Raw genomic sequence first — 72089 nt, 5'->3', positions numbered from 1 at the left:
TCAATTATGTAACCTCTCAGATGAGCCAATTCAACAGAATTACTAGGAACCTATCAATTTTTCTCCATGCCAAGCGGTAACATCTTTTAAATGTTGTACTACACATGAATAAATTACATTAATGTTCTCTAAGAGGACTGTATCTTCAATGACAAAACCAAAGAAAATTGGTGGAGAAAAACAACTGGCAGTTCTAGATGAACTGTGAAAAGCTTAAATTAAAAAATAGTTTACCTGTACTTCACAAATTCATCTGCTACAAAGGCTCAGCAACAAAACAGTTAATTCATATAAATTTGAACTCTAAATTGTATTTCATTTCTGAACCTGAAATATTTGCCTGTCAACAGCATTAATTTCCAAGGGGCATTGAATAGTATTTTCCTGGATAATTTCAGGATGAAAATTTTAAAAACTACCCAGACCATCATATACTGAAACAAGAAAACATAGAATGGACTTGTCAAGGTCTTTACTCAAGAATGAATATGCAGAAATTGAGGACTAACATACAGCTTTTAAAATGAAGTGTAAAATTAATCACTGAAAACAGTGCAAACAGAATGCAGAGCATTGAATCATACAAGGAAGATAATAATGCAATACAACCATTCTGGTTTCCATGCATTTTTCTCATTGTTATTAATCTTTTGGTAAGTCTGCAGCACTATGATATTAATGAGAAGTGACCTTAATACAATTATTTCAATTTCCAAACATAGTAGAGAGTTTTCAAAAGATGCTACATGTAGAATCCAAAACGCACATGAAAACTAATACATATAGGAGGCAGAACAATGCTTAAGCTCTTGATAAATGGGTTCCGGGGACAATAAGTAGAAAAGACTGTGCATGCAGGTGCAATAATTTGGATCTGAAGTGACCTTGTGTTCAGAGCCTGCCCCATAGCTCTATTTCAAGGGGAGCCTCAGACCTTAGACACAGTGGTCTGGAGGAAGAGCCAGTTTAGGTTGTCATCTGAACTTGGCCATCTGTGGCTTTATACCCTGTCCTAAGGCACAGCTGCCAAAAGTACAAAATCAAACTCAATGTTAGGCAGATTTACCCCATTCTCCTTAATTGTCATTAAACTGTCAAACAACTAAGAATCTTTTCATATGGAAGAACTGCTCCCCCACACTGTTGCGCTCATCTCAGATGGTAAAATAATTGAAAGATGCTGAGAATCACCTGTCTTAGTCTTAATGTTATGATAACAAAATCAGTAGAATAGAAGTTTCTCTAATTTTATTGTAGGTTCAGATAAAAAAAAAGAATCTTCTGTGTTTTGTTTTGATTTGGTTTGGATTGGTTTGGTTTGATTTGTGTTTTTTTGTTTCAAAAGCCAATAGATGATTTTGCAAGCCTTAACCTAATGTTCACAGAGTCAAAAGCAGATCAATTTATCATTTCTTCCTAAGTTACTATCTCTGAGTCAAAATCATCTTCACTATACATGTCACTGTTAGTTTAAGGGGAATGATTCTTAAGAGTAAAACACATAAGAGTTTCATACACTTCCAGAGTCTGGAAAAAATAAAATGGACCTTACTGTATGACGGTCATATAACTCAGTTATGAGATGAGTTCACTTATGAAGTGTCTTCTTAAGACTGCTGTGTTCATTAAATACTTGTGTTATCTGAAAAATATGTGTAAATGGCATTGTTTTAATATGGTTTGTCGATAGTAATAAAAAATCTGCAGCTTTCACAATTGGTTCTAGTACCTCATTATTCTCATATTATTGTATAATATAGGTGCAAATTTCTGTACTGGATTACATTATTGGAACTAGTGGGTCATGAAGCACAATTATTTTTCATATAATTCATGTTATAAGAGTAATATGAAATCTGGATCAGTTCTTTTGTTTGAATGTCTTGAACTGTTCTTTGAAATTGATTTTTTTGTTGCAAAAGAATTGTAGTCATATGTGAGCTTGAGATATTTCTGTCTTTTCTTCACTAGGTGTTTTGTATTGCTAAATACAATTCTTTTAGGTTTTAGAAGCAATGTTTCTCTGTTCATTGCCTTTGTTTGAAGGCCAGCATGATGAGGAACTTGTTGTATTATAAGAATACAGCATGTGTCCAAGGCTGAATTATGATCATTTTCAGCCAAGGCTTTTTGCATGCTTTTGTAAAAGTGTTTTTTCTCAGTCATTACTCTGATATCTTGTCATTGACTGTTTGCACTTGAACTTTTTTAAAGTTGTATGGTGAATTTTATCTCATCCTGTTCTCTCTACATTTCTCTTCTAAATATTTATAGTAAAAATTAGCTAAATAAATAGAATTGCTTCCTGATCTCCAGGATATTTTAACCCTTTGGTGACTTTTCATGTCTCCTTTCTTCCTGTTAGACTGAAATGCAGAAAGATGATAATGGGATTTTCAACAAACACTAAAGCTGTTGCAGCAGTTGTGTACACTTTTGAGATTGTCCTCTACAAAACAAACAAAAAAACAAACAAAAAGCCATTGATAAATTGTGCTCATGTCATTTGATTAGCCATTATCATTATGCGTAAAGTCCTCCTTTGAAAAAGTAATTTAATAATCCGTCAAAGAACTGGATGTGAAAATTGTTCTTCAGCAAGATGACACATAGGCTGAAGCTGCTAATTGACCTGTGCTGTAGGTAGTCCTGTATTTTCTTAAAGAAGCTGCTAATTGTCCATAAGGTATTTGCATCTAAAAGTCAGACAGTATTTTAGAAAATATTTTTTGTTTTAAAGGAGTTTTTTTGACTTAATGCCTACCCCCCCCAAAAAAAAAAAAAAAAAAAAGTTTATTCTATTTTCCTTTCCCTGGACATTTCAAACACTGAAAATGTGAAAAGCAAAGCAGAGATAAGATGTTGGATGTCTAAATTTTAGAAAAAGTTGCAATACCGCACTATGCACAAGTGGAGTCTGTGCCTCCAGCCTGCTCTGTGCAGAATTTATGAGCAGCCATTAGGAGATCCAGTGAGATGATGTGGATTCAGCTCTTCACCAAAATTTGTCAGTAGGCAGACAGTGGTTCGCCATCTATATCACACATGGGCTACCACTACTGCCAAGCTGACTCATTGCCCGGATAACTGTCTGGCATTTTCTGTTGTCCAAAAAGCTGTCCTGTTATGTCCATCATAAGTACTTCCCAGTCAGACTGTGATGTTGCAGCATTACTCTGCTGGATGTCCCCAAAAGTCCCCAGTCCACATGGGGACAGAACATCCCACATACTTCTCATCATGTGAAAGGAACTTTTCCTTCACAGCAACATTTTTAAATCTAAAAGGAAACTAGTTTCTGTGCTGCACACATAATTTATTCTGGAGAGTGAATGAAAAACAATTCACACATGTCAGCATTAAAACGCTTCTAGAAAGTATCTGAGCACAGGGTAAAGAAGGCAGTAAAACAACTTTTACAGAGTAAAGGACAATTTGTATTTCTGTAAGCAACATAACCCAAAATGCTTTTTTGTCCTTGGAATATGGGTCGCAGACTGCAGCAATGATGCTGACACATGAGTTTTGAGCAGCTCCCACAGCACCTTGACAGTCCCAGAGCACAGGTCCTCATATGAAACACAGTTGCTCCATCCGCTACTCCCCTGGTAAGAGACACTCTTCTTGCTTTCTCATCAGTGTGGTGAGAGAAACACTCCTACTCATGCTGGCTTTAAAATACACATACCAGAATTATTTTCCTGTCACTGCTGCTCCTTTGGTTTGATGCTTTACTCAGCATCATTGTGATTCCCCCTCCACTGCCTACTGTCTCATCTCCTAACTTGTGCTACCATCACTTTGGAAGAACTCTGAATAGAAACACTCTTTGCTGAAGTCCACCTGTGCCTTTCTTGCCTCTGTCAGTCCTTGCTGTCAGTCAGGAGTAGGTAATTCCTGCAACTTTATGTACCACTGGGCAGCTACCTGGAGCCTATAGACTCCTCCAGTTGTATTTGTCCCAAGTACCACTGATCTAGCAATCAGGCATTGAGAGTGATGATACTTTACCAAAGCTGTCTGACTCTCTCAGAACATGATATTCAGGCCTGTCTCTTCTGAAATTGGGCAATCCAGTTGATGCAATCAGAGACTGTGGAAATTCAAGCTTTTCAAATATAGGTCTATTCATAATTGCAATAGAAATCTTCCTGTTGTGAAGGATCAGGTATTACAAGCTGATGCACACTTTAGTTGTACAGTCATCTTTGCTGAGTCCTCATCCTGTTATTTGACCAAAGCCATTCTGATTTCATCGGCTTATTTTTGCTATTCAATTATGAATCTACCTCAGATTAGACCTCGATGAACCAAGTTTTTCAGAACATCATACAGTGCTTTTTTTTTTCCCTTTCTAAAAAATAAAGCAATATAATGTGTCTGACTGATAGGCAGGCTGGTTGGTACGTAGGTAGGTATGTAGGTAGGTACATAGGTAGGTAGGTAAATACACTGGTAGGCAGACAGATTGATAGACAGATGATACACACAGGCAGACAGATAGATGGACACAGATTTTTTTCAAAAATTTTTAAAATTAAGAAGTATCTTGTTTTAATGGCAAAAGATGTCTCTAAGAGGAAGATACATGTTCTAATTGTGAGCAACCTCTGAACTACTTTGCAGCCTGCCATATGCCAAGTCTGTTGAGATTTTGATTTTATAACTTTTTCATCTGTGCTACTTGAGAGAACTGGAGTTACCTCGTTGCCTCTTGACAGACTTGTAGTTGTTAAAGAAAACTGGATTTTGATTACAAGATCTTTTGTGACCAAGACCTTAAGATGTTTGGGAAAAGTGGCCCTAAGTATATGTAAGAGAGACATCACCCTACACCTGAGCTTCTCTGCAAGCGGAAGCAGTAGATTTGCACTGTACACAAGCCAATAAGTGATGATAATGTGGTTTTACAATGTATACTATCTATTCAGAACGAGACCAGAGGATGTAGCTTCATCTTATGCTGCATTTGTGGGAATGTAATGCTCCACTGAGAATGAGGAGAGTCATGTTTGCATGAAAGAAGTAAGTCTGGATAGAAAAACCTGTCTTTTCTTCATCTGTAAGTGATGAATATGGTGGTGACTGGTCAGATCTTCCATGGGGAAATGGAAGAAGTCTTTGTTCTCCACCTCTGTTATTTTCTGGTGATACAAATTCAGATAGAAATGATAACCAGGCTATGACTTTGTTCTCTTCTTCCTAAAGCAAATGTAATGGGCACCTTGCAATGAAAGAACAAGAACAGTCTCTTATTCTTACATTTGCCTCTTTGACCAGCTTCACTCTTGCCCAGATTAGTTCAGGACATTTTTTTTGCTTGATTCCAGGTTGCCTGTAGATTTTTTCACATCTTTTTGATTTCCTGTGGAAGGAAGGGTGCCTACTGTGGACACTACAGCTGCATGTGCTTTTCTTTCTGTGCACCTTCTCCTTTGCCACACCAGTGCTAACATTTATGCCTAGACATCAAAGCATGCATTTGAAATCCCTACTTAGAAATGAGCACGTCAGATTCTTCTGCAGCCCAGCATCCTTACAAGGGGGCTGGTTAGTAGATCGAGAGAGGTCCTCCTTCCCCTCTACTCCGTCCTGGTGAGACCCCATCTGGAATATTGTGTCCAGTTCTGGGCCCCTCAGTTCAAGGACAGGGAACTGCTGGAGAGGGTCCAGCGTAGGGCAACAAAGATGATTAAGGGAGTGGAGCACCTCCCTTATGAAGAAAGGCTGAGGGAGCTGGGTCTCTTTAGTTTGGAGAAGAGGAGACTGAGGGGTGACCTTATTAATGTTTATAAATATATAAAGAGTTAGTGCCACGAGGATGGAGCCAGGCTCTTCTCGGTGGCAAACAATGATAGGACAAGGGGTAATGGGATCAAGCTGGAACACAAGAGGTTCCACTTAAATTTGAGAAGAAACTTCTTCTCAGTGAGGGTGACAGAGCACTGGAACAGGCTGCCCATGGAGGTTGTGGAGTCTCCTTCCCTGGAGACATTCAAAACCCACCTGGACATGTTCCTGTGCGACCTCACCTAGGTGTTCCTGCAGGGGACTGGACTAGATGATCTTTTGAGGTCCCCTCCAATCCCAACCATACTGTGATACTGTGATCCTGTGAAAGGAAAACCAGGTAAAAGGGCAAAAAGGAGCCATAGGAAATTGTGACAAGAACTGATTTTGTATGACTGGGGACCCAAGAGATGTCTGCTTAGAACAAACAGCTTCACCTGCACTTTGTGAACAAAGGCAGCATAAAGTGAAAAAGAGATTCAATTTCTAACTGTAATTCCTGAAGTGAGAACCCCTCAAGAGTGATTCTGTTAAAAAAGGATGTAAAATGAGCTTTCTAAGACACCTAACAATCCAGCTAAGAGGAATCTTTAATCAGTATTTAAATACAGAGAAACTTAAATTATAATCTCTCAACTTTTTAGAGACTGAAAACAATCAATGAGGTTGCACAAATACATAATAAACTGAAATTAATTCATTCCTGTGCAAGTATACCAGATCATCCTACCATTACTTATGTATTTATTTATTTTTGCAGAGGTAGCTCATTTATGAGTTCTTCCATGCAAAAAGTTCCATTATTTTCAAGGAGTGTTACACATTTCACTTAACTAGAGATGACAAAGCTAACAGTTAAATGTGTGATTATTGAGAAGAAAAAAGAAAAAATTTCTCCTCCCCAAAGAAAAAAGTAATATTAAACAACAATATTTAGATCCAAAGCTTGTCCACAGAGTAGTATTTCAGCTCCATGATTAGCCAGGCAGATCAACCACCAAAATGTAATGTGTTTTAAACAAGAATTTTGTGTCTCTGAGGATGTTCTTTCCTGAGTGGAAGAATATTTGTTTTAAGGCACACATTGCATATTATTTAGGAAGAATAAAAAAAAAAAAAAAAAGGAAAACCTAAATCAACAAACTAAAACTGAAAATACCAACTCAAAATAGCTTATTGATTAGGAATCACTCCAATCAAGACAGCAAAAAAAAAAAAAAGGGAGAGGGAGTGGGAGAGGGAGAGGGAGTGGGAGAGGGAGAGGGAGAGGGAGAGGGAGAGGGAGAGGGAGAGGGAGAGGGAGAGGGAGAGGGAGGGGGAGAGGGAGGGGGAGAGGGAGGGGGAGAGGAGAGAGGAGAGGAGGGGAGGGGAGGGGAGGGGAGGGGAGGGGAGGGGAGGGGAGGGGAGGGGAGGGGAGGGGAGGGGAGGGGAGGGGAGGGGAGGGGAGGAGAAGAGAGGGAGAGGAGAGGAGAGGAGAGGAGAGGAGAGGAGAGGAGAGGAGAGGAGAGGAGAGGAGAGGAGAGGAGAGGAGAGGAGAGGAGAGGAGAGGAGAGGAGAGGAGAGGAGAGGAGAGGAGAGGAGAGGAGAGGAGAGGAGAGGAGAGGAGAGGAGAGGAGGAGGTTCTCTGTAAAAACGGCTGGAGAGAAACTCTTCAGCTGCATCAGGACAGCTGTGCTGGCCACCTCCATCCCTCTCCTCAGAGAGGAAAGGAAAGGAAAGGAAAGGAAAGGAAAGGAAAGGAAAGGAAAGGAAAGGAAAGGAAAGGAAAGGAAAGAAAGGAAAGGAAAGGAAAGGAAAGGAAAGGAAAGGAAAGGAAAGGAAAGGAAAGGAAAGGAAAGGAAAGGAAAGGAAAGGAAAGGAAAGGAAAGGAAAGGAAAGGAAAGGAAAGGAAAGGAAAGGAAAGGAAAGGAAAGGAAAGGAAAGGAAAGGAAAGGAAAGGAAAGGAAAGGAAAGGAAAGAAGAAAACCACTTAATCTGTATTTCCCTCGCAGCAGAAAGGTGCTTGTTTTATAGTTTCTTATCCTGCTTGGATTTAGAAAGCCTGCTTTGACAATTGTTTCTATGTATGTGGTAAACACATAACCAGGAAATAAATGGGTGATATGATACTACTAACACTACCTTTTAGGACAACTCTCTTGAGTTCTTAGTGTTCACAGGATGTAAGACCAGAATTTACAAACATGGATTTACGTTCTGATATGTTTTCTGAAGTGAAGCATAACTACAGAATGACATCTGGTAGCTGCATCATAGGCAGGAAAGTTGACCTATTAGTTTAGCGATGTCGCTCAGAAAGAAGCTTTAGAGACACAGCACAACAGCCATCTACAGCTTCTTCTCACTGATTTAGGAGATGGCTGATGGCCTGGACAACTTACTGAGCCCTGCACCTTTTTTTCGCTCTAAAGTTTTGTTTATAAACCCTGAAAAGAGCTATTTGATTTCACCCCATGAATACTTGTACATACACAGCCTTTTCCATGGCATTCTCATGGCATTCAAGTCACATTTACTGGCTGGAATTCTCAGAAAAGTGTTTTCCTAAAGCTGCAGGCAAATCCTCCTCTGAATTCTGCACTACTGACCTCCCATTAAGTTAGTTTTTGGAGGCTGTTGTCTTTCTCTGTTGAGGTGAGAATCTAGACCAGTTCTGTCAAGGTGTGGGAGTAAAGCCTGTTCTGTTTTATTTTTTTTTTTTCCCTTATTACAACTGAAGTCAGGTGCTAATTATCTAAGTGACAATTTATTAATAGTTTCTCATGCTTTGATATATTTATGTTAATATGAAAGGGAATTTCTTTAGCTCAAGTGTTGTATCTGCCCAGTCTACATAAATATTTTTTAGGACTCAGATGTCCATATATTTCACTACCAGCATTGCATTGTCCTGCACAGCTACTTTCTGAAAGAAATATCCTCCGGCTTTTCAAGTATTTACAGCTTAGGCTCTGATCTTATGATGGCCCTGAGTGAACCGAAGTGGAGCCTGTCTCACCTAACTTTGGCCATGCATCCCAAATTCTTTTTTTGCAACCTCTACTACACATCCTGATGCTCAATGAACCAGTTCAGTAAACTGATCTGCCTGAAAACCAGCCCAAAAATAAGAAGAAATGATGGGTTTCTGGCTGGGCTAGTTTATTGATTAATTTGTGTCATACAGGTGCTGGCACAGGACTGGTGATGGGAACATGCAGCTGGAGATAATCAGGAGAAGAGAGACATTAATATCTCTGACAGTGCCAGACTGCCCTTTGGGTGACTTAAATAGGAGCATTTGCCTCATCTTTATTTGGTGCACTGGTCTTGCTTGTGCTCTCTGACCATCTTTCACAAATAAGTGCATTTGCCATTTCTCTGGGTTTCCACTACTTCAGCCCTTATTGTTTTATTGTCCTCATGAAGAGGCCAAGGAGGCAGATCTGAGTTGTGGGCCTGGTCTGGGCACTGCAGCTTTTTGCCGACCTTTTCATAATGGATTACAAGCAAGCTGGTAAAAACTCTAGTACAAAGAATAGTCTGCTACCTTTATTGGGACCTGTACATATATTCCTCTTGACAGCTGCAGTTTAGGAGTTAGAGTTCTCTTGAATCATCTTGTTATTTCACTAAGGAGAAAGCCAGAGGCTGAGGAGCAGTTTCACCAAAGGCTAGGGCCAAATCCAGTATTGCAAGTAGCCCCTTTGTTGCTGCCTTCTTACACATACAAAATGTACTTCCTCTCAGTCTGTGAGTATGTGCTTGGCCTTCCAGGGACTTGACAACTTTTGAATCCATTATACAACACCAGCCAAGTTTGGAAAGACATGAAGCTCTCAAAGAGAGCATCAAAATCCCCATGTGATTAATGGAAGAAAAGAATACCTCTGTAATGAAGGAAAGTGAGCACTGGTTAGGGGAAAGCTTTCTTCCATGGAGCACACATGCTGCTCAACACCAGAGGAAATTTAGAGAACAAAACCCTAATAAACAGCACAAAACCCCAAGAATCTTTAATCAGAGTCCATACTCTTTTAGAAATCAAAATCAGCCTGTTAACAAAGATCTATTGAAAATCAGGAGTCGTTATCTTTAGAGCCTACTGCACTATTTATCATATACCAAGATAGTTTATACTGCATTTTTATTTCTTGCCTTTTCTTTAGGTATGTAGGTTATCCACATATTCTTCCTTTCAAAAAGTTCTCAGTGACAGTGTAGACCTAATGTTATCACAGAACTTTATTCATTCCTCTCGCATCAGTATTCATCAACGTTATAGAATCAGTCTGAGGTTGGCAGTGACTCAAGGGCAAGCAGTCATTTTTCTAATCAATGCACCTTCAAAAAAGTCGTTTACCATCCAAGTCTAGACATATAGCAGAAACCTACTTTGCTTTGCTCTACTTAACATCCAATCTATTCTCTAGAAATCTGAGAGCAACTTAAATTTCTGTTGCCCCACACAGATTTGGCAGGAGTACTGAGAATGGTTTCTTTCAACTTCCACGAGCACCTTTCGCCTATTGTTCTAAGTATTATCCACCGTTCTTTTAAGTCAGATTGTTCTTTTATCACAACACCCTCTGAGCATGTTCCAGGTTTTGTATCAGCTTGCATTTATATGATTGACTATTGTCAGTGAGCTTTGTGAAGACTGACATGAACTTTTGTAAGGATGACGTCTCAGTTCAGAGTCACTTCAGTAACGCTTGCAAAGCTCTACATAACTTAATGGTTAAACTCACAACCCAAATAAGGTTTTTCTGCAGGTATCAGAAATGCTGGATGTGTAAAGACTTATTTTTTCTGTGTAAAGACTCATTTTTCCTTCTTGCTGCTAACACTCCTTCAACTATTCCTGGCAATGGGGTCACTTATCACCCTCAAAACATGTTTCCACTGTATAGGATATTGCCACTTTGAAAGCACTAGCTGGGTGAGTCATCACTTCCTATTGATAGCACTACAGACTTGTGTAATTCTGCTGTGTCTCCTACTCCCGATAAAATTACTCTGTGACGCGGCCATAATGCATGCTATAGCACAGTTCTCTTTGGACCTCAGGGACTTCAGTCTTATCAGTCAGGGAGTGCAAGAGTTCTAAAGGGCCACTGGGGCACTGTATAATTTAAAACCTAAAAGACTTATATGGAAAAAAAAAAAAAAAGTCCTATCCTTAAAACCATTATTGCATTAGTTCTAAGGATAGATATGCAAACTGACATACTCAGCCTGAATAATCTGAGCCAATATGAAAAAAAAATGTATGATGGAAAAGGGGTCTAATAACCCTCAGGTGTTCCAGAAGAATCTATTGATTCAAGTTGTTCAACAGCTTTATAGAAAATACACTGACTACTTTTAGGAGGGGCTGTTGCTCCTTTCTCCATTGGCACTGAGTGCAAGATGCACTCAGAGAGCATGGTTTTCTTTCTTTCTTTCATTCTTCTTTCTTTCTTTCTTTCTTTCTTTCTTTCTTTCTTTCTTTCTTTCTTTCTTTCTTTCTTTCTTTCTTTCTTTCTTTCTTTCTTTCTTTCTTTCTTTCTTTCTTTCTTTTTTCTTTTCTTCTCTTTTCTTTTCTTTTCTTTTCTTTTCTTTTCTTTTCTTTTCTTTTCTTTTCTTTTCTTTTCTTTTCTTTTCTTTTCTTTTCTTTTCTTTTCTTTTCTTTTCTTTTCTTTTCTTCTTTTCTTTTTTCCTCTAGTAGAAATATTGATCTAATGACAAATGCCTTCAATATTTTCAATGAGCATTCCTTTAATCCTATACCCAAGTGATTTTCTTAAAGGCTATGCTTTGTTTCAGTTTTCTGACACAGGAGAACAAAGAAACAGCTCATGATCAGCATGCAGAGATCACCTCAGACTATGCATTTTAGGGCATAGTGGAGAAACTATTCTCAGCCTGTCCTTTGGGTCATCACTTCTGCAGCTGCAAAAGAAGCGTGGCCTGCCTTGTTATCTTGCACAGGACAGCGATCCTATAGTGAAATGGCCTGCAGTTCCTTGTGAGGGTGTCTCTGTCTGACTGTATTGAGTTAATACTTGAGCTAGTTGCAGGCAGCAGTTTCATACTGTAACCATCTAACTAGCTGACTCGCTTGTGTCCAAGCACTTTGTGACATGACATGCTATTTTTGAAAACAGAGCTCTTTAAGATTGAAATTGAAGCCTGGACTGTAAATACACTTGTCACAAAGTATTGTAGTTATGTGTCAGAAGCAGAAATTATCTGCTGTGACAGAAAGTGGTTGGTAATGATTAAAACTACATGGTGGCTCATTCTAAGACACCACATAATCAGCCTTTTTATCTGACCATTTGAACTGTTCTGTAATAGCATATCTGATTTCTTTCACTGTTAATAGTACCTATTCCTCATTTTCCTTTTTTTCCTGAGACCCAGTAGCTCCCACATCACTCTTCAAATAATTTTTACTTTCTTTAAATTTCTCCTTCAGGCTGAAGTTCCTAAAATAGTCACATCAATGCATTCATCAGACTTCCAGGCAGCTGATCAAATTAGTAGCTCATTACTTGCCTTGATGAGACAACATGGCACCAGGGGTGCCCTTCAGAGCATTTGAGTTGGTTTCTTGATGAAGAGCAATAAAGGATGTGTGCTGGGTGTTAGCACCTCTTGATTGCTGACCCTTAAGTAATTTTGAGCTAACACTGGGCAATCTGATTCTGCTTTTTCTTGCTCAGGTCTTCTGAGTTTCCTGCTTGAATCAGGCATATTCCATATTAAGGAACCCTATACCCAGTTCTCCCTTTCCACATCATGCTTCTCCTTGACTCAGTCTGGTCTTTCCTAGTGCTGAACAGCTCAGAGAAGTCCATGTTTTTCTTGGCAGGAAAGCTCTGCTTTGAAAACGTGTGTGGAGCCCAAATGCAGAGCAGAGCCACAGGAGAGAAAACCCACCACAACTAGACAATCAAAATAAGACTTGGCACGGCGGGTTCCCTGTCAGGGAAGCCGCCAGAAATGGAAAAATAGTAAAGGAAGAGAGAAACAGGAATAGGAAACTGAGAAGAAAATGATAGAGGAAGTAGACATGTGAATAACGAAAATGAGGAGTGAAGAGGACAGACAGAAGGATGGTAGTTCTGTGACCATCTGAGAAAGAGGCAAATGACTCACCTGTATCACTGATGATTGCCTTGCCACCAAACTGCATTCTCTTCTCACTCCGCCTCAGTCAATCTGAAAGCTCTGCATGCTGCAGCCCTCTTCCTCCCACTGTAACCCAACTGACACACAGCCTGAGGGGACAGACAAATATTTGAAACCGTTCCGTCAATGTTATACATAGTAATTGATCTGAGCCACAGAAAGCATTCACAGGGAAGGAAACTCAGTAACAAGGGCAAGGTCCTCAGCGTTATTCGCTCTTCAGGAAGCTGTTGTCCTACTGCTTTGCTGACCTTACTCTAATATCATCTTCAGTTGACTTTGCTGCAAAATTATGTCATAGAATCATAGAATCATTTCAGTTGGAAAAGACCCTCAGGATCATCAAGTCCAAGCATAACCTAACCTAACTCTAGCACTAAACCATGTCCCTAAGAACCTCGTCTAAACACCTTTTAAACACCTCCAGGGATGGTGACTCCACCACTGCCCTGGGCAGCCTGTTCCAATGCCTGACAACCCTTTTCATGAAGAATTTTTTTCTGATATCAAATCTAAACCTCGCCTGGTGCAATTTGAGGACATTACCTCTACTTCCAGAGGAGCTGATCTACATTGTCTTTTTTTAAAGCATTTTACACATAGAAATAAAATCTTGTCACTGCTTTCCCAAACATATCTATCATATGCTCCCTTTTCCCGAAGACCTCATCCCTCCAATCTTCTTTTCAAGCTTGTTCATCTCCTGTTTTCTCAGATTTGTTATGTCTTTTTCCTGAGGCATGATGCACAAACCTGGAGGGGACTCTACAGATCACATCAGATTTCCAAGGCAGGCAGCAGAGCAGAGCAGTTGCTTCTGGGGTCCTGCCACTGACACGGCTGCTAATATCTCTCACACTAAGGTTTTTAGGTTTTTCTTTTCCTGCACATGCTGTTGTATTGAATCTCAGGGAATGAATACTCAGGCAGCTAAGCTTTTTTTCCTGAGGTAAGCATCATCCTGGGTGCTAACATAACACATTTCCAGCATTTCATTTTCAGATCTCATATTGCACACCAAGTCTGTCTATATGAATATACAATATAATGTTACTCCAGAGTGTGAGACATACCCATGGTGCAGAATCTAACCTGCTTATTACCTGAAACCAATGGTTTAGGCTTTTTAGTACTTTCATAAAATGTTTCCAATACAATGGTTTAAATTAGTCTTCTTGATCTGCCATGGAAGAGACTACCTGCACTTACTGAGCTGATTGAAGAGTGGCTGAGAAAGCTGCTACACCTTGGTGAAATGGGACCCTTGAGAGACCCTCGAGACACCTCTTCAACAAAGCTCTGCATAATTTCTCTATGTTCATGGAGACTTCTATTTTTCACAGTACTGCCGTCTTGGTCCACTCTTTCAACCTCCTTCTTACATGTATGCTAGATGCTTAAAATTTTAGCAAGAGATCTTGGGTTGGTAGTAAGTTCTCTCCATTCTGTATATAGTCTGAAGTCCTGTAGGACCCACAGATTTTTTTTTTTTTTTTTTTTGCTAGCTTGTTCCCAGTCTGTTATTCCCCATTTTATGCTTGTGCATTTGATTTCTTCTCAAGAAACACAGCATGTTGCGTCTATCTTCATCCAATTTAATCTGAAAGAATCCAGACCACCCCTCCCTAGATTCATCAAGAATGAGCTGAATTTGTATCCTGGCAATGCTCCTGAGCTTGCTTTTGCTCAGGAAGTTCAGACACATATTCTCTGTTGGAGCAGCAAGTTCTTAAAAAGAAAATGGAAAGTAACTGTTAGCAACGGAGACCTCCTGCAGCTCTCAGTGTGAGAAACCTGTCAGTTTGAAGTGAACTCCTGATAACTTCATCTGGAGGTTTATGCGTTGTCACTCTGCTGGTATCTATGAAGGCATTGCTTTTCGGTAACATTTATCTTGGGGATCAAAATTAAGACGACTGTCCTGTAATTCCTGTCCTCTTCCTTTCCTTTTTTTGAGACTATGTCCTCCAATACCTCCCCTGCTCTCCCTGGTCTGTGTGAGATCTCAGATCATTGCCAGCTTCTTTGCTCCTTAAGTACCCTGGCATGGATTTTGTCAGGCACTGCTGACTCAAATACACCAGCACTGTCTAAATATTCTTTAATTTATTTTTTGCCCTGCTCTGTTCAGTGTTACCCCGTTTCCCTATTTACTTTGTTTCAGTGTCTGCTGAGGACTAATCTCCTTCCTGCATCCTGAAAGAACGCAGGCACCCAATACTTCAGCTTTGACTGTATCACCTGACTTCTGTGCTTTTTTGTTAAGTAATAAATTTTCTTTGAAGTCTCTCTCTGTCTTTGTTTTCTCCTTGCTGCAGTTCCTGAACTCCTTCTTACTGCCTTGTTGCTTCTAGTGGCTTGCATTTTCGAAAACAAAACAAAACTAAGCACAACAACAACCTCAAGCTTTTCTGTTTGGGATTTTTTTTTCTGTTTATCATTATTTTCTTTACAGTCATCCTTTATAGTGTACCTTTCTTTCCCCCCCTGCTGTTGACATTTACCATGGGTTTTTTTCCCTCAGGGGAAGACTTATCCTCATAATTTACTGTAGCAGTGTATATTACTGAGTCTATTTATCATTTGTTTGGTTTGCTCCTTTTAATCACATAGAACAAGGATGACCAACTAGTGGTATTTCAGATGCTGTGACTACTTTGTTGGACTCCCAGCTCCTCATTTGGCTCTTTACATGCATTTATTTCTCATACTAACTAACTCCTGTTGTGGCCACTTCTACCTACATTTCACCATCAGATTTCCAGCCAGCTCCTCTTTACTAGACTCAAATTTAAAATTTGCCTGCACCGCTAACATCTTCCAAACCCTCTCTAAAACAAACTGGGGTGAACACATTGCCAGATGGGTCAGTGTTACTTTTTGGACAGATGGATATTTAGGAAATGACGTCTCCTGTTGCCCAGTTCTGCAACACTGCCTCTCCCAGGTGCTGAAATTGCCTGGTGTCCTACCTGCCTCCTCTCATCAGCCTATATGGTGGAACTGACTCTTTCCCTCTTATCCAACGAATCTGCATCTTACTTATCTAACTTCTAGAAGCAGCATATACATTCTTGGTAAGTTGTTTAAGATGTCGCATGCCTTCTCTGAGAAAGAAGTTGATGCCACTTCTGTTGTCACCCATCCCACCAAATTTCAGGTGCCAGCTGATACTTAGGTTTAACTCTAACTTTCACCCTCCTATTTGCATCCCATGGCCCTCCATATAACGTCTCAGACACTCAGCATATTGCTGAATTATCATTTGATTCTCTCTTATTTTTGCCATGACCTATAACCTTCTGTTACTAAGTCTTTTTAATCTGGCATTAAATTATTTAACCACTAGAGGATAATGTGCACAAGCACACTTGCAGTCATACCCATTAAATTAAAAATACCTATATTGTTTCTGGTTAGGCGTATGTAGCCACATCTAAATGAGATGATTCACCTGTGATCAAATCATAGCTGTTTGCTTTAGTACAGGCTCTGCGGATATGAGATGTTGTCCTCGAAATACCATTTCACAAAGAGGGATTCTTTGTGATGAGTTTCAATCATATTCAGGTGGGAAACATGGAACATGTTAATTTAAAAGCAGTTATTCTATTATAAAACACCTACCTAAAATTGTAGATTCTGGTGATCTGAATCATAGATAGCAAGGTATTGTAGTTTGTTACCTAAAAAATATTTTTTGAACTGAGTCCTAGCACAGGCCATCGGGTACTTCAGCCAAAAAAACCTCCTCCCTACCTCATTAAAAAATCTGACTTTTTTTCCTTTTTTTAAATATAAAGCAACATTGGTAGAAGCCTTGTTTTTGTAACTCATGAGATTTTTACTAGCGGATATACCCAATTTTTTATGATAATGTGGTGTAACAAACATCCTGCAAATCAAAGCAAACAACTGCCGGGAGTTCTCAGGCCTGTTATTATCTTAGCTCTAACAAATACAAACCTCAGGCTGCACATTTGGTCAGCTATAAAATGACTACAGATGTGGACCACATTTCATCAGAGCTCTGTTTGTTATGTTGTCATATTTCTACAGGGAAACTCCCAGAGAGGAGGTTTCAGAGTTTTTCTCTTTTGAAATGGAGGTTTCTGGATTCCTTCACCAGGGAAGTGAAGTTTGTCACAGCAGGAACACAGCACCCAGCATCTTCAGTGCAGACCCCGCTCAGGTCAGGGCCAGTTACCTGGTTCTTGCACTTCCCAGCCTCATCTCCACTGAATTGTCAGCCCATCATCTGCTCAGGGGACCACAGCTGGGGCTACATGTACTTCACAGTAGACAGCCCCAGGATATTTGGGACCCTCTAACACTGGTTGCAGTCAGCATAAGACAATTTTGCCCTGAAGCCACCACCCTGTGTCCTCTTGCCACTGTGGGTGGTGCCATGTCAGGAACCTGAAACAAACTTAAACAGGCTTACTTAAACTTTTTTGGGTTTAAATCCCTATTTCTTTCTACTTCAAACCCAGAATTTCCCTAGCTACTTCCTTTAAAGATCTCAAAATACATTTTGTTTCTTGCATCGTGCTATGGAGCTTAACTAATGATATCAATCCATTTCAATTCTCAGTCCTCTGCTTAAATTACTTTGTATCTCTGGTAATATGAATACTCATCTGCTAATCAATACACTGGAGATATTCCTATTGATTTTTTCCGTCTTTTTCAAAGAATCTGTTCTAGTAAATTATCCATTGCTGCTATTTAAATAGCTTCAGTGGATGCATTTATCTGCAGTAAAATAATTTCTTACTGGTTAACAAAGGGGAAAAAAATATTGTATTTTATCAGATCTGGAAAGTACACAGACTTGTGACCTGTGCCCAAGGGGCATCGCCCCCCTCCCACTGGAACTAGTGTGGGATGGTGTACACCATCACTGGAGACTTCCCTGCAATGCCCAAGCACTCTGCTTCTACCGCTGCGTGGATAATGATTTTTCTAGTTTTGCCGTCATACTTAGCAGGACATAATATACCATGATGTGATAGTCTAAAATAGGTATAACAGAGGGGAAATTAGCTCTTAATTGTAGAAATTGCTTTTGGACTGTGAAAGCAATTTCTCCAGAAGGACTAGCACCTTGCAAGGGAGGGAGATTAGACTTGAACAACTTACTCTTGGGTCATCTTCCAACTCAGGCACTAATTGAGATGCCTTCGTGCACTACAGTGCTGCACAGCATAGTATCTGACTGCAGAGCAAAGCTTGAGTGTTAGTGACAGCCTGGTGTGGAGGGAGCAGATCAGGAAAACAAAGACGAGGAAGAGAAAATATCTAGGAATAACTAAACTGTTCTGTCTCCCTTGTGTCTCTTCCTGTCTATTTGTAAGGTAAAAACACTTAATATAAAATCTTATATAAAGAGGGAAAGATTTGCACTGACAGAACTAATCTGAGAGTGAATTTCCTCTATTTTTTCATAGTGGCTCTGTTTCGATTGGACTTTTATTTGCCATGCCAGATTCCTGTTTCAGCCAAAGTGACAGATGGAAGAAATGTTAGCTTGCCTGCTCACCTGCTTACTGTACACAGACACAATGGCAAAGAAGCATTTCCTAGTCCCACATTGTATTGCTGCCATCCAGAATTCAGAAAACCCAAAGAAACTATTACAGCTCTCTCAATAAGGTTATTTGGGATGGAAGGGAAATAAACTTGTTCTTATTTCTCTTCCTATTGATGAAATCTTTTCATTCAGGTGTTTCATCTTTTCAAGTTCTTCTTGGCAGCTGTGAAGTCTTGGAATTTTTGAGATTTGGAGATTCCCGCATCCAGTTCGTGAGAGTATGAGAAAAGCATTTAATAATTCAAGGGCTGGTAAAAGTTAGAGTGTATTCAGGTGTTTCATCCCATTGAAGAAAGCAAACAGCTGATGTTACATATAACCCACTAAACAAAGCCAAAATGGAGATCTGAGTTTTGGGAATTCTGTTTCACTGGTATCTTTTTGTATTATTCATCAGATTAAGCTCATTAACTGTGTAGATGCATCACACAGCATTAGCAAGAGGCTTGCAATTATCCTTTTCCTACTTTTGGAATTCATCTGTTTGTTTTCATAGATATATCTATTCCACTTCTTGCCACAGTATTTTCCATTGGACAGCAATTTTATTTCCATATAGAAACCAGATGATATACAAAAGACCATAATTAAGGAATGCCAAGTCACATTGTTATTAAGCTTTTTCTCACAACTGAAATTCTTCTCAGATCTGGTGAAAAGCTAGACTTGCTTAATGCCACCATCAGGTGGGGAAGCTAGTCTTCCCTTGGAAACACAAGCAGGTAGGTCGGGTGGGTCCATCTCTAATGAAGCACGTGGGAACTTGGCCACTTGTAGGTCAGAGGATGGCAAAGCTGAGATGGGTGCAGTGAAGGTTTTTGCCTCGCCTAGGAAGGTTACTTGGGAAGTTATCTCCATAATTTGCTTTCCCCAATGGGAAATAGCTCCCTCTAAAAGTTATCACAAAGCTCCATAAAGCCTGCAGGTCCCTTTAAACTTTCCAAAACTGCCTTTTTCCTTGAAAAATGAGAAGTCTGGGAAGTTTCATAAGCCCCCAAAGACTTGCCAACCAGGAAACCCTTGGCAGCTTTTCTGCTTTTTCACTGATCCTAAAACAAATACTTGTAGAGTGTGTGATGATCCCTACTGAATAATGATCATGCTACTTTTGCTCATTGCCAGTTAAGTTCAGTAGTAAAATTATTTGGATTGTTGAAGGAATAAGACCATATTGATTGCAGTGTGCTGATGTTGGCTAAAATAAAAGCTGCACTAGGCATATATCACCATCACCGTCATAAATAAAGGAGTGCTAATGTTGGATATAACACTTTGACATGGCATAGTAGCAGATTAGTGGAGCTGACAATATCATAATTTGTGTAATAAGTGCAGAAAAGATGGCAATTGCTCTTTATATTTCTATTAAAATGACACAGATGCCTTTGACAGCATTTTAGTGGCTATTTTGCCCATTAATATTCCCATGATGCAAGTTAGATTTATCCTCCTAAATGTAAGCAAGAAAGGGAAGCCTAAGAAGAACATTCATAGAGGTTTGTGCAACGTGTATGAAAATCACATCAGAAGCCTGGGAAACTGAGATCTTCTGGAACATAAACTTTTACATAGTGGTCTTCTTGCCTGCAAATCACAGGCAGCTATTTTTTAGAGTTAATAGCCAAATTTTGTCTCATCTTTTTCTGCCCGGTTATTGTTGTATAGATACTATACAATGTGAGAGGACTATACAGAGAAGACAAACACTCTTACACATATATTTTTTACTCGTAAGTTCCACTAAGTCAACTTTTTTTGTTTGAAGGCATTAGGTAACTTTTAAAAATCCTCATTCAAGAAATACAGGATAACATCCTCATGAAACCCTTCCTGCTCCATTGAAAAGACTTCTCGTTCTGGTGCAACAGTAAAGACAGCTAATATTTCTCTTAGTAATGATCATTTTATGCATTACATCAAATATATTAGGTTAAGAATAATGGCAGAGGCTTTGTAACAGACAAACTTTGGGGAAGTTACCATAATACTAAAAATTGAAGTGCTTATCATATGCAAGTGCTGACTAAGATAAGTTTATTTAATCTGGAATATTTCTAGCAAAAAATGTAAACTGGATAATGAAAACAAACAACATGAATCTCACTGAACTTCCTTTTGGGTTTTGGGGGTGATTTTTTTTGAAGCACACATTTTGCAAAAATTGAAAGTTGCTGAAAGTTGTTTCAAATTGGAACAACAAAAATGAAAAGCAAAATATTTTCATTTAAGCTGAAGTTTTTTTGCTGTTGTTGTTGGGTTTTTTTAAACAATGCAAATACTATTTAATTGGATTAATTCTCGCATTCCCTCTCCTGCCTTTATTCAGAACTGCCAATGAACCAAAAACACACAGTATTCAGTTGGTTCAGAGTTCTTGGATGGTAAAGAAATAACAGTCCTTGAAGGGCTTTTTAAGGGATCAGAGAAAAGCACAATGGGAACCTAAGCATGGAAATCAAAGCCAAGAAAAATCAAATAGAAGTACAACACAAATGTTTAATAGTGAGGTTGATTTCTGCTGGAACCAACTACAGAGGAAAGTGGTAGATTCAAGACTGTAAACCTTCCAGGCACACACTTTAGCCAAATGTCAGCCTTTGGGGTCCATACAGAAGTGGCTGGCAGAAATTTTATGGCCTATGATTCTAAAGAGATCTGACTGTGTGACCTAATATTCCCTTTCTGTCCTTAAGATCTATACAAAATAAGCTTTAGTGCCCCCCACCAGATAAAATGAATCTCTAACATTAGGAAAAAAAACCATATTTTTGTTATAATTTTTGATGGATGACTTTTGTGAAGTTATAGAGAAGCTCTAGAGAAAGCAGAGCTCATTCAAAGTGTATAAATAACTCTCTTGCTGAGACTGAAACAATGACTCTGTGTGTACTGTTGGCAGTGCAAACCCAATGCAATCTTTTTGAAAGAATGAACTATTCCTGCAATGTTTGCCAGCTGGAAAAGATTTATTCTCGTACGTTAAGTGTTTGCCTTGTGGTTAATTCAAAATATATCTTTGGTTCATCTTCTTTACCAAGAACCCTTTTGTTTACAGTAACTGTTAACTTCCTATAATAGCAGGGACTGTAGAAAATACTACATTGTTTTACATAGTGTGATGTTATCAGGCAGAACCAGACATTATTGGCAAAGCAATAACCACTAGCATGGCAATTCACTTTATCAAAAAAAAAAAAAAAAAAAAAAAGGAGGGAGATAAATGTGTGGTTAAGAAACATGAGAATAATTGGTATTTTTCACTGAGACAAAAGTATCTGCTTTGTCTTTTGTTAATTTGGCAGATTTTATAACCAGGATATTATCATCCCTCTCACAGTAAGGACTGAGTGTCTCATGTGATCTGGGGGTCTTGTTTCACTTAACACTAGACAGAAGAGCTCTGGGGTACCAAGGAATGGGGAGGGAAATAGAAGTGCATATTTTTGGCCAATTGTGACGGGATCCACTGTGTGACTTCACAGGCAGCAAGGATGAGGTCCCATGTTTCATGGTCTTGCACCTTGTCCCATAAGCAGTCTCTTCACAAAGAAGTCTACAGTGCATGCTGTTTTGGTTTGGGTTTTTTTTGCCATTTTTGTAAATCCCCATTGGTAGAATTACACAGCAACTGGGCTGCTGGTTTGGGCAGCTGTTGCTTCTGCAAAAGTGTTGAGCAGCCTCAGGCAGGGATGCAGCACGTTTGCTCACTCTGTTCATCAGTTATAATGGAGGCATGTAGCAGATGCAATTAGCATCAATCTAGCTCACAAAAATCACCGACCTAGGATGCAGCAGATTTTTGTGTATTTTCTTGCTTCTTTTTGTGTTTTTCTTTCTGCTTTCCACTTTATACAAATTAAAACTGTATTCCACAAGATTTGCTCAGGTTTGCAATTTTGAATCAGCCAGTCTCCAGTCCAAAATTGCTTTCTGACCAGGGAGGTCTTTTTTTATTACTATGAAATGTTCTTTCCCATGCATGGTCTGGCTTTCTCATGAGTTCAGTTATGCCAAAGTGGATAACTTAATGTCGATTGTAAAATGGAGCCAACTAAGAGCTTTCGTATAGTTCTACTTCCCATGGAATCTGTTACTGAATCTGGCCCTGTCTTTTCATTAGGATTTTTGCTTGTGTGGCAATCCATTTTCCAGGTATGTCAGTACTGGAAGCCAGTGAGAAAATATCTCACTTTGTGTGAGGGTGCAGTTTTCTACTGGGAGGATAAGTAAATGCAATGAGGAAAAGCAAGTTATCTCAGCAAACTCCAGAGAAAGACACACTTTTAATCCATGCCAACAATAGTTTCTAAAAGATTGCAAATGTCTCCTATGAAATGGCAGGAAACTGGTAAACAAGAAAAGACAACACCGTTGTATTGGACAAGCCCTGCTGTGTGTATCTTTCAGACCTAAATTCTTCCTAATTTCCTCCCAGTCAAATGGCTTTGAAACCAGCCTCAATGAATTGTCTTTTCTCTTGTTTACTGGCATTTCACAGAGAAAGAGGTTCTGGCAGTGGAACAGGTGCACATAGAGGCTGTGAGATCTCTGTTCACAAAAACATTCAAAGCTCAACTGGATAAAACCCTAAGAAACCTTTTCTATCTCAAAAGTTTGCTGTGCTTTGATGACGGGTGGGATGACTGTCAGAAGTCCCTTCCAGCCTCATTTCAGCATCTGCCTCCAAGAAAGAGAGTTAATTCTTCTGTGCCTTGGCTTGAACTTGATCTATACGTTGCATTGCATGTTTAGCTGAAACTTAGACATATTTTGTTAAGACAGCTGGTCACATTTTTCTGAAATGGATATCCTTCTTGAGGCCATGTCAAATATTGCTTACTAATATTAGATGTTCTGTATAAGGCCTTTAACATATCCTTTATCGCTATTTGCCACAGTGAGCTGGGCTCACACTCCAGTGGTTACTTGCTGGAACTCACAGCAAAATGAGCTATTTGTCCTCTAACACCACTATCTTTTTCCTTACCGAATATCAAAAACATTTGCCAAAAATTTGCTATTAGTTTCACTGCCTCCTCTTGAACTACAGAATATAAATCATCTTGTTCTTTTGTAGCTTTAACTGTTTCTGCTCAGCCTACCATTTGATGCAATTGTAAAAGTCCTTTTAAACATTTCTTTTCCTATTCCTACAGGTCTTGATCAAGGTCTCAGAGATGTTACCATTCTAATATTCTCTTCACCCTTCACTCTTCATTCATAAATAATAAATAATTAAAGAAAAAAAAATATGTTCCAGAGGTTTGTGTCCATTTCTTTCTGAGATAAGGAAATTAAATTCCTCACAAGGTGTTATGATTGCACAGTGCTAGCAATACAAGAATGACCTGAGCTATTAGCGGCTGTTACCACTCCTGCACCCATGCAGCACCAGCTCAGTGTCAATCTGGTGTTTATTTTTGCACGTTTGTTCAGATTTTTTCAAACAGCAGATCAAAAAATTCCTTCGTTCCTTCCTCTCTTCCTCCCTCTTTCCCTCCCTCCCTCCCTTTCCTCCTTCCTTCTTCCCACCCTCCGTCCCTCTCTCTCCCTCCCTCTCCCTCCTATCATGATTTGTGTGTTACTTGTTATGTGTTCTCCAGCATTTCTTTAATTCTTCTTTTTTTTTCTTTTTTTTTTTTTCCAATTATTTGCTTATTTAATCATAGCCTTATAACTTGGCATTTTTAATTCTTGATGTACACCAAGAATTGCCTATTTATAGTAAATAAGCACAGCCATTCAAACTCGATTTACCAATACATATGCAGTTTTTACTCCCTCCCATGGAAATGAAAAGAGGGGAGATGGAGTGTTCCCCTACCCCCAAAGCCTTCTAAATGTTGGGATTGCTGGCCTGGGGGTAGGGTGTTCATTTTGTTTGCCAGCTGGGGAGAACGTGAATGACAGAAGGGGATGAAATGGAGAGTCAGCAGCACTGTGTTCCCTCCGCATCCCCCTCCCCTGGCATGTCTAGCCAAGCTGGTGTTTTTTATGGCTGGTAATGGACTAACAGACTGTAAACTTCCTTTGTGTAGAATGATGAGCTGATGACTATCACCATGTCTTCCCACTGTTTTTCAGTTTAAACCTGAAAAATGTCCTCCCACGCATTGGTATGAATGATCTTGCAGTTTTTTCATTAATGTAGAAGTTGTTTGCTGAATTCCACTGAATGGCCTTTTGCACAGGGTCTGCACAGTGCTTGCAACATAAAGACCTTCAGCAAGGTACTCAGGTTTATTCTTCAGCCCTAAATGAGAGAATGAATGATAATTTGTGGTAGTTAACCAAGGTTATTTGTCTGAACCATTAAATTCTTTATAGATCACTTAATGGCGATGAGGGTGCTATATTTTAGATACAGTATCAAATTAATGTCTCTGAGTTCTCACCTTGAACACCATTCATTTCTCAGTGCACACTGCAAGATGATTTACAATGAGTTCTGGACAGTAGAAAAATGCATATACCAGTATCAAATTATTCTATATCTTAGGCAGTCTTTCAGTTTGGGGGTTTATGAGGCAAGATTATTTCTCTAGATGTATGCATAACCATATATTAAAGCCACCTGGAACACATGTGTTTGTGATGAATGGCAGATGCACAGGTTTTCACTTGGCCCCTGTCTCTGTTCTCTGTAATCTTTCTGAGACTTTTTCGTATAAAGATCAGAGGATCCCTCAGGTGTTCCTTTAGCTTTTTAGATGGTGCAAAAGTGAAAAGGAAGTTTTTGGACAGAAATTATGACATGGATCTCACTTGATTGTTTTGTTGGTTGTTATATTTGGCTTGGTTTTTATTTTAACTCATCTAACTCAGCCAAACAATGCATCAGACACCCCCCAAAAAAAAAAAAAAGTGAGGAGAACTGCTATGAATCTAGTCAGGCTACTTTAATAATATGCACAGCAGAATATCGCCTGGTTTTTGCTTGCTGGCCTGGGGTTTATTTTCAAAGCTATGTTTTGAAATACCTCTCTTAAAATAATGATGTTTTGCTCAGCTTCTGTTAACAACTGAATATACTAAATCACTTCTTGTTATTTGGTCATTCACTGGTGTATTTTATGTTTTTGTGTATGAGACTCATTTTACCTCAGCTTCCAGTCCCACAATCACAGAATACCATCCCCAATAAAAGCACATCTTGATTAATTTTTGCAGCTCCAATCCCTTCATTTCTGGGTGGCACAGATAATGTGAGTGGAGATTGTAATGGCTCAGTACAAATATTAAAGGGCACTGTAAAATATTATCAGCCTTGGATTGAAATAAAAAGAAGTACTGTGACATAAAATCTAAATAATGGGAAACTTTGCTGTAGCAAAATGCTGGTAGGTAAGTCTATTGATTGTTATTAAAAATAATATGGATTCAGTACAGTAATTCACTGAATAGTTGAATGTCATCTGAATGCCTCTTCTATTTGTACTCCTTTTTAACAGATATTCCAACATCCATGCTTATATGTAGTGCTGTAATATTGATACACAACTTTCAACCAAGAATGACTATTTCTTTGATTTGGGGCTTCTTGCACAGTTAAGATTTGCTGTACTGAACTGCTGATAATGTTCTTTGGTATAGGAGGACCTTTGGAGAGATTCCTAATGGTATGTTAAAAAACTTGTCTTATAGTTACATTGACATTAGTGAACAGAATAACATCTCAACTTATTCTATTATTATCCTATTTTATAATGTGGGGTAGCTATAGGCAATGCCCTTTTAGGGTCTGAGTGGAAACCAGCTTCTGGCTGGGGTGACAGTTTTATAGGCATTACGCATCAGAATTCGATCCCGAAGGTTAGTTTCCCTAGAGAGGCACAAAAAGAAGTGACTGAGTGCAGTGCTAAATGCTCCCCTTTGCACTCATTTGCACAGTGTACTTCTTTTTACTCCAGATAATTTACTTTGCCTGAAAAAAGAAATTACTGTCTCTCTGAGAAATGGGGGCCTGTGCTGTCTGAATAAACAAACATTTAAGTGGTACATGTGGGAAATGAAGAATCCCAGCACTGCCTACCCAGCAATAGGCTCTGACCTGACCGTTTTCATGTATAAAGAAGATTTTGGGTTACAAACAGATAATTGTGTTAAAAACAGCAACAACTGCAAACAAACCAAACCAAAGAGAATTATGGGAATGGGCAGAATAGGGCACAATTGGAGAACATGAGCATGTTACTGAATAACTCCATGGTGCACTCATGTTTTGGACATCATGTGGTCCCCTCCACTCACCCCTTCCTTCAAGAAAGAAAATAACAGGATTAGAGGAGGGGCAGAGAGATGAGCAAGGATGTTCAAAAGTTTCTGAATATGGTATGATCCCTCTCTTCAGCCTGGGGAAAAGATGACCAAAATCTATGAAAACTGCTGAAAAAGACAACAGTAATGGCTCACTGTCTCTTTCTCTATTAGGACTGGTAGTCATTTTACAAAGCTGGTAGGAGTTAATATCAAAACAGTCACGATGAATATTTTTCATGCAATGAGTAGTTGAACTATGAAAGTCCTTAGTATGATGAGGACTTCAAAAGTTTGCAGAATTTCAAAAAGGGATTAGGAAAATTCTTGTAAGAAAACTCTTCTGGGCATTGTTAAATACTAAGACTCCCAACTCCAGAAGTGCCTTAGCTATAGATCACCAAATGCTGAGGGATTTTTCTGGGCATGTAGCATCACAGGAACTCTTTGCACTCACACAGCTCCTTGTGTGCCTGGTTCGGTCTCACCCAGAACAACCATATTTATGTACAGAAAATTCCCCTGAAAAGCATGTCAGTCTTGTTACAAGAGGCCAAATGGCCCAAATCCTGCCAATGGTTTTGCAACAGCAGTTAAAACTTTAGCAGGGGATAAAAAGTGCTATGACGAATTTCCTCTGGCTATGGATAAGGAAAACTCATCTCCTTCACAGAATAGTGTCCACGATGTTTGATAAACACACAGAAAAGTAACATTTGTTCACTGTTATCCTTACACACAAAAGGGTTATTTGCAGACTGAGGTTCAGATGTGTCCTACAGCTCAGACGTTTCCAAGGAGCAGCATGCCAGCAGATGTGAGAGGAACCTGGGACTGCTATCACATGTACTTCTCCTGTTTCCACTTCCTTTCTCTCGTAATCTGCTCCTTGGCTGCTGCTGAGCACCATCAACTATTATAGCTTTGACAGACTTTTGCCTTGTCCCAGCAGTACTGGCATGGGGGAAGTTACTTCAAAAAGCATGGCCATCTTAATGAAAGGATTGGTGTTACACCTGATGTCATAGGATGTCTGAAACAGCAGCTGGACTTCAACCTGTGATGCTCTCTTTCTGCTGAGCATGAAGTGTCTTAGAGCTTACACAAATCCTCCTTGCTTCCTGCTTTGTCAGCCACAAGCCAAAATGGCAGGAGACACTCAGCTGCACAGTGCTGACCATCCTCTTGTCTTCTACTCTGCAGGCTTTTGAGGATCATTGCATTAAATCAAGGTTGCTATTATGGTAAAATAAGACATCTCCTTCATGTATCAAATGAAACATAAATTGCTTACAATAGAACATATGAAAAATCTCCCACCAAAACTGTTTATATACTTCCATTCATGCCTTAGCCACAGAGTGATTTTTGTTGTCTTTAAATCCAAGTCTAATCTGGACTGCTTTTTGAGTATTTCTGTTTAAGGTTTTTCAACTTTTTGTTGGTTTTGTTCCTTAAAGATTTGTTCTTCTTTATTGTATCATTATCTTGATTGATAATCACCTTCTAAGAGTATTCCAAGCCAGTTGTTTTCTCACTGGTGAAACAAACCCCTTGGGAGAGCCTACAAGGTATTCTCAGCTGAAGGACAAGACAACCCATGTGTTTTTTGTCTCCCTCCTTCCTTGATTCTGTCTGCTCACATTTTCTCCTTTCCTCCCATGCAGTAGTTCCCTCCTATCTGAGATCCTTACAGGGGCTATAGTACTTATTCTAGCAAGCATGATGGTGGTGGGAACTGAGGAGGATTAAAGATGCTGCCTTGGGTTGGACCACTCTGGGTGTACAAGGCAGTGGCTGCCTGCCTGCAGGCTCAAACCTTTTTTACTCACAGCAAAATGGTAAGCCACATCAAGCTGGGGCATGAGGGAAATGTTACTGTGTTTTCCTTCCAGATGGAGCCACAGCAAGTCAGGAATCAAGAAATAAGGAGCTGGGGTGGGGTGAAAGAGAAAGAGGGTTTTCCCTTGAATATTTTGAGGAAGGCTGACAGTGGCTGCAGAGGGAATTCAGGGCTGGTGTAGCAGCCAGGGAGAGGCTAAGCTGCGATGTAGGAATTGGCAGACTTAAGCTGGACGGGCCCAAAGCTGGCTTTGCTGGAGTTTCAGTTGCAAAGGATTTCTGTAAGGGGGCTGCAACAGATTGTGGTAGTCAAGGTCTGGAGTAGAGCAGGGTGTGGGGTGTATGTGTATTTAATGAGATGGGGGGCACTCAAGAAGAGCAAACTCTCCAGAAAGAAGGAGGTTCAGAAGACAAAGCTTTGAGAATTACTGCATTAAGCATGTTTCATCTGCTTGTCCTCTCCCAGAAGGGAGCAGGGTATGTAGTGAATTTCTGCATTTTATTGTACCTTTTGGATTAGTGCACGAATACAAATGATATATTGCTGCTGTATGTGTGTTAAAAGGCAAAATGAAGAAAAAACAGATGGAAAGGCAAGATGGTTTTTGTTGGTCCGTCAGTTCTCAGGAGAATTTATTTAACAAGCTTGAGATATGGGCCCAGAAAACTGCTGTGGTGTTTATATTGGAGGGAGAAAGACTCAGATTTGTGGGGCTGAGCATTATGTTGAGCAGTACACAAATGCATTTAAAAGGACTGACCCCAGCCTTGGGACCCTTTATTTCCAGTGCATATTTTACTCTCTTCCCTTTTAAGTTGCCAGAAACAATTTGCAGCCCTTTATTTTTAGGTGCCTGCTTGGCAATTTTTATGTGGATCTTGTGTTTGTTTTTCTTAGAAGAGAGGCATGTCACTCTGAAATAAAACCTAGTTTTCTAATTCTTGTGAGAGTATACAACAGAGGTGCAATCATCAACAAGTTCAGCAAGGGGCAGGCTGACATAAACAGATAGTGAGGGACTAGACAAGGATACATCCTCTAACATGCCTACTGCCATGGGTACTGGGTGAGTACTAGGGGAATGAGCCATGAAAAGCAGCTGGGCTTGGTACCCTCACTGAATTTCCCTTCCACTGCTGCTGGCAGGGACTTGCTACAGCCAACACTGGGCTGACTTTATAGGGATTTCTTAGGATTTTAAGTTATTAAACTGTACTGAGTCAAAGACTTGAAAACTGAAGAGCGTTGACCTTGATCAACACAAATCTGAGGCTAAAGGCTGAGGGTGCATCACCCATCTACTTCTGTAAGTTAATTAGAACAAAGCTGCTCTGTGTCCTCTTTTGTCCCCTTGCTTACCCTCCTTGTGGTTTAGGAGGAGGAGAGTGACTCTGGGATCAGAGTCTGGAGTTGTGGGTGATCAAAATGCCTTTGATTTTTGTTTCTCTCCTTTGATAAAGCTCCTTGAGAGGAGACCACCGTCTGAATGCAGCCCATCTTTTTACATCTCATGAATATTATTAGGTAGTTTTACAGGATATTTTAAATTTTAGTCTAAATGGTGTCTCTACTGAAAATAGAGGGTACAGAAGAAGCAACATTTTCCATCGTGTTTTTGTTTTTTTTTTTTTAACTTTTGTTGTTTACAAAACTCATCAAAGCTGTTACAAATGGGAAAACTGAGAAAGTTAAGATCCATGTGCAAATAGGAGTTGGCAAGTAACATGTTAGTGTGCTTTGCAATGGGAAAAAAATTAGCTGATTGTTCCAATTCCTTACATTTTACACATCCTTTTATAAATAACTTAATTTGCCTCTCTTACAGACACAGGGCCTTGCAGAGCTCCTACACTCAGATACCTACACCTTTTGCCTCTTATTCAGCTGGATGAAATGTTTGTTAATGTTTTTACCAGTTTATCTGTTTTCTTGCCCCTTTGTTTATCTTCTCTTCTGTTTGACCACTTTTCATAAACAGCCACCCAACAGTGTGCAATCTCAGCCGAACTATTAATGCCAGTCAGTGTTCAAGCACGTGAGTGTCAAGAAGGGGAAATGGGATCTGGTCCTAATCCAGGCAGCCAGAAATGCATTTCTAATACACTGATGTTGCATTATTGCTCATGAAGTTGTAAGTGGAACAGAAAGGGGCTTTGCAATAACATCAAATGGTAGAAGATGACCATGCCAGCACTTCACAGAAGGAAAAAACCTTGGAAACCTTTTAAAATACATCTCCTTTGGGTACATCAGCTCACATTTTGCCAATATTACTTATTTATTTTTCTAATTCAAGGTGAAGACAGCACAGCATACACAAAAGTCCCCCACTAATGACAATCATACATTACCATACAACATCAGTGTATTAGAAATGTGTTTCTGGTTTCCTACAATTTAGTTGTTCACTGGTTCGATTTGGTACTAGCCAAAGCCAGTATTGACAAATGGACTTCTTAAATTGAGTCTCTCTTTCTGCTGCAGTCTTTAGAATATACTGAGTTACAGTAATGGCAATGATGTGAAACAAGTTATTACAAGAGGTAATTAATGTTTGTAACTGTGCTGGAAAGAGATTGCAGTGCAATGTAAAGCTGTATAGGGATACCCAGCTGGACTGGGACAGAGTGAGAGCATGGGATGGTCCTGAAGAATAATTTCTGTAGAAAATCCAGGGTGTGCCAACCATATCACTGCACCACACTAATGTATTGTAAGTGCAAGTATTTTAGGTTCTAGTGTGGTATTATATTGAGTCACGTGAACATAGCAAGATGTCTCATAGGTGTCACAGGAGAGAATATGCTATAATATGAAGCCATAGTCACAGAGACGTGAACAGTACATTTTACTGCTAGAAAAATTTACCAATTTTTTTAGATATATGAAAAGAGAAGAGCAAAGCAAAAATATTTAACTTTTGACATTATGCAAGAACAACATCAGAACATACAGGCAATTATATTGCATATAAAAAATCATCAATTCAAACAGATGTTGCTACTGTGATATGAAACTACTAAGTAAACTTGTAATAAATTCTAACATTATGAAGGCTATTAAGCAAGATAAACATGACACAGTCTTTTCATTGGAATAAGAATGCCTATCAAATGAGCCTTGAGGTGCTAAATAGATATTGAGATACAGACTTACTTTATGTAACTCAGGTATATTATCCCAAATGGGATTTTTTTCTAGTTGAATCTATGCACAAGAGATGGTTTCTTGGTGACTGTTGTATTTCTAAATTGCCTTAGACAATTGATACACTCAAGTAATGCCTTGGTTTTCCATTTGCACAGGGTAATTCTTTTGGCCATCACCAATCTCACTGACAGCAATGTTTGCTATTTGTTAGTTTGTCAGTCAGTCTGTTTCTAAAAGATGGACTTGATTACAGCTCCTGCTCGGAGCTTTATTGAAGCAAATTCTTCCAGAGACAGTTGTGGTGAAACAAGATACTAGGAACTGCTCTGTGAATTATGGGATCTCCTTTTCTTTTCTCTTTTCTCTTCTTTTCTTTTCTTTTCTTTTCTTTTCTTTTCTTTTCTTTTCTTTTCTTTTCTTTTCTTTTCTTTTCTTTTCTTTTCTTTTCTTTTCTTTTCCTCTCCTCTCCTCTCCTCTCCTCTCCTCTCCTCTCCTCTCCTCTCCTCTCCTCTCCTCTCCTCTCCTCTCCTCTCCTCTCCTCTCCTCTCCTCTCCTCTCCTCTCCTCTCCTCTCCTCTCCTCTCCTCTCCTCTCCTCTCCTCTCTTTTCCTTCCTTCTCCTTCTCCTTCTCCTTCTCCTTCTCCTTCTCCTTCTCCTTCTCCTTCTCCTTCTCCTTCTCCTTCTCCTTCTCCTTCTCCTTCTCCTTCTCCTTCTCCTTCTCCTTCTCCCTCTCCTTCTCCCTCTCCTTCTCCCTCTCCTCTCCTCTCATTTTTACAGAGCTTGGACACAGTATCAACAATTGTCATAGAACAAAGAAAGAAGCTTTGACCCTGAAACTCAAATGACCTAATATTCTTTTCAAAACGTGTGTACATCAAGCACAAAGATACAAACACCTGTGTCATTCCGGTGTGTCACAGGATCAGACATTAGAGGACAATCCCAAAATGTGATGTGATCCTTTGTAAAATTCAAGACACAAGGAAAAAAAAAACAAAAAACTTTGTAACATCACAACAGTTCATATTGTTGCCATTAAATGTTTTCACCAGGTGTTCACAGAAAGTCATGAGACAGCTTGGCAAGCTGCTAATAGAAGTGTATTAAGCTCAGTTGTGTGGAGTTTCAATGCCCTATATTTTTAAAAAATACTACTGGAGGCAATTTTTGTTTTCAATTTTGGGTTAACACACCACTGAAACTCAGTGATCCTCAGCCAAAACCCACAAGTCTTGCTTAGTTTTGAATCAAAATTCTACGAAACCACAGTGTTTACCATGGTTTCTACATGAAGTCATAATTAACCCCAGGTTTGCTCAAAACTTTGTCCAAGTTAACTATAAATTCTGTAAACTGTGGGGAACCTGGCTTAAGTATTGGGTAAGTATGAAAACATGAGCTGATACTTGAGTTTTGTCTGATTCTAGGTTTTGCTGAAAAAGTTTCAAATGGGTGTAGCTGCAATCTGACTACTTTATTCCAGAGGGTAGATGTTAATAGAGATGAATTTAACTTCTAAAAACTAAAAAAAATAATCATTTCAGGGTTCAGTGTTATCCAGGACTCCAGATTTACAACAAATGTACTAAAATACCCTCTATCTAAAGAATTTCTATTTAGAAAATACTCATTTTACTCAACTTACTGACTCCTAATTATAAAATCAGAAGTTTGGGGTTGTGGTCGAGTGTTGTGTTTTGTGGGGGTGGTATTGCAAACAATGCATGTTCTTAAGTTGTTTCAAGTAGATACAGTTATTTCTGTTCTCTGATTTGCTATCCAAACCTTTCTGCCAGGGTACTAGTAAGAAAAGTTCACTCATACGTATTTAGAGCCATTCAAAAGAAAAAAAAAGAGACAGGTAAACAGTGCAGCAGAAAGACAGAGAGACAGAGTGACAGAGAGAGAGGAAAAAACGTCTGATAGCCTCAGGAAGACACTTTGTTTGAAAATTCTTAATAAATTTCTATGTCTGAAAATACTATTGTAAAATATGTTGCTTTGACAAAGGATTGTTTGAGAATGAAATCCTGATTTCACTAAGATATACGAAAGTTTAGTTTATCTATATGGTACATAAACTCCATTGGAAGCAAGGTCTCATCATAGCTCTCAATGCAGGGGATGTTTATTATCAGATTATTTTTATTTTCTTCAACAGATTTTGATCTAACTACAGTTCCTAAGCTTTGCTGGAAAGTCTCATGTTGGTAAATGCTCAGCGCTGAAGAAGACCACATGAAAGCTCAAGACAGTTCAAACATATTATCACTTCCTAGTTTCTCACATCTGAATGTGTAGCTTAATAAATGTAGAGACCAGAAGTAAAACTAAACAGTAATTTCAAGTAATTAAACTCTATTTTTCCAGAAAATTCTGCTTGGAAATAAAAAATAAACAAAACAAAACAAAACACACATACACCAAAAAAACTACCACACTTTCTCAATTGTATTGGATTTTTCCTGTTACAAAAAAACTACGAAAATGATCATAGAATCATAAAATAGTTTTGGTTGGAAGGGGCCTTCAAAGGTCATCTAGTCTAACCCCTCTGCAATGAGCGGGGACGTCTTCAACTAGATCAGGTTGCTCAGAGCCCTGTCCAGCCTGACCTTGAATGTCTCCAGGGATGGGGCATCTACCACCTCTCTGGGCAACCTGGGCCAGTGTTTCACCACCCTTATTGTAAAAAAATTCTTCCTCATGTCTAGCCTGAATCTCCTCTCTGTTAGTTTAAAACCATTACCCCTCATCCTGTTGCAACACACCCTTCTAAAAAGTCTGTTGCCATCTTCTTTATAGGCTCCTTTAAGTACTGAAAGGCCACAGTAAGGTGTCCCCAGACCCTTCTCTTCTCCCGGCTGAACAACCCCAACTCTCTCAACCTGTCCTTGTAGGAGAGGTGTTCCAGCCCTCTTATCATCTTGGAGGCCTCCTTTGGACCCTCTCCAACAGGTCCATGTCTTTCCTGTGCTGATGGCTCCAGAACTGGATGCAAGACTCCAGGTGGGATCTCATCAGAGCAAAGTAGAGGGGCAGAATCACCTCCCTCACCCTGCTGGCCACATTTCTTTTGATGCAGCCCAAGATACAATTGGCCTTCTGGGCTGCAATGATGCAAGGCCTAAGAACACTGTCAAGCCTAAATCAATAGCATTGTTTAGCATTATATTTTGATAAATATTTACTGTTCCTTAAGTACAGCAAATACTAGATATAAAGAATTTTATTTTAGTTTGAATGTGAAACTGATAATTTTAGCATCTAGTATATTATGTTGTCACAATCCTACCACTTTAGAACAATTTTAGTACTACATACAGATGGAATACATATATACATGGCTTTATTAATAAACACATATATCAATGCATTAATTAATTAAAAGTCAACTTCTATATAAAGATTTTGCATTAACTTAGCCCTGGTCTAATAAAACATGTTCTCTAAATATGAACTAAGCAACTGCCAGGAGTTTCATTATTTGCATCATTAATTCTGATCCTTTATTTGTAAGACTCTCAAATGTAATTCGTCTGAGTTATATCACACCAGAACTTCACAGTAAGTGCCAACTTTCTAATGATTTCTCCTCACATAGCAACTTCCTCAGCTACATTATGTACAGTTACTGTGCAACAGTCTCAGGGAAGTGCATCTTTCGCATGACCAGCTTCACTGATAAGTTGATCACCAACATATTTCTGGAAGCAAAACAATGATTCTTTGTTAGTGATGTGAATATGTTTAAGCTTAAAGTAGAAAAACAATTTTTGCAACTGCAAATTCCTGGATTCTCAGGATTTGATTCTAAGACCCAGCTCTTTTTAGGTTTCCACTTCAATTTAGGAAAGGAAGGAAATTGCACCTGTAATTTCAGAGACTTCAGACAACTTGTGCATGCACAGATTTCTTTCTGTAGATACTAATTTCTTGATATGTGCCCATTCTTTCTAATGTGTGTTAGATACTGAACTATAGGTCAATAAGTAGTCCTGCTAACTGTAACTCCCATCTTTATTTAGGGCTACAAAGTTAGTAAAGGGTTTGGAGGGAAGCTGTATGAGGAGAGTCTAAAATCACTGGGTTTGTTCAGCCTGGAGAAGAGAAGACTCAGCATGGCTACAGCTTCCTCACAAGGGGAGGAGGAGGGGCAGGCGTTGAACTCCACTCTGGTGACCAACAGCAGAACCCAGGGAATGGCAGGAAGATGTGCCAGGGGAGGTTTAGGTTGGACATTAGGAAAAGTTTCTTCACGCAGAGGGTGGTGGACACTGGAACAGGCTCCCCAGGGAGGCAGTCACAGTCCCAAGCCTGACGGTTCAAGAAGAGAGGGGCTGTCATGCAGGGACAGGAGTTGGACTTGATGATCCTTGTGGGTCCCTTCCAACTCAAGACATTCTATAATTTTGTGATTCTATTGGTATGCAGATTTGGAGGGTTTCATAGTTTGAAACCAGGAGGAACACTGAGAAAGCTTCCTTTTTCCTACTGTCAGTCTCTGTGTGCTCACAGCCTACGGATTGGAAATCTTCACTTTAGGTATTAGACACAGAATTAGACACAGAACACATTTGGCACCACTCAGCAGCACCATCCCTGAGGGAATGTCTAAAAAAGTGGTTTAAGGAAAATAAATTCCTTTTTTCCTCTGTTCATACAGAAGATGGTATATAAAACTCACGCTTCAGATGACAATAGATGTACACTAGAGGAGCAGGAAAGCAATAATCTCCAGCACTGAGACATGTGGAAAATCCTCTGCAGTTTGCAGGATCAGAGAGAAAGAAGATGAAGAGATTGCAGAAGAGCTTGTACCCACTGCAAGCCAAAATGGTTTAGTCTGTAGTGTTATCATACTGAGGAAGTCATCTCTTAACCATTTGTGTTACTGGATATTCAAATTGTATTGATGGATGCATTATAGAAGCTTTTTTAACTAGACTCTATCACACAATTCCACATTATCATAAAGAATACAAATATCCCTTTCTCCATGGTGCATGCACTTTCATAGAATCAGAGACTCATAGAACCATAGACTCACAAACTCATGCACACATAAACTCATAGAACCATAGACTCATAGAATCATAGAATGGTTTGGGTTGGTATGGTCCTTAAATATCATCTAGTTCCATCTCCCTCTACCATGGGCAAGGACACCCTCCCCTAGACCAGGTGGCTCAAAGCCTCTTCCAGCTTGGCCTTGAAACTTCCAGGGAGGGGATATCCACCATTTCTCTGGGCAATCTGCCTCACCACTCTCACAGTCAAAAAAAAAAAAAAAAAAAAAAAATTCTTCCTAATATTTAATCTCAATCTCACAGAATCACAGAATGTTAGGGATTGGAAACGATCTCAAAAGATCATCTAGTCCAATATCCCTGCTGGAACAGGAACACCTAGATGAGTTTACACAGGAAGGCATCCAGGCAGGATTTGAATGTCTCCAGAGAAGGAGACTCCACAACCTCCCTGAGCAGCCTGTTCCAGTGTTCTGGCACCCTCACTGAGAAGAAGTTTCTTCTCAAATTTAAGTGGAACCTCTTGTATTCCAATTTGGACCCATTACCCCTTCTCCTACCATTAGTTGTCACAGAGAAGAGCCTGGCTCCATCCTCATGACGCTCACTCTACCCTCTTTCAGTTTAAAACCATTAGCCATTGTCATGTCAATACACTCTCTGCTAAAGACTCCCTCCTCATCTTTCCTGTATCACCCCTTAAAGTACTGAAATGCCTCAGTAATGTCTCCCCAGGGCTGAACAACCCCAACTCTTTCAGCCTGTCATCATAGGCAAGGTGCTCCAGCCCCTGATCATCTTTATGGGCCTCCTCCGGACCTCCTCAAGCAGGATCATGCCTTTCTTATGCTAGGGGACTTGGCGCTGAATGCAGTACTGCAGGTAGGGTCTCACCAGAGCAGAATCACCTTCCTCGACCTTCTGGCCATGCTTCCTTTGATGCAGCCCAGGATATAATTGGCTTTCAGGGCTGTGAGCATACATGGCTGGCTCGTATTCAGTTTTTCATCCACCAATATCCCCAAGCTCATCTCAACAGACAGACTGAAAAGCCAAATAGGAGTTTCTGCCCCATAAGATGACAGAAGCCAAAGATAAATTTCATGGACATCCTTTTACACATACAAATAAAATCTGTCACCATAGCTAGTTGTAAATCACTAATAGGACACTCTTTGAAAATACCACTAAAAGAAAGATGTTATCACAGGTTTTTTGCTTGCTGAAATGTTTTTGCTGTGTTTGAACACTTACATGAAGCAAATGTACTTTTTTTCTTGAACAGCATCTTTAAATTGTGGATTTTGGACATTCTCTACCTTTTCTACAGGGAAATGTCCTTTGTAATTTGAATGGTAAGCAAGGGTAACCATGAAAAGGGAGAAAAGGTTCTTGCCTCACGCAAACAGAGAGTTTTCTCACCTGTAACAACTCCTTGGTTCCAGCGAAGTGTGTTTTGTCTGTGTTTTTCCTTCAAGTCCTTATAGGTACCTTGTACAAGACCTTCTAAAGGACTTACTTCTAAAACGTTACCTTAAAGAAGTGATTCATAGACTCAGAGAATCACATGATAATTCATGGTGGGAGGGACTCAGAGTCCATCCTCCTGTTGCATGCAGGGTCAGCTGTAAGGGCAGGACAGGTCTCTTCAGGGCTTTGTTCAGCTGAATGAAGATGGCATAACCTTGCTGGGAAGCTGTTCCAATGCGGGTTTTTTCCTTTCAGTGAAACAGTTTTTCTCTACATTCATTGTAAACTGCTCTTGTTTCAATTCATACCCACCAAACTCAGTGAAAGCACTTAACGACACAAAACTGAAAAGAACGGAGATCTTCAACCTTGGCCACCTGGTAATAGCCATTTAGCCCACAGGGATCCTTTTCTAGAGGTACCACATCTCCTCTCCTGTGTTTCCCAAAATATCTCCCAAGACTGTCCATCAAACTGAAAGATGAAAAGTCATGGAAGTACCCTATGTCACATAAAAAGAAGATGGCAATTATATTAGTATCTTAGTTTCAAGATCGTGCAAGGGTTTAAATGCATTCTGCAGCTCATCTCTTTTCTGAGAAGCAGTGTCATATTCTTCATGTGAACCATATACTTCCTCAGTGTACTGTTATCCTAAATTTCTCATTAGTCTATACAATTACGTGGTTGCATTTTTCCTTTTGATCTGCCCATTGACTAGATGCAAGCTAACAAGTAAATTTGCCAAGTAGCAAAAAACAGGGAAATTTTGCTACAGGAAGACGTGACCATTTAGAATTAAAATCCGTGTAAACAATATTGCAAGTTAGATGTGTTCTAATGTGTTCCCTTGATTCAAAACACAATAGCACAATAAGTGAGAGCAGCCCTATGCAACTATGTGGTCACTTATATAAGGGACAAAACCTGAGGTGACAGCAGGAGAGGGACGACATTCACTGAAGACAGATCATCTGGTGCTTGGACACAGTAAACAAGATTCCTTAGCAAACCCGCCAAAGTAGTAGCAACCAAACTGAGGAATGAGGGCGGCAGACTGCCGAAGCTACACTGCCAAAGCCATACAAATAAAATCAGTCATGTTCAGCTGAAGCACTCCTCGAGTGTCGCATCCTGGCTCTCGACTGGAAATGTCTGCCAAGCGTTTGCTGAATGATGCCGTGGCCTTGCTTACAGCCTCCATTTATTTTGTGCCCCTAAGGCTGCAAGGTTTATAGATCCCCAGCCACACAATTTAATGCTTTGTGCCCACGCACTTTATTTTCTATTAAGATGCTCCCAAGTACCTAGTTTCCAGGTTTTCAGCTGCTTTGGATTGATATTCTCCCTCCCTGTTCCAGCCACTTGGCAATCTGAAAGTTGCTGTGCCTCAGGTTGATTCTGAGAGTAATTAGTGGAAAAAGAGAGCTGGAGTAATGACACCTATACCACTTCCCTCCTTGTGTATGTTTCATTCCCCCTTCATTATAGGTACAGTCTGTGAGAAATTAGAATATTCCGCTCCACACAGAAATGTAACAGTATCCCTTCATTACAGACAGAGATGATTTAAAGCAAGGGCAAGGTTCAGTTAACCCTTCAGAAGTAAATGTATAACTCAGCAGGGAGTGGTAGTCGAAATAATGATGTACAGAGAAGGGAAACAGAACTCTTTTCCTGATCTGAGAGCTTCATTTCATACCAGGAAATTCTGCAAAACATTTCACACATAGCTCATTTTTTTTGGAGTTTCAACTCTGTTTCCACACTGAAGTTGGAATAAATTTTGGGTGAAGTTACGCAAGACTGCACAAAACAGACAGCTGAGGACATGAAGTTGTGCAGAACAATTTCTCTAGTTTTTAAGATGCAGTTTTCAAGAAAAATGGCTGAGGTTGCCTATTTTATTTATTTTTACACTTTCAAAATATATGTTTGAATACCGTATGAAAAATGTGGATGGGATTCAGTTATCCAAAGTAATCTTTATCTGGCTATCTCCAGAGAGCTAAAAACATACTTTCCACAAAGATGACCCACAGGCAGTGGAGGTTCATGTGGTTATATGCATTCAGGGGGATGATCTGGACCTTCAGATTTCACTTGAGGAAAATGTCAGTTAAATAAACGGGAATTTTGTTTGATGTCAGGGTCAGACCTTCCGTATATGTAGAACATACACCCACTTCTAACACTGCAACCTCCAGCATTTGGTCATTGTTTAGAGATAGATGTCTGCTGTGAACTGCTGCATGTTTGCAGATCCCAGGCTTCTAATGGAAGATGAGTCTTCAGCACCTTTCTATATAAGAAACTAACTCCATTCATTTTTACTCTACCGAGAAAATATTTTTTCTGTAATTAATCACTAAATGATGACTAAATTACACATGTAAGTGAAGGAGACCCCTGGTTAGCCATTAATAGTGGTTAAGTGCCAACTGTCAGAGGTGGTATAATATCCATAGGTGATTATTACTTTTAAAATTTAAATATTATAAAAATATCCAGTAGGACATACAAAGCCTGATCTGCAGATGGTGAAACTCAGCCTAGTTTCATTGTTGACTCTAGCCCCTAATACTAATTTAATAGCACAGCCACATAATTAAATTGTGATTAATATAATTTATTTAGGATTAAGAGGTATGTGTGTGCTGAATATGAAATATATAAGCTTCTAACAACCAGCTGCTACATCAAATTATTGTCTTTCTTAGCATGAACTCAAATGATATCCCAAGCTGAAAGCATTTAATACTGAAATCATCACAGAGAAACACCAAAATGAACACTAGTTCTTCAACCAAATTAAAAAGCATCTTAACTGCTATAAAATGTATTTTACAAACCAGAATTATTTATAAATATGTTATGTTGGAAGGTAATGTAAAAGATGGACTTAGGTATGATTTGAATAACTAATATGATGAAAAATCAAGTTATTATTGTGGTCCTTCTTCCTGTAGACCAATTATCTGAGTGTCTGTGTGCACTGAGCTGGAACTCCACTCTGCTAGAGCTCCCAGTAACTTGGCCTGAATGTGAAACAAGTGAAGCAGTCTCACCCTGTAGATCTAATCTCATACAAGGGCACATGTACAGCCTTTCTCTCACACTTTTTTTTTTTTTAATATGAGAAATACAAACACTTCTTATCAGTAGAGGAGATGCTCAACAGCATGTTTCAAAGGCAGCATCACAGCTCTGCCCTCTTCTTGATCAGTGTTGAATTATCAGTAGTTCAAAGAAATGTGTGCTGTGCCTATTTGCTTGACATAGTACATTTTTGGTATTAGTACTTCTTTGGTACTAGTTTAGGGGTTTATGTAGGAGAGGGAGGAACCTTGTCTTCCCTAGGCTTCTGCCCCTGTGGGAAAATGTTTAAAACCCAAGTTAATAGCCTATTTTCTTCTCAGTTAGTTTAAATGAAAAACAAACAAACAAACAAACAATTTTATATGTTTTAAAATTAATCACAGGAACCATGGCTCTTGCTATCTGAAAATGTAATACAGATGCAGGTCCATCTTTTCTGTTCTGCAGCTTATACTTAGTGCAATCTGCTGTGCATACTGCCAGATGATAGTGGTACACACACTTGATAAAATGCTATTTATCATCCAAATTATTGGAATGAAGCCAAATAAATAAATGTCAGGGGGACCACCAACTGAGTGTGACGAAAAGCACTGAGGTTAAAGATTTCTGGGTGACTCTGTTACACTTGGCTGCCCTTGTGGAAAAACACCCACGTTGCTGCTAATACCCAGCTATTTCATTTCTACAAACAGCATTTCTCTCTCTAAATATCTATTTATTATTTCAGAAGTGAAAGTCACTGGATTTGGGGATTGAATTATCACCTCTGCTTGCAATGTAAATAAGCAGAGACCTACCTTCCTCACCTCTGGGCGAGTCAGGAGGCAGTGGCTGGAGTGCACCCCTAGCCTCTAATCAACAGTGTCTGCACATCAAGGATTGCTGCTTTGGGGAAGGATTACTGAGAATAACAGCAAAATCACTTAAACATTTTTTCGTTTACTAAAGACTGCAAACTGCCTGCAAAACCTGCTCTTCTCTTTTCCCATATAGGAAGTATAATATTAGCAGAAGTTGACAGTTTCTTTCAGGAAAACATGCTAAAATTATTGTTCCTGCCCATGATAAGTGGTAGTTGTCTATGCTGTTTTGTAGCACCTGGTAGTCACCATACTAGAACAGAACAGATGATCCCTGATCCAAAAAAACATTTCAGTCAAGTATAGGTCATAATACAATAAATATATCAACAAACTGAGAAACAATGAAGCAATATTGGTCCATGCCAGTAGCCCTACCATACAAGAAGCACTGTTTTACTTTTTTTCACCCCAAGACTACCTGTCAAAGGAATGTTTTCAGGTGGCTTTTAGAGGAAAATTAATTTCCTTTGTACATACTTACAGATTGCCGCTGTTAAGTGTAATGCGCTGCCTCTCAGGCAGCATGGAACTGTTTATTTCAAAATTGAACAAGCAGATGATGAAAGGGCCAGTGCTGAGGGCTGATCAGAAGCAAAACCAAACAGGTAGGATGACAGTAGCCTGTAAGAATACTTAAGACATCTGCAGAAGAAGAAGACAGAGAAGGCTGTAAGGTAGGGCTTGGCACAGGAAGAACTCTGCACCAGGAAAATGATCATCTGGTCCAGCTGGATGATGATTGGCATTTGCTTAAGAAAGTGTCATTGAACTGATGGAGATATGATGATAAGTATTTGTGTTGGACAGCTGGACAAGAAAGAATATCTGAAATCATAGATGATGTACATTTTTAATATAAATCTTATAATAAAAAGAACGTATTTACTCTGAAATGCCAGAGAGTTTGCAGGTCAGATGGGAAGTAAACTTAGAAGGATGTGCAAGTTTAAATATGGTCCTAAAAATACTCAGATTTTTAACTCCCAGCAAAATTAAATGAGATATGTGTAATTAACATAATAATCTAATAATAAATGAATGCTGCAAAGTGATACCAGGAACCAGCTGGAAGTGGGAACTAAGAGTCATTGCACTGACAGAGAAAAATCGGGAAGTTACACCTCATGATGAGACTTCAGGGAACAGACAGAGTTAATATTTGAGGTAGAGCAGAACTCACAAACAGGTTAACAGGATTGCAGTTAGTGAGAATTTGGTGCTACGACGGTATTCAGCTAAGATTTTAAAGGAGAGGTTGTGGGCAGGGAAAGAGATGTGTAGGTCATCTGTATTGAGAGGATAATTGAATTTGTGCTCTATTGATGAGATTAACCAGAGGTAAGATATAAAGATGAGTGAGAATGGAAGCAAGGACAGACACATTTGGGATCCCCACTGAGAGTTAAGAGAGGACAAGGACATGCTTCTAACAAATACGCTGAAGAGAGAAAGAAGACCATGGGACACCAGAGTGGTGTGAGGTGGTGAGAGGAAGTACAGTTTCAAGAAAAAGACTCAGGTTGCCTCTGACAAAAATGACTGGCATATCTAAGGATGAAGTATTTTTCTCTAAAATTTTTATTAGAAGATATTGTTAAAGACCTCACTAAGTGTGGCTGCTGAAGAATGCAAGGGGAAGAAGATAGCTTGGATGGAGCTGAAACATATGACCTGAGATTATTCAATGAGCTTAGAGATTAAAGGAAGAAAGAAGATACAACAGTGGCTGGAGGAGCAAAGAGAAGTCAAGAGTGTTTTTAATACAGGAAAGACAATAAACTTTGTGATAGGAGTGGAAAAAAAAAAAAGAAAAAATAAAAAAAGTAGGGAGACTGGGACATGGCATGGAACAGAGCTCCTATGGCAGTGCAGGTGTGAGGAGAAAAGAACAGGAGAGAAAGTTGGGATGGGAGGAAGGAAAGTGTTGTGGGAGAGAATGGAAGTAAGATGAGTAAGACCATGTATTATTACTTTTTCTCTTGAAGATGTTGGGATCCTTCATGAAAAGAAAAAACATAGTTTTGAGAAACAAATCAAAGATGGCAAAAAAAAAGACAGGGATTAGGAAAAGTGTCACCCTAAATATGAAATGACGCAGAAAGATGGTGTTGATCTGGCAAGTAGATTTATGAAAATGGAAGGAAAGGGAGGTGAGGATGGGAAGAACTGAAGACCTAGTGAAGCTGGAGGTAATTGCACAGGAGGAGAAGAGCTCAGAAGGGAAAGAATAAAAAAGGAAAAAGACAATTACTCTCAGTCAAAGAGAATGAAAGCCATTGGCAGTCGACAAGAAGAGAAAAAGTACAGTCTGTGCTATGAACATATTGTATTGTGCCCATCATGACCCAGAAACCCAATCCGCCTCTGTGCACATTTCTGTCAGACAATTATAATGAAGTTTTTGTGTTTTCATATCAAGGCTAATGTGTTGTTGTGATGTTGTCATCCGGATTCTTAAGAAATGTGCTGACACCATTTGTTCTTTTGGCACAGACTCAGTTGAGCCCTTCTGGCACCACTGGTGAGGACCTCTTTCCATCAATGGGAATGAGGTAGCAGTTTGTTTATGTAGGATGGTTGTCCAGGGGATAAAGTAAAAAGGCAAGATCTTTTCTCCTGTGCTAGGATTAGCTCCACAGCAACAGAGTGGCGGACATTGCAGTTAGATCTGCTTAATTCCTACCACATAAGGGTCTTTGTTATTGGTACACTAGGTGTTTATGTGGATGAAAAAAATACTCTATTAAATGTAATGCTTCCCATAGAGGGAGAAGTCATGGCCCCACATTTTGCCGGTTACATTTATTTCCCACAGTTTGAATTGGCAATGTGATTTGGAGAATAAAACTGCCGTAGGTTGCAGAAAGCAGACTTTGCTGTTTATCTAAAGATCCCTGTTTCAGCAGGGCTTCCATCCAGGGATTCGCTGCTGGGCCTGGTCACATGTCCCGTCTATTCTTTTGTGTCTCTTTATTCTTAAAGTTCCTCAACTGGGACACCAATGACCAAAAAGCATGAGCAGATTGTATAGTTCCAAGGTAGACTAAGTGTCACAGACATTCAATGCTTTCCTAAAGTAGATCATTTATGTAGGTGCTTTTATTCAAGGAAGTTAACTGTAGAGACCCAAATAAAAAATCTGGGTTAAGGGTGTCATGGAAGCTCACTTAGATGAATGATACAGAGAAGAGAGCAAATCAGGCCCTCCTGCTTATACCACCATTTTTACAAGGTGCTTTGAGTCGCAGTAGATAGCTTCCATACTTTATGATGAACAGCCAAGCTATTTTGAGCAGCAAGAAATTCTCAGAAGCATGTTTCTGGAAATGTATTGTATGTATTGTAATAAAGAACCGGAGAATGTAACAGTTTAATCCTTCCTAATGCAAGTACCTGAGCTAGGACAGACAGAGAACAGTGGTCTTGATCTCTTTGCTCTAGTTCTTCTGGCTTTGAAAAGAACATCATAATGTCCAGTTCCTTTGTACAGGTAAGCCAAGAGTTAATTCACTCTCAGGTCTGTACTGCTGCTACTGTAGGGTGCTGTTAAGGGGAAGAATTAGTCTAGACAATTGTTTACTTTGAAGTTCATGTCTTTGTGTCTCTGTCAACGTATAATGCAGTGTCACTGTTAACATTTGCCCCAGGCAAATGCAGTAAAGCAAAAGCAATTGCTTAACAGCATCAACAGCTCTGGATCTTTTCTGAGGAATGATGTAGCACAGGTAGCTAGCTATTCATGATAGGCTACTGTTACTCATGGTCTGAACAACTATATAACCTAGATGTCTCGCACTGTTAGGTGTTGTGTGAGCTCTACCATATTCATCTAACCACTCGGATTTGCTGCTGCTACTTTAGAAAACACAAAGCCCAAACAGGCCTGCATGTCCACACAGAGCAGTGCAGTGCCCTATGGAAACACCAAGTCCACTTAATGCAAAACTTTAAGCATGCTTGAAGTGTGAGAAGCTTCTGGGGTAGGACCATGCTGTGGCACACTGAAGTACATCCTGGCTGCGTCCTGAACCTGTGTGAAGCAAAGCTGGCCACTCACAACTCCCTCATGAAAATGGGTGTCTTTCTCATGGGTGTCTGTGGGCCAGGGGGAGCCATTCTGCAAGCCAGTATGTTACCAGATGGGCAGTTGGATTCAGGAAAGGAAACTACAGGTATTTAGGACACAGCATGGACATTCAGCCTCACACCAGAGCTGTATGATAAACCAAAGCCAGAGATGCTATTTAAGCCATTTGTGAAAACAGTAGATGGAAACTTCTACCAAAAGAAGATAAGGTGAAAACCTGTCATGAGAAGCTTCCACGATGTCCAGCAAAATGAAAATGAGCCTTTCACATTACATCCATGAATTATTCAGTTGATAAAACAAACAAGTATTTCTGATAGTCAGCTACTGAAGGACAGCACAAACCTGCAATCATTGCACAGACAGAGAGTCCCGCTGCCTTCCATGGGACAATCTTATATGACCAGGGGCCACTCTTGTACACAGAAGACAACTCAAAAGCATACTGCTATCATGCCATCAGAGTGATCCCTTATTTTGACTACCACATTTTCTGAGTATTAATTTAGTATACATTTCATCTTCTGTTTAAAGTTGTTTTGTAAAAATTATGGATGGCAATATTTTAATGTGTTCTGCCTTACAGCAGATTTTGGTATCTTTGGTACTGAGTGCATTAAAATGCATATTCCTGAGAGAAACAAAGGGAGATCCATGGATCATCTGCAGCTTGCGACTTTCTTTGCTCTCCCACCTTTTCTGTTCTTATCTCTGTCCTCTTGAGTCTATTTCATAGAATCATAGAATCATTTAGGTTGGAAAAGAACTTTAATGTCATCAAGTCCAACTGTAAGCCTAACAGTGCCAAGTCCAACACTAAACCATGTCCCTAAGCATCACATCTACACATCTTTTAAATATCTCCAGGGATGGTGACTCAACCACTTCCCTGGGCAGCCTGTTCCAGCACTTGATAACTCTTTCAGTGAATAAATTTTTCTAAATGAAAAGTGAATAAATTTTTCCTAATACCCAATCTAAACCTCGCCTGATGCAATTTGAGGCCATTTCCTCTTGTCCTATCACTTATTACTCAGGAGGAGACGACAACACCCTCTGTGCTACAACCTCCTTTCAGGTAGTTGTAGACAGCAATAAGGTCTCCCCTCAGCCTCCCTTTCTCCAGGCCAAACAGTCCCAGTTCCCTCAGCCACTCCTCAAAGGACATGTTCTCCAGACCCTTCACCAGTTTTGTTGCCCTTCTTTGGACCATTTAATGTGCCAAAGAGCTGTTTTCAGGTTGTCATCTATAAGGCAGGTAGCACAATAGCCAGATCTTATTCTTGCCTTGAACTTAATATCACAGAGTATATGGCTTTGCATCTTGGTGAATGTCTCAGGGGCAGGTGTGTTTGGCTCCAGGACACAGCAAGTGCTATGCAGCTGCTCCTGGTTTATAAACATCCCCTTTTCCTTGCCTTTGACTGGAGCACGGATGCTTGTTTGATTCTGTGTCATCCCACACCATCTCCCCACTGGGCAGCTTTCCTCAGATCAAAGCCTCATTAAATCAATGGTTTCTTGTTTCTTGTTTCTGCAGTTTCTGTTAGATCACAGAGAAAACATCGGTCCTGTCTACAAGCTGACAGTGAGGGTAGGTCACTTAGGGTCTCATTTTAAATAACAGGAGATCCTGCTTTGCTCAGATTCTCCTTTTTTTTTCATCAGAAACATGAACAGCTGCAGCAAGGAAATCGGAAGAACTTCCTACAGCCAAGGAGCACACAGGGAGAGGACAGGTGTAGCTCACACCAGACCATTTGGTTCAGAGTCACTTGGGAAAGGGGGAATATGTTTGAGACATTTTCACAGGACCACCAAGGTCCTTTATAAACATATAGGAAGACAAATGACCTCACCTTTGTGTCCCAATCAGTGTTCTGTGACTTTTAGATGAGAAGATTTGGAAGAACAGTTGGAGTGAACCTATGCTCTGGCCAACATCAACATTTCCAAATAGCTCCATGGGCTAGTGACAGCTTGAATGCAAACCAGAACAGCCTGAAGGCAGTCCTAATTTACAGCAATCCAGCCAAGTGATGGAAAGGTGGAAAGAGAAATCCAAGGAAAGAGCTGATGATAATCCCTGAGACTGAACTCCAAACTACCAAACTGGGCAGAATCTATTTCATTTTGGTTGGCATGACAGGCCTCTGCCTACTTCTGCGTATCTTAGTGCTTTTGGTAAACTAGGATAAAAGACATAAGACACAAGATCGAAACAGATACCTGTAAAGGGTTCTTGAAAGACACAAGGGATGAATAATGCTGGAGATGACTCTGAACGGTGAGATGGATGACGAGAAAGAAATTAAGATGGAAGGTGGGGAAGAATGCTTGCTTTGTGACTTGAATCCCTTGTGAAAGTCAAAAGGAAAAAATTAAAATGGAGAAGAGGAAGTAAGGTAGAATGGAGCCTTGAAAAATGTCTTTCAGAGCAGGTGTGGATCGCTATGAATGATGCATCACTAATTACAAAGACATAAATGCAGCCAGGCATGTCAATTGGAAGTTAAAGGGAAATAGGAAGGGTGATAATATGTCTGTTTCTATCAGAAACCACGTGTATTGCTGCTGTTTCCAGTGAGAGTTTTCTTTCCCAGAGATCAGTTCTTTCTCTTTATGTACCAGTGAAGCCACAAACCCCTGCCTGTGAACTGGCAATCTGTTTCCATGGAAATGAATGGGATGTCACAAACACAGGGCCATGACTTCATTTCAAGATCGAGTACAAGGAGAGTACAGGCTCTTATGACCGCCCACTGTAAATCTCATCTATTTGGGCAGACAATGGGGACGAGGGAGAGGCTTGAACTGGACTGAGTCATCCTTGGGGTTGTTTGGGTGGGAGATGAAAGGCTGTGATGATTGTTCCTTGAGGGACGGCTCTTCTTGTGAAAGAAAGGCAATTGGCTTGTTATTGTTTGTGCCTTAGCTGGGTGATGTTTTCAAGTTGTTGCAAGAGCTACGTACTCTTGTTTTACAGTATACTAGAACAAAAATAAGTGAACAAATTAGTTGTGGTAAGAGAATGAAGAAGCTAGATGGAAGAAAGATTTCTTTTTTATGACATTAAAATATTTGTATTACTTAATCTCTCCATTTACCAGTCTTTCAAGCTGTTAATCATGAAGCAAAAGATCATCTCATTTCATATTATTGACTAGTGCAGAGGACTGAGCCTTGCTTTGAAAAGCACTAACTTGTTTACCAACAAATCCAGGGGTTATTTGCAGGCCATTTTTGTTCAGTTGTACCTTTCCTGGTTTCCTATTAGTCTCTGACCTCACATTTACATTTAAAGCCAAGCTGAAATTCCACAGTTCCTCTGCTCCTGCTTCAGTGACCTGTTTATCAGTTGTGTTTACACAGCACATTGGACCATGTTTGCCCTGGCAGTTCTTCTTTTGGAAGTTGGAGACAAAGGGTATTCAATAACTAAAACCCTTTCTTAAAACCAAAGAATATTTATCTTGAGAAAATTTTCCTTTTGAAGTCTGCCACTTTTTTTTTTTTTTTGATCTTTGAATTCCCAGGCATTTTCCTGTCCTGGCATTGTCTTTTAACAACTGTTAAGTGTTTGCTGAGAGGTGGCTTATCTCAGCCTATTCTTCCATTTCTGTTTGTTTTTTTACTCTCTTCACATTTCCAGGTAAACTAAGCCAATGCAGCCTATAGTGAGCATGGCGAGAACTAGGTCAACACACAGTTTTTGTAAATCATTACAGAGCGCTTCTAATTTTGTCACAGACATGAGAAGGGCTTGATGTTTATCTTCTTCCCCTGTAACTTGTTAAAAGGCCAGCTGGAATATTAGACTGTGGCATTACAAAACAAGTCTTTCAAATGCTGTCCTGTACCAGATAGGCAAGGCAACAGAGCAAGGCAGTGTGCTTACTTACCCAGCCACATCAGAGTCTCAATAGAAAAGGACAAAACTGTGACCTCTTCCTTGACAACTTTTTCCCTCAGATCTTTGAGAATAACCAGATCTTTTAAAAAAATTGGTAACTGAGTATTTTGTCCATTTGCAAGGAGAAGCAGCTCTTTGATGTATCTTTTTTTTTTTTTTTTAAATTTCTCTGACTAAAAGAAACCATGAAGCTGCTCAGATGTTTGGCTTTGCCAGTGTGGTACTATGCTGTGCAAATGCTTTGAAGTACAAATCAATCGGGCAGCAGGTATCAAATTCTAGAAGTGCCAGTGTTTACTTGGACAGAAATCTAGTTACTCCCTGACAAAGATGTGTTCAACCTTTCTGACCTTCATGATGAGGATTACATTTCAGTGGGGCCATTTTGGCTGTAGGCTGCTGGATGAGAACTTAGAACGTTAATTATCTTCAGTGAAGAGGTATTATAATGCTATCACTTGCTAAAAATGGACTAATAATACAGGGAAGATAATTCCTTTTTTTCCTGTGGCTGTCTGCAGCATGAGTTTGCTTGACCTAGTGACAATTAATTCCATTCTAGAATTTTTCTGCCTGTGTACAACCATTTCAGGATGCTAACAGAAAGAAACTGTAAACTAACAGGTCTTCTGAATAGAAACAGGTATCTCATATTCCTGGATCATTACTTATACCCATTGTGAGCCTCGTATTATTCACAAATATGGAAGTGACTGGAGAGATCACAAACATTACTGAAGATATACTAGAACTTCATGAAAACATTTGAAGAAGTCCTTGAGGAGTCGTTTGAGATACATGATTGAATTCCAGAGTATTATTCCCAGACAGTCCTACTGCCAGGCAAGTACTATATACTTAATTCCAGCATGTCACTGTAGATCAGAAGATGGTCTTCCCGTCTGACACCTGGATAGTTTGAAGTTCTTGTGTCTCTAAAAGCCTATATGACCTTTACAAGCAATTAAAGCTGGCACTGCCAAATATGCAGGCACGTCTATACCCTAGCCATTTAAAAGGGACAAGAACTGGATGGATGCAGACCACTAGAGATGAATGCAGTTGTGCTCCCTGAACACCCATGTGGTCAACAAATTAAAACAAAAAACATGGCAGTGACCAAGCACTCCTGTTTTGTATGCATGCATCACATATAGCAATGTCTCAGGCTTCCTGATCACTGACTCTTATTTCTGCCTCTTTTTTTTTCCTGAATCACCAATTTGTCTGCAGGCCCCATTTTCTTTCTTTTGAGTTACTTTGTTACTTTTTGACAGAGGAAAATGTCTGTTGTCACTGCATTTGTGATTGAAACCTCTGGCTTGAAAACTGATGGACTGCCTTCCTTGCATAATTTCCCTCCTATGATCTGTACTGTAAATATAAGGAAAAAATAGTAATCTATGTCTCATGGTCATGGGAGCCATTATTTTTCTTTATTTTTGCAGAATATCTGCAGATCAACAGCAGGAAATCTTTTACCGTGTAATCATTTTAAATGGCATAGATTTAAATATGACAGCATTGCAATGTTTTGTTGAACTGCCAGCTGCAATTAAACATTGTGCATCTTTTATTACTTGGATTTCTGGGCTTGCAACAATGTATGGAATCTGTCCAAATTCAGAGAGTACTCCATCTTACAAGACAGTCACAAATCATCTTACTCTGCCTGGGATCAGTTTTAAATTTGAGTTCATCCCATAGTGAATTTTAATGCTGACATAAGTCTTAGAACTTTCTGACTACAATTTGCTCTCTAACTACTTCTTTCTCTTCGGTTTTTAGTTCTCTTCAGTCTGTGAAAGCATCTTTCACTCTTTAATGTAGTGCTTAACTTCCAGTTTGATGTAAGGCTTTTTTGCAGCCTGGGAGTATCCTGCCAAATTCTCCAGCCTTCATTTCCACAAACCCAACCTATGTGGCAGGTGGCAACTGAAGATTGCTTTGCATGCCAAAAAAAAAAAGGCTTAATCACTTGCCAAAGAACTGCAAAACCAGAATAAGATATGAAAGAATATGCTAAAAAGACCATTGCTGTGTAAATACATCAAAACAACTGTCTTAAGAGCTAAGTTATGATTAATTAAAAAAAAAAGTTTCTGGATCAGTTTTTGTTCTTTTATATTACTCAGAAAAAAAGGCATTATCCTTAGTAATAACTTACTATGTAAGTTATTCTACAGCCTTTCACAGGTGTCTCTACTTGATACAATGATGGGTCAGACCTTCAATGTGTTCAAACTATCATTTTTCCACTGAAACTAGAGGTAGATCTCTAAGCAATAGAGCGAGTTTGAATAGGCCACCCATCATCTGATTGAAAAAGTGAATATGAAACTACCCAGCCACTACAAAGGACTGAAGAAAAAAAAAAAATAAAAAGGAAATTGAGTAAGAGAAAAAAATAGGCATCATCAGACTATGTCAGGTTGAGTGCATGACTGGAACATGAAATCTTGGAGGCTATTCCCTATTGATGACCTTCCAAAGCAGTGGAAAGAGAGGGGGTTCATAGAGTGCGTCAGAGTAAACTCATGACTGCAGCTTTAAATGCCTTTTAGGAGCAATCAGAAATAGATATCTTGACCAAATTAGGTGCCAAATATTCATACTCCCCAGAGAGATTTAAATTCTGCTTGTGGGGCCTAGAGTGTGTTCATTTGGCATTGAACAACTTAACCAGTGAAAGATATAAATCTCTTCACAATCTTAAAAAGACAGCCTCTCAGCTTTTTAATTTATATAATCTTCCAGAACTGTCAGACTAACTTTCCTGTAAGTTTTGAATTAATAAGAGTTGAGATACCAAAGAAAACTTCTCTGAGTTATTTATTCAAACCTTAAACAAAGAAACAAAAGTCAACAGCCAGGAGATTCTTAAACTGTTGTTGTTGCCACATATGCAACCACAGCAAATCCTGACTGCCTGCAGATTTGAATGATTAAATGTTTGTTTCCTCTCTCTCTTTCTTTTTTCTTGTTTCCATTATTTCCCAGGGTTTTGCTGCACAGGAAGTTCTTGAAGGCAGCGAGCAACCAATGTTGATAGGAATCACCATTTGTGTGAACAGTTTTAGGCTGAAACTCAGGACACCAGGGGTTTCTTTTAATTTCATATTTTACAGCATTTAATTCTGTGTTCAGGGCATTGTACAATAGCCTTTCCTTACCTTGAGCTATTGATAACTGGCTGTAAAGCAGAAATCTTCTACATTACAAAGGAAAAATTTCAGGTAACTCTTTGTTTTTCTAGATCTGACTCCATGTTGATAAATTACCTTAAATTTACATTCTGAGTGAGGACCTCAGCAGCTCTGTCTGCTCTGTGATTTAAAAATCTGATCCAAAAGCAGCCAGGGTGACTCCATTGCTGCTCATGATTAAGTGGCTGCTGTTAGAAAGTAATCTCGCTTTGACTTGAATGTGTTAGTGTCAGTCTGCAGTGACAGCGGAATACCTTCCAGGGAAACTGCAGAACCTTTATTTATTGATCTAGAAGCAGAAACAATCTAGCAGGTCGTTTCCCGCTAGTTCTGCTTTTTCTTCCTCAGAGCTAGTGATAACAGTAGAGAATCTCTTTACAAGATCATTTCCCCTGATTATTGCTGGCTCCTCTACTGGCATTGCTGGTGTCTCTTGCATTTGCCTCCTCATCCTTCTGGCTCCCTTTAAGAAAGGTACCACTGGATGAGTCTTCAAAAAACAAAAGCTTAAAGAAGCAAGGCAAGAATTGCTTCAAGCCTTCTGGGTTTGGTAGACTATATAGGAGGAATAGGCCAGGAAGCAGATTTGATGATCCAATAGCCACATGATTAAGGCACTTCAGGATGGCCTGCTTGTCTTGCTGAGACACTTGGGGAGTGAGCACCTGTGGGGAGGCATAATTCTGAGCTTCCCAAACCCACTCCATGAGCACGTTATCTGCTCTGCCTCTGACTGTGGCTCTCAGGGGGCTTCCTGCAGTGCGGGATCTGCAGCCCACTCAAAATGTGTTGGGTCACAGAATCATCACAGAATCACAGAATGTTTGGGATTGGAAGGGACCTCGAAAGATCATCTAGTCCAATCCCCCTGCTGGAGCAGGAACACCTAGATGAGGCTACACAGGAAGGTGTCCAGGCGGGTTTTGAATGTCTCCGGAGTAGGAGACTCCACAACCTCCCTGGGAAGCCTGTTCCAGCGTTCTGTCACCCTCACTGAGAAGAAGTTTCTTCTCAAATTTAAGCAGAACCTCACAGCAATTGAAACTTCAGGAGGCAGATTGTCTACATAATAAAAAGCACTGTCAGTCTTACTGGCAGTCTCAGTGGAGAACTAGAAGAAGACCAGGGATGAAGAGTGATTACCATAGGATGCTGCTTGTCATGTGCAGAGCAGCCACAGCAGTGCTGAACATTTCCTACAGGAACATTCAGGGAAGCAGGTTTGCAAAACCACCTGCAGAGCTACTGAATCCCACTGAGTTCCCAAGAACCGGGAAGGCTGTGGGACCTTTCCAGCTTCAGAAAGGGCATGTAGTTCTATTCCATATTTGCTATTACTTCTCGTGGATGTCAATGATGAATTCACAGGACTTCTTCATGGAAAGGGAAAAAAGAACCCAGTCCTTCGTGGCAAAAAAGAAGTCTTAATAGAAACAAAGAGTTCTCTCAAATTGTAAAAACATCATGGAGAAAGAACATTACCATCACAAACACTGAAAAATTCAGACACTGATTTTCTCTGTGATACCTGTGAAACCTCATTGCTTTTAATATAATCATGCAACTACAATTGATTGGGAACATGTTTGTTATCAGAGACCAGAAGGACATTTGCATTACTTAGATCTACTCTGCCAGAGCTGTCAGAAGTTAAAGAAAGCAACAACTTTCTTTTCATCAGTACTATGTACAAATATTACAGCACTGCTTAAGGAAAACAATCAAACTGAACCCTCACTGTGCCTGCTCCCACCCAGACAACTCTGAAGCCACAGCCTCATGCTGTAACAGCATATGTGGCAAAAGCTCACGCTCAAGATTTATGTAAACTTTCTTGCTTTTCATGGCTGCATTTTGTGTTGTTTCTTGTGATACAGAAATAGTACTTATCCTGGATACACACACCTGAAAAGTAACTGCTAAAGTTGGAGAATAAAGTCTCATTAACTCTTTCCAAGCATATTTTCCAAGTACATTTGTGTATATTTTTAAGCCAGAATTTGCAAAGGTGAAGCCAAAAGGAGATATATGGTTCACTGCTTTCTGCAACAAGACTAATTCAAACAAATGTTCATCCAAAATGTATTTTCATTAAGGTATTAATAAACAAAAAGACCCTTTGGTCTGTGTTATTATTAGAAACCAAATAGGATCATGGACATTCAATGTACACTGAAAAACAAAATGTTCTTTAATGCACTTGGAACTAAACAGGAATGGACAACAGCAGCTTTGATCATCTTTGCTGACCAAGTACATTCTGGTTTACTGTATCTGTATCTCCTCTAGTGTGCCAGAGTAAAATAAAAAATGACACATTCTGTGGCACAAATAACTTCTTGTTTGTGATATGTCTTCTTTATATTCTCGGTATTTGCTTTGCATAAACATCTGCCACAGCTCAGCAATCATGAAACACAGAAGATCTGGATTAGCTGAAGACATTTATTGCCATATGATACTGATGAGCTTTTAAATAACATAACAAGTATTATAAAAGAAGCAAGAAACTGGAAAGAAATCCCTCAAAGAAAAAATACAGTTTTTAAATATCACCAGCTCCGCTAAATAGTTTAATTTAAATCTACCAGGACAAAACCTTCAGGAAATAGAGGTGCCCAGAGCTAATGTACAAACCACAGTCATTCCAAACAAGCCAAGAGCCTGTTTTGCTGGAGTTCTATTTTTTTTTGTGAGATAATGTCAACTTAGCAAATAGTGATAGCTAAACTGTGTTAAAACTCAAAACATTATGGTTTTTATTTCTGAATTCTTTGCTTGGAATATTGCCCAAATGTAATTTTTAAACCCAAAGTGAAACAAAATGCTTCCATTCCAAACATTTCAGTACATGAGTAATCGAACAACATACCCAGTATTCACACAGTTCTATAAGAAAGACTAATGATTGAAACATTTACATAGATTTTGAATCATATTTGGAAAAAACAAAACCCATGGGCTCCAGATCCTGTGGCGCAGCTTGACCACAATGAGGGACATGACCTGAACATCTATATCCAGTTTTGATAGGAAAGAAGGAAATTACTCTCAGCATTCTGGATCTAAAAGCTGTGACTTCATTTTCAAACTCTCTCCTTTTACCCTCTGTTCTCTCCTGAGAACAGGGAAGAATCAGTTAGATGGAGTAAAGAGGCAAGTAACAGTGATTATGAGGCACTTGGAATGTGAGAGCAATTTAATGTGCTACCCCAAGAGTTAGAGCTGTTTGTTTTGCATCTCATTGACCAGCAATGCAGTTCTGTCCATAAAAATTGCTTTGGGCTTGGAGAGGGCTCCTTAGCACACCTCTGAATGTTCAGGATATTCCAGGGCCAGAGAAATCCCGCCACACTGTGCCAAAATTTGGTAGGAAAAACTTGATCAAACAAGGTTATTATGGGCCTGCCTCTGCTGTCTATGAAGTTAAAGACCTATTGACATCAATAGAAAGAGGATCAAATATTGTGCATTCTCTACAGAGTAAGGAGCTCCCGACAAAGAGCTTTGTGGTGCTGTAGCTAAGCAGCGGGAAATTTGCATTTTGTCATTGATGCCTGAGGGTTCAAGATTCTGCCTTTTTTGTGTTTAATTTAGCACTTGCGACGGAAAAAACAGATAAAGCTACATGCTATCTCTGCAAAAATAAATAACTTCTTCAGTGCCAAGCCTTGAGCTCTCTTTATATTTCCTCAGAAACTGAGATGGTTATCAACAACACCAGTGATTATCAACTCAAGGAATTGTAACAATCATGCAGTGGTGTGAACTCTATTGTACTGTGCAGTTTCCCTTAGGCCTGTAGGACTAACCTTTTCTCAGCTTTGGACCCTGGAGTGAGGAAAATTACTGTCTGATGGATCTCCTATTATTCTCACAAATGCCATTACAGGGCCTGCACTGTCTCTGTTGTCCCCATTCTATGCCTGCAGGGCAAATGTCACACTGGGGTTTTAGAGGATTTGCAGCAAACAGTCATTCCAGACTGAAGGGACCCTATATTGTGATCCACTGAAAGCTAGTTTTGTGAAACAAAGATGCAATTGGTGGGGGGGGAAATTGTGCCCTGCTTTCTTATAATGATCATAATTTATCTTCAGTTACAATGGCACCTTGGAAATTTTTCTCATTATAATTAGAGACATGGTCAAATTGTCGTCTGTTATCTTTATTCACAAGACTGGAGTGCGTGAGACACTGTACAGTGCCCAATACTGTGCTGTGAAGACAGGTCAGGCAAAGGCAATGTTACTGCTACTATCACTTCTATGTATTCTTTGGAGAACGCAGACATGCACTGACTATGGAAATCAAGGACTGAGGCAGGAACTCAATCGAAGTCTCCTGTATTCCAAGCCAATAAGTCAAACAAGACCAACTTCTGCTATCGGTGCTTCTGTGACAAATGTGGTGGTAGTTTGGGTGGAAACCAGACAGAGGAAATGCAAGCAAGCAGCATTTTATTTAATCACATTGACAATACAATCTGTTATCTGTCCATTATTAAATTAGGGCTTTTTTAGGTTTTTTAGCATCTGTTTTGGATTATTTATGTCATTTTAATTCACGTAATTCAAAACAGCTTCTGTTGAAAACATAAGGGGCTAAATTGAACCTTTAGGCTGTAAATGACCATGTATTATATATCCCCCTCAATTTCCTTGTGTGCATGCTCTCCCTTGCCTACATCCAGTTTCCAGGTGCTGATGACAGGATGCCCTTTTCTCTTGTGTGGCATTATAATTCTTAAACCTCCCTTTGTGATCAAGTGGAAAAGAGGCTTATGTGAAGGGAAAATCCATAATGTGCACTTTCTAATGTGCCAGTTGGTGCTCTCAGAGACGCAGGAGGAACACGCTTGGACAGTAACTCAAGGGCAAAATATTGCCCAAAATGTCAAGAGGTTGATATTGTTCCTTTTTGCCATTTATCTTGGGACAGGACTAATGATTTGTTTTTCACTGTATAAATCTTAAGTTCACTCCTGCTGAAAGCCTCTAAGTTCCTGATCAAAGCATACTTTGAAAATGCTACCTAAGACATGCACCACCTGACTGGAATTCAATCACATTTTTTTCATTTTTGAGAACTGTCAACATGTTCAGTCCTTCATGCAGCACAGTCTGTTCTTGGCCACAGGGTTTCATTCCACAGCATCCTGCAATTGCAGCCCAATAGTATAGGGAATCACACTTCTGATGCTTCCAATTCAAATAAAGACAAAATCCAGCAGACAGCTGGATGAAAAGAAAAATCTGACTTTTAAAGAACTTGGAAATCTCCTGTTTAAAGGCTTCACTCAATCTTCCTTCTTGCTGTGATTATACAGTACTCAACAAATGTAATTTTCCTGAATACTCTTGCATGCCTGCGAAACCCACATAGTGGAAATAGAGGATCAGAGTGATCAGAAGTTTATATCCTTCCTTCTCCTGCAGAGAGTGCATCTCCAACCTTTACCCAGGCCCCTGCCCCAACCTGGGTTTGGAATAATTACCTTCTTGCTGCTGCAGGAATACAGCACATGGAGAGTGAGGAAAACTTCAAAGTGCTTTTCTGCCCAATAAAGCAAGTCTCCAAAAACAAGAGAGGAAGGAAAATAAGGAAAACTCAGGACTGATTATGGATTGTTTGGATCATGCAGAAAAGACTGGACTATGACTTCACTCAGGCAGCTATGTACATGGCCTCTTTGTCTCCTTTCCAGCCTGCTTCTTCCAAAAGAATCAATGCTTGTAAAGGAAATCCACCATTTTCACTTATCTCTGGGGTTTCCATCTCCCCTTACAGATTTTTATCATCTGCAGATTGCAATATTAATTCAATGTGGTGAAACCAATGCCTTTCCAAATGACACTTTTGAGAGCAGGAGGAATGGTGGAAGAGATGTGCATGTGGAAGGCAGAGCTGGGAACTGTTGCCTAACAGCTGAGACTCTATTTTCAGGATGTATTGCAAAATGTGAAGTGTCCCACTTCAGCATTTCTATTCCAAATCTTTCGCTATGAAAGCAGCAACAATAGGAATTACTAACAAGATAAAATCTGATGTTCCAGGGTGGAAAACTGGCCATCTCTATGAAGTTCTATGTTCCTTCTACAAGTAACGTCATCCTCACCTGCCACATTATTCTCCAACTTCGTAGGGAAAAAATGCTCTACAGATCAGTCTGCTTTTCTAAACAAGTCTGGCTCCACTGAAGAAGACAGTGGAAAAGATGTGGTTGGTTTCACTGGAAAATAAGCCTTATGTTTTTCATGGCATTCTACTCATTCACTGAACTACCACTTTGTCCATTCCAATGAGTTGTAGGGCTATAACTCACTTCACAGAATCACAGAATGATTTAGGCTGGATGGGACCTCCGGAGGGCACCTGTTCCAATCTCCCTGATCAAGTAGGGTCACCCAGAGAAAGTTGGCTGGGGCCATGTCCAAACAGCTTTTGACCGTCTCCAAGAACGTAAACTCCACAACCTTCCTCAGCAACTTGTGCCAGTTCTCAGTCACCCTAGCAGAGAAAAAGCATTTCCTGATGTTCACACGGAGTCTCCTCTGTTTCAGTTTGTGCCCATTGTCTCTGGTCCTGTCAATGGGCACTAGAGAAAGAAGCCTGGCTCTGTCCTCTTTTCATCTCTCCTTCAGATACTTACATACACTGATGAGATCCTCCCGAGCCTTCTCTTCTCCAGGCTGAACAGTCCCTTAGTGGCCCTTTGTCGGACTCTTTCCAGTAGCTTGGTGTCTCTCTTGTACTAGGGTGCTCAGAACTGGACACACATCTAATAATATGTTAATACCAGGTAATCAGAAATTTGAATTTGCCATGTTTTCTTGGCTGTTTCACCATGATTTCTGTACATACTTCATGTTTTGTAGCCTCTGATCTATTATCAGATTTCACAACATTTTCTCAAGGAAGATTTAAGAATACTGCCACTAACTGTTATTTTTTAGTGATTAGTATCTGAACAAATGTAGATATCTTATCTTCTTAGGGGCTGAATTTGTACACAGGCCAGATCGAATCTGGGTTACTTGTATCCCTGTCAACTTATATGAATCTCTTTAATTCTCTTAAAGCCTACAGCCTCTTTCATTGCCACAGTTCTTCAGCGTGTTTGCATCTAGAACACCACAGGGAACACCCACTAAATTATGTATCTCTTAGGCTTTCTGGGTCAAATAGGAGCAAGGAAACTGCAAAAGAAGAGCATGCACTGAAAGAATATTGTAATTGCATAAAGGCTCCTTAATTTTGTAGAGTTCACTACATCTTTGAAAGTGCTTTCTTTTCTATCAATTCTAAAAGGAAGAAATATTTGATCTCATTTTCCCTGCAGAAACAGTCATTTTCAATGCTGTTTATTCCACACATTTTATAATCTACCCCAGCTTATCCTCAGGATTCATGCTGAAAGATGATCAAATAAGCAGTTATTTAAAACACAGCTCTCCTTTGGTTTTGCTGACTGTGATCCCACCTTCCATTCCCTCTCTTGGAGAGAGCTTCTATACAGAAATCTTTCCTATGACCCCCAATAAGCAGAAGGTGATACATGGCACTTTATTTCCTCCTCCTGCTCCCACTGAGGTCTTGGCACATGCCCAGAGATACACCTAGGAGAACTGGAACCTGGTGAGGCAACTGGAGGGGTCGGGGAGAAAGCAGGAACTCCTATTGCTCTTGTGGGCCTTTTGACATAATGCATATGCAAGACATGATGCAGATCCAGCTTTTTTTTCCTCCCACAGACCACCCGCAACCACTGTAGCATGGGAAGAGAGGGATACACGGAGTTGTGGAGTCCCTGCTGTCTCCTTTTGAAGCTTTTCATATGGAGAGTCTATATTTCTACAGATCTTCCATCATCTTCATGGCAAAACTTAAAGACCCACCCAGAAAAGGGTCTCATTATTCCCAGTGCAGAGTAGAAGCCATTGTCCTCAAGAAATTCTTCTGTCACACACCATAATTTGGGAAATAATTCATACTTCCTTTCCCATGGAAGTAGTCCCCACTTTTCCACAGGGAGGACAGAAAATGAAATCAGTAACTTTTCTGCAGAGACATGTAGAAATTAAAGTCCACCTCACAGGATTGCATCATTTTGAGTCATATCATTTAAGTAAACACAATGAAGTAAAACCAACAGATGTGTTTATTATCATGTTTTCCACTGACTGTAGAAATAGAACATGATAAAAGCTTCAAAAGCAGTAATTAGAAAATGATCTGTAAGCGGATGAACCAGAAAGAAAACAAAAAAAAAAAGATGGAAATTGTATAAATCCAAAACTTTTTATCATTGGAATATTTGTGTACTTACTCAGGTGCAAGCTCAGCCCTGGGTGGCCCCCTGGGAAATAGCTGGCCTTCTTTTCACTCCTGTAACCATGCTTAATGCTGGCCAAAGATTGTTGCATGCAGCATCCTCGCAGTCCTAATGTCTTTGTTCTGCTCTCCCGAGGCTCTGCTGAGCTCCTACAACCTCTTTACTGTTGGCAGCCCAAGAAGCATGAAGACTCTTACTGAGCAGGGAAAATAGGGGGTGAATAACCCTCAAATAACAGAACTGAAGTGAGGAACCAGAACTACATGTCAGAGGAAAAAAAGGGCAAGTAAGGACAAGATTGAAAGAAAAAAGGAAAAATAGGTTGGTCTCCATTGCCAGCAGAGGGGACACAAAGAGTTACTAAAGGGGAGATTTTGGCTATGTATCCTGGTGATTTTAGAATCTTTTGTTCAGTTAATTGGCAAAGTAAATCCAGGCACAACAGAAGTGAAATTCTTTTTCTTAGAAGGGACATTTCTCATAGTGAAAAAATAAATTGTGGAGCCCAAACTTGTGAAACAGTCAGCATTTCTTCAGGTTAAAACAGCCAGCCTTTGACTCTTAGCAAAGCCTGAATATATAAACAGGGAACATTACAGCCTCCATCTTGGTTGTTCAGAGAAAGAAATTTTTTTTCAATCTGAAGAAATTCTCTAGTTCACTGAAGACTGCTACTTGTTTTTGGAAAAGATCTGTCAAAAAAACCCACTGGTCCAGGAACGGGCCATAATCTAATTATACTCTGCAACCTTACCTCTCATTCTGCTTCTAGTATTGCAGCGTTACATCAGCAGGAGAATCCTCAGGTTTGTTGGGCAGCCTCAGCACCAGAAAGGGTGGCAGTCCAAGGAATTGCTCAGCAAAACACCAGTAATACTGGGAATAGATCACTTACATAAGAGATATGAGCTCACTTCCATTAAAGCTGAGAAAGCATTTGAATTGGGTCTTGCACACCCTGGGTCAGCAGATGGTAAAATCGGCACGGCCTTGCTAACTATAAAGCTAGCTTCTCCCTCACCCAGTCTTTTCCTAGCTAAAGCTACATGGGGAAACAGAGGGTGAATTCACAAATACTGAATTTTTAGCTGGGAAAACTTCATCTGGAAGTAATTACATCATTTACCCACACACCCACAACCCTCTTCCTAATTACTGTTTTCTAAACATAATCTTTTAGTTCATGATCATGAGATTAATTAAATAAACACATCCAGAATTCCTTTAGTAATCTCATGTCCATTGCAAATTCTAGTAAACTTTGTAGTTTCAGGCATAAACTGCACAAACTTTCCCCTAGTGACCAAGAGATGCAGTCATGTCAATAGAGAGTCAGTGTTTGAATTCAGTTTGCAATGTATCACCATTAAGATCAGAGCAGAGAGGCTGGTTTCAGCTCTCCCCCCAACCCCCATCTCATCTTCTTTGTTCATACCTCACTTTCCTTGTCCTGGAACTGCAAAGCATCTGTCAAGGCTGTTATCTGCTATCAGTGATCCAGGCAGCCGCTCTGCCAGCAGCAGCTATCAGCTGGTACCAGGCGAGAGGTGCCTGCAAGTTCCTCTGGACATGCTAACATCTGGAGAGCTCAAATTATTGCCATATGCTGGAGAAGCCCTCCCTGGAAGGCCAGAGAAAGGCCTGAGCTGTGTTTGTAACACCTGAAGCATCTTTAATGGTACCTGAGATCAGTTCCATGGGGAGGGAGAGCATAAAAATACCTTAGATATGGAAGAAGAATGTGTCCTTCCAAGTGCTGCACCATACCCAGGCCTAGAGCAGCTACCCCCAAGGGCTATGGTAAGTGTTCTTCTTTAGAGCAGGAGCAGGGAAGCAGTCATCAGTAAGATATATTGCCCAAAGCTACTCATTAGTGCTGTTAAGCTCTTTTTTTTTTTTTCTCCTGCTGTAGGTTTTCTCATTGTCCTCTGGTTTCCTGCAGAATTATTGGACTACAAGCAAATAATCAACGTGTCTTTTAAAGGCTTTTGGTAGAAATAACTTGGAATTTATTAACTCACATAAGATCTTGATTAAACATCAAAAACTTAGAGGTAATATTCATAAGAAGCTGTTTTATAGAAAAATTCTCCCTCCTTCCCATTTGTTACGGTGACTCCAGATTAATTCTGTCAAAGCCAATAACATTGATCTGGATTTATACCATTGTATCTGAGAGGAGAATTTAGCTCATAGTATATATTAAATGATGATGAGTACTCTATATTCTTTGTATGCAAATACATTTGCTCTCTTACCCATTCTCCCTCTCATATGATGATTATTTGCATATTATTATTTAAATCAAATAGACTGTTAGCATCAAAGTCACCAAGCTGAGCTCCTCTGAAACAGAAAATACCAGGAATAACCCACCAGTTTGATTTGTAGCTTTATGCTTTTCATTATGATGCAGTTGACACAGGATCCCTACCCCATCCAGTTATCTGCTGGATAATTTAACAGATTTGGTATTCAGCCTTTGTGCATTGCTTATTTTGTTCTCACTAGTTCAGTTAGAGGCTGAGGGGGGCGTTGAGCAAAAAACCAGAAAAAACAATCCTTGAAAGGAAAACATCTTAAAAAAAACCAAAGTCCTGGGGGAATTACTGGAACAGATACTCTATTTCTTTCTTTTTACCGGTAGGCAGACGTGCAATCAGCTACTTAATCCTTGTAAGTGCAGCATCTCATGACAAAGCTCTACCTCTTTTTTTTTCTGTAATTCTCAATTGTTTTAGCAAGTTCAGAATCTGGTCCCAAATGCCTCTCACTCTTTGGATTTTCTCAGTTTTCTCTGTGCTTGTTTGTTTCTTTTTTTTCAGGTAAGTGGAGCAAAGTTTCCTTAAAAGTCAGCCAAATAAAGACTACCATAAGATATGCACACAAAAAGCACTATAGCAGGCTGTTGGAATGAGGGAGGTGTTTCAAGGGCTTTTAGAGTATGCCCAAGAGGCTTCAAACAGAGCCTTGCAGAATCCTTGCTAAACTCCACATGATTGTTATCTGATTTCGGTTTGGGGTGGTTTTTTTGGTTGTTTTGTTTTTGTTGTGGTGGTGTTCTTTGTTGTTTGCTTTGTTTGTTTGTTTGTTTGTTTGTTTTTCCCCAAAATACATTGGTCACCATCATAAAGAACTGGAACCTTTAAAAATCCTTTATTATGATTCAAAAGGTCATCCAGACATGTCAAGCCACATTCTTGTATACCAAATTGCACTTTAGATTTCAGTGGCTTTTCAAGAGCAAGAACTACTAAATGGGAATAAAAGTCTTTATGCATTTCTATTCAAAGACCAATTCAGCCAGGGAAATCTGATATGAAAGTGGAAGTCAAGTTGATGCAGCCCTTTGCAGCACAATGCATGTGAGCTCTTTGGTTGTTCTGATTATTTTTCATTTTGAGAAGTACCACATGATATCAAAAAAGCTCCAGCTAGCATTTTGCCCTCCAGCACATTGTCTGAATGCTGACATACTTACTGGCAAGATTATATAAAAATAGGACAAATATTTCAAGGAAGGAATGCAGCACGAGGTCTTGTTACCCAGAAACCATGTGTTTAAAAGGACATGTGACAGTCGTTGCCACGGAGAACTTGATGGCCTTCTATTTATCCATTGATGGAGAGGTCAGCAAGGTATCTTAAGACCTATAAAGGACTGTGAAAACAGCAATAAAAACATCATAAAAATGGCTATTTAAAAGGAATATTTCTAAAATGTCAAAGTCATTTTCATTTCTGTCCTGTTTTCCATTTAAGACCTTCGTGGAAATCACCAGACATTTTACTGGACATGGATAAAATTAAATTCAAAGGAGAAATATGAACACACATTTTCACTTGTTCTTATCTTGCCTTCAGCCGTAGGAGAGAGGGATTCACAGTAAGCAGAGGCATATTAATAGTTTCAAACGTTTTCATTCACCCAGCTTCCAAATGTTAAGCAATAACTTTATGACAGCTGTGCTGTGAAATATTCCAGCTGTAACTACTCGTGGGTGCCCAGGGTCAAATTCTGAGGGGAAGTTTGACGTGTGGTACCAGTAAGTCAGCATTCAAACTCCCTAAAATATTCTACCATTATACATGAGGATCAAGGGTCTCATATCACAGAGTTCAAAGGGAGAAGTACAAATAGGGGCCAGTTAAACTTAGCTTTTTTTACCTTCTTCAAATATTTATTAGTTTCTTTATTACAGTGTATGACAAGATCACCTATCTGTCAATTGCTATTTCTCTTCTGGTTTTATAAAATTATTTGGGTTTGCATTACAATGATACTTAGATGCCTTCCCAAAGAGAAAAAATTATCCACTGGTAGAGTCTGTCTGGGCCAACAGACTGTGAGAGATTATTAATCTTACAGTCTTATCATAAGAGGTGAAAAAATGGGGCCAGAGACTTGCTCCAGGTCATCAAAGTGAGCTTCACCTTTAAGCCTTGAGTCACAGTCTCTGTCAATACTTTTATTCTCTAGGTTGCACCACTTACTCTCTTATTATAAAATAATAATGCTTGCCCCAGGATTTCTATGACTTGAAAGTCTTTTCCAGGATTTCTGATGGTGGTAATAGCAAAAGGTACCACAATCAGAGCCACTGCAGAAAGCCAGGGCTAGGAAATGGTTGGGGAGAAGATGATCTCAGTCCCAGCACAACCTGAAATAAAAACAGGATAATACAGAACTGACTCTTTTGGCCACAATATGCATACTGAGCATGGCATCATGTCAGAAAGAGGGGAATGGCCTGGGATACTGGAAATAAACATCAGTTCTCCCTGCCACTTGTGCGAGCACAGACTGGTGGTCTCCTGGTGTCAGTAGCTTTCTCAACTGCCATTAGAAGAGCTAGAGTTTCAACCCCCAGAGAGCAATGTGTGAACACTGTGCATATTTTAGGCGAGGACTATCAAGGGGCTAGGAAGCTTGGAGGCCAATGTAGGTGGCTACAGAGCCCAGGAGTCATCCTGCAACCACCCAGCTTCACTGTAAGTCAGCACCCTGTGTGCACACACTGTGGGTGAGTGCTAGGCAAGCACATGCTCCGATGCCCACAGAGCCTGCTAAAAAGTCGAAGAAAGAAGCAGTGAGGAAAAGCAGCATGAAAACAGACTGTGGGAGCAGCCGAATTTTCCAGTGAGCACTCTGCCACCAACACAGAGCTGCAGCCCCAGAGGTGTGAACAGGCTGTTGTCCTGCAACATCTCTAGGTACTCTCAGCTGCTTGGGGAGATGACAGCTTTTGCCACTTGTGTCAAACAGATTTCTTGCCTGCTTAGATAGCAGCGTTGCTTCCGTCTCCTTCAATGTAAACAAACAAGAGCCCTGTGATCTCACGGTCACCGTTTTTTGTAAGGCATGCTTCTGAACTCACTCCAAATGCTTTCTCCTTATAGGTTCACAGTCTACTATGGGCAGGAAAGTGTGGGACATGTAGTAATGTCTCACTGTCAGAGAAAATAGCTGCTGACAGTTTCTGCTTGTTCTGCAGAGGGTTTTATTCCTGTGAGTTATTTAAGACACAATTTTGATTAAATATGTACCAGACACTTTTAGCTGAATCAGAAATATGTGTCCATATGGAGAACAGCAGAAATGCAACATCCCATCTTATCTGTCCAAATAAACTTTCATCCCTAAAGATATTCCTTTTGAATAAAAAAGGATCTTCTATTCTTGCAATTTTGTTTCCGTACAACAACCAGACTCATACCATTCCTTCTCCTGACTTGCATAGCGGAAAGCGGGGACCTGGAGGGAGAATGACCAGGCGAGATGCTGGTCCCATTTGTCCCCCTAGAGATTTCCATGAGAAGGGAATCTCTGAGGGTGCAAACTCCCCTACAGCTCCCACACACGTGTCTCTTCACTGGTCATCAAGGCTGTGATGACCACAGGTAGATTCTGTAATGTGATAGTAGAAAGTTTCTGCTGCAGTATCAGAGACCTGAGCAGACTGTAGAGCCAGGAGCTACAGCCCTGCTAAGCCTTTTCCATGGGATGCAGACAACACAAGGTTTCCCATCTAGTTTTATACTGTTAGACACAGTTCACATGAGATTGAAGGTTTAAACCAGTCAGTGCTAAAATATATAACAGTCTTTAAATTGTCCGGCTTCTGAATCCACAGCCTCAGTGACACACTCAGCAGACTGCTGGAGTCTCTGCAGTGGCCACAGTTGTCATCTAACCCACTCTGCTGATGTTTTGCCACCGTAAAAAATCCACAACTTGGGCCACAGCATTCAACTTCCTGGCTGAAAAATGAATGAACCAGGTAATTGTTTATTGCATAGGATTTGCCACAAACACAGCTCAGTTTCTGTTTCTTACAATCCAGGTCGCTGCTCTTCTACCAACTTACCCGTTGTTTGGAGAACTTTTGTGATTCTTATAACCACAGAAGGATGGTTCTTAAACTGCCTTGTGGCTTTTTAGTGATACCTGAATTTTGCAAGGGTAGGGCCTGGTGTCTGCATGGCATCAGCTAGCACCATAAACCCAAAGACAGGACTGGTGCATAGCCCTCTCCTGAATTTCTGTGCAAGAGCATTTTCTACCTTTTGACCTGCGTGGTTAGGAAACAAAGCAATGCTTGTTTTAGCTTGATCCACAGTGTTAAGTAGCCAATTCAAACCTAATTTTGCTCTGTCAGGTTAAGGGATATGCATATCAATTCATAATCTTGGCTTTGGCTTGACATTTGTTGTTCAAAAATGTTCACAGGAGCACAGCTTGGTTCAAACAAATGGAAAGAGCTAAGAAAACACTGTCTGAATATGTTTAGTCCAGCTGTAACTCAAAATTCACTACCTGTAGTTTTTTAATGATATTTTCCTTTCTCTGCCATTCTCTCAGGTCAGAACTGGGGCATGCAATTAGAAGCAGCAGGGACTGCTTCTTACTTACATATTAGCCTTTCCAGCACCCCGTGCCCTCCCGTTTTACAATGCACAGTAACGGGCTTCTGCTGATGCAAACTGTCAGTTTTGGTAATTGGGCAAAATTTGAGTTCTAGAAGGATGGAGAGCATCTAATAAGTTACAACATCTAATATGACTGTTGAAAGAGTCCTCCTTAGGAAAATGAGTGTTTTGAAAGGATAGATAATCAAAGAACTAATAAAGTACACCTGGAAATCTTATTATCCACAACAAGCCCATCTTTATTTTCTCAACCTCCTCAAGAATGGATTATAAATTCCCTTGGCTGTGCAGAACAGTGATGCATAGAACTCTCCAAACTTTGGTCACTGTCTCACAGTACCATGTAATGACCACAAACTTGTGTCCTTATGGTACTTATGTGTCTGCCAGGACTGTGTGTGCAACAACAGACCTTAATGACCTCACTAGAGACCTACATCCCCACTTCTATCTCAGGGTCCAGGAGCCCCATTCCAGGTAAAGTTTCATTTTCCCTCTGGCCCAGTCTCCTGGTCAGACCTTGGATCTGGGTTTTAGCCTTGTTTCCAGTCCTGTCTTTACACGCTTCTCCTGCTGCTCACAACTGGCCTCCCTGGATGGATCTTTGGTGTGGTTTATCACTTGTTTGGCAGGGGGTTGTTGATGGACCCTGTTTCCAGGGTCTTTACTAGACTTTTTTTCTAGTGACTATTTTTTTTTCTGAAAAATTTCTCTGGAAAACTCCAGGAATAGCAGTTCAACCTCATGAGAAATCTATGGCCATGCTGGGGGAAAACAGTTGACGGGACTTGTCATTTGTGTGTGTCATCCTCCTCCCCTACTCTATATTATCTTCATTGTTCAAAACATGTCAGACAGTGGTGCTGAAAAGGTAAAATGCTATGATAAAATTATGCACTACTATTCAAAGAGTCATATTCTACCCTATGGTTCCTCCCCCTGCTTCAAAAGTATGAACATAAATCACGTTGCTGGTTACATTATCACCACGCATGACAATCAGGCATTCATAAGATTCAAATCCACTGAGATCATTAGCAGTCTTTGAGTTAACACATCCAAGAAGGTTCAAGAAGTATTTTGCAGTACTTGATTTTCTGGTTTTGCAACATAGTCTGGTCTTTTGGAAATGGGGGTCTGCAGTGAGCAGGCTAAGTTGGAGATAAAAAATTAGCAAAATTTGGTATGCTTGAACTGATTCCACATCCCTTTGAATGTAATTTTCTAGATGTCACTTACCATGATTCAAACTTCACCTCCTGTCACTGATAAAGTCCCTGGTATTCATTCTTAATACAACAGAATGTTACTGTTATGTAATATTTATAGCAAGCCTTCCTAAATCCTCTAAATTACCTAAAGTATGCAAAAATTCAAGCTATGCATCAAGGACCAAACACAACAGCTTTCAGTTGTGGGAAAGAGTGAGAAGTTTAACTCTCAGTTTCCTGGATTTGACAAGCTTAATCCTAACCCAGAACATTTGTTCTAATGCATTTCTCTGTGTCTTGGGAAATAAAGGAGCATTTGTCTCCATTGCATGTGCACACAAAACCAACTTCAGTGTCTCCGACTATCATATATAATACACTGAAAAGATTTGCTCCTGAACTGTGTTCTTCTTGTCTGGACTCATCAGATGTGTAGCAAATGCATGAGCTTCAGATGACTTAGGCTTTCCCTGGTGTATCATAAGAGTCTCTGATACATGCTGTTTCAGTTTTCTAGTCAGGAAGCACTGGACCAGATAAAAGAGCTCTAAAATTACCATAAAGTCAAAAAATGAACCTGGCAGGAGCCTCTGCAGAAAAGGACAATCCAGGCCCCTCCTGATAGTTCGTCCCCTGCTTTATTCTTGAACAGCTCAGTTCTGGCAATCGCTTCTCCTCCTTGAGTATGTCAGAACACAGGGACTTGCTCCCAGGAGAAGCTTTTCATAGTGTTTGACCTACATTTTCTCTGATACAATCTTATTTTGTTCCCTCTTATCTGACTCATAGTGGTTATAGACACAATTTATTCCTTTCCTTTTTTCATCTTTACTTGAAGGCTATTATTTAGTCTTCTCCTAATCTTTTATTTTCTAGGATAAACAAGTCCAGGACTTTAAATCCTTGCTGATAGTTCACGTTTTCTAGATCTCTTATAATTCCTGTTGGTCTCCTCTGCACTGTCTCCAGCTGTTTCACATACCAAATACTGAATAACTTCACTTGCCTTAGGACTGCCCTGCTAAAACATCCTGGTGCTACCCATCCTGCATGCCTAAGCCACAGCAATGGGGTAGATGGCATTGAGCAGAATGTATTTGCTTTTTGCAGATACAGGCTGACAAGGCAATGTTTTTTCTACTGCCACCACAGTTAACATAGAGATTACAGTAGCAGAAAGGTACAAGATCACTTACTGCCTTACAGCTTTAGTCAACTCTAAGCCTTATTTTGTATGTCTAGTTTAACATTTATAGGCATTTTTGTCCATATATTTACTTGTAAGTGTGTGTGTAGATATTATATATGTGACCACATACATGTCCCAGTATATGTATGTGCATGTATACATGGTGTTATATTTAAGCACATATATCCGGTGAGCAATTCTTCCCTCACCTCCCTTTGTTAAATGTGGAAGGAAGCACAATCTCATTTAAAGTAAAAGAGCCTGTGCAGCATGGGGCAGATGCCACTAGTCAGCAAAATGGTTTTGCCTGGAGGAAACTGGTGAAATCTTACACTAAAGGGCAGGGAACTTTACTGGACCTTTTGATGATCTCCTTCTGTAAAGTCACAGAATCTTGTTAGCACAAAGACAATAAAGCACGCTTGTTTAAATAACCCATTACTGTTCATCTCTTATTCAGACCACATGACCATATAAATGACTGCTGTGTCTGTTTTTTGATCAATCCTTCTTTGTTTCAGGCTACCACAGAGTTTTTCTGGATTAAGTCCCAAGTAAATTAACTAGTTCCTGCTGAATGGACCACACTGAAAAAGGCACACACACAGGAAAAATACATACCTGATTGTGACCGAGAATCAGTTTATTGCTGAACACTACTAAAACCAAGATGCAGACATTTTAATATTAGTGTTGAAATACATATGAAGTGAATGGACATTGTGCATGCAGGAACTGCTCTTCACTGATGCATGAAGGTGGTGAATGAGTAGGTCCTGAGAGTCAAACAGTTTTTCTGAAATTTATCCATATTTCTGAAAATTCTGAAATTTATCCAAATTTCATGTGAATCAAATAAAACTGATTAGCTGGGCTGGGCTAAGCCCAGTTGGAGAGACAGGACAGCCCTTCTCCTTCTTTTTCCTGCTTTGGCCTCTCAGGTTGCTGATTCAACTCATTAAAT

This window comes from Patagioenas fasciata, chromosome 2, assembly GCF_037038585.1.
Source record: "Patagioenas fasciata isolate bPatFas1 chromosome 2, bPatFas1.hap1, whole genome shotgun sequence".
Lineage (NCBI taxonomy): Eukaryota > Metazoa > Chordata > Aves > Columbiformes > Columbidae > Patagioenas > Patagioenas fasciata.
This window is presented reverse-complemented; position numbering follows the sequence as displayed.